This window comes from Natrix helvetica, assembly GCF_964273705.1.
Source record: "Natrix helvetica genome assembly, chromosome: Z".
Lineage (NCBI taxonomy): Eukaryota > Metazoa > Chordata > Lepidosauria > Squamata > Natricidae > Natrix > Natrix helvetica.
This window is the reverse complement of record NC_138554.1, coordinates 22,724,472-22,796,162: the sequence shown is the minus strand read 5'-3', so window position 1 is coordinate 22,796,162 and position 71,691 is coordinate 22,724,472. Positions and strand designations below refer to the sequence as shown.

General features: G+C 44.1%; 2 protein-coding genes across 2 annotated transcripts; both read left to right on the top strand.

The window, feature by feature from the left end:
• Window positions 1-34,467: 34,467 nt before the first annotated feature.
• On the top strand, window positions 34,468-38,862 carry COX6B2 (cytochrome c oxidase subunit 6B2). Its single transcript, XM_081933222.1, has 4 exons — window positions 34,468-34,530; window positions 36,553-36,675; window positions 37,313-37,413; window positions 38,790-38,862. The coding sequence occupies exons 2-4, from the start codon at window positions 36,555-36,557 to the stop codon at window positions 38,841-38,843; spliced, it is 276 nt and encodes a 91-aa protein (XP_081789348.1). The 5' UTR covers window positions 34,468-34,530; window positions 36,553-36,554; the 3' UTR covers window positions 38,844-38,862.
• A 4,306-nt stretch (window positions 38,863-43,168) lies between these two features.
• Window positions 43,169-65,757, top strand: RASIP1 (Ras interacting protein 1). The gene is made up of 12 exons (XM_081970045.1): window positions 43,169-43,293; window positions 45,598-45,752; window positions 47,256-47,833; window positions 48,997-49,367; window positions 54,541-55,188; window positions 56,389-56,426; window positions 58,572-58,723; window positions 59,149-59,264; window positions 59,357-59,597; window positions 61,029-61,201; window positions 62,486-62,633; window positions 65,167-65,757. The coding sequence occupies exons 2-12, from the start codon at window positions 45,619-45,621 to the stop codon at window positions 65,364-65,366; spliced, it is 2,799 nt and encodes a 932-aa protein (XP_081826171.1). The 5' UTR covers window positions 43,169-43,293; window positions 45,598-45,618; the 3' UTR covers window positions 65,367-65,757.
• Window positions 65,758-71,691: the final 5,934 nt, after the last annotated feature.

Genomic DNA, 71,691 nt, shown 5'->3' with positions numbered 1-71,691 from the left:
CTAGAAGCCAGCTTCTTGTGCAACCATGTTGCCATGCTGCTGCCCGACTCCAATTCAGAGAGCAAATCTCTGACCTACGAGGGACCTGTTGCACTCCCTCTGGGTCTGATGAGATACTACCCTTTCTTCACCCCCCTCCAGGAGAGTCCTGATCCAAAAAGGATTTCGGCATTGGTTTGTCAGATAGAATTCATGTGAGACTCTTCAGAGTTCACAAACCCCTCGTTTGTCCAGCTGGATAACTTCCGGTCAAATCCAGCATCTTACAAATCTTAAAGCACCTCTCCCCTCCTTTTTTCCCCCCCAAGGCAACTAGAGACAGTCCCACTTCTGAGGCACTTCCCACACATTTTTTTCTTTCTCAATCAGAAGGAAATCAGAATTTCATTTTTTAATGTATGATGATGTATTCACAGAAAATTCATCTCATCTTATCTATCTCAACTTAGCTTATATCCTATCCCATCCTATCCTATCCCATCCCCTCACCTCACCTTAACTTACTGCACCTTACCTGTGGGCTGAAATATCTTGTGCATTATAGTTGTCTAGGCTGCAGCTCTTCTTCCTGTCTCCCAAGGTCATTTCCACATAACATTACCACATGGTAATGTTATGTGGAATCATGGAATGATGACTTGCAGAGCTCAAGAACAAGAGTACAGGTCTATGCCTCAAATGGTTGTGGTTTGAGACAAAGAGAAAAAAACAAAAGCTGTGGATGAAGACCAAAAGAGCACCCCAGTGAGGATGTAGGATAGGCCCTGCAAGAAACATGCCCAGTCCTACAGACTAATTAAAAATATTGTGAGAGCTTGCAACCCTGATTCTTGTAATACTTCTCACATCTGTTCTTTTTTATTACATTGCTGCCTTCCAGGAAGGGAACCCACAAGGAGCCAGGGGAATCCTTCAGAAGATATCCATGAGCAGGCTCTCCGGGGCTGGTCACCATCACCTGGCAAACTGCAGAAATTGCTGCAGATGCCAGAGTACAGTGTGTTTAGAGGTGCACAAACCTTCGAGAGCAACTTTTTCCAGGTGCTTGGATGTTCTTGTTGTTTAGGAATGAGCAGGGCTTTTCAATAGAGAGAAACTGCTTCTCTGTTATGACAACAATTGGGACCAGAATTTATGTTGCTACGCAAAGCAGTTGTTAAATAACTTTTTTTGCCACAGCTGTTAAATGAATCCAAAATCCAGCACTACTTTTACACGTTGCCCTCAGAGATGTTTACAGACCTGCCCCATAACTTGAATTATGCTGGCTGACAAAGCATTTCACCAGAAGTCACTACATGATCTTGATGCTCGAAGATCCAGCAAATGGACAACTGTTAAGGGCAAAGAAATCTCACATCACTACTTGTATTGATGTCTTCCTGCCCACAAATAGCATTTTATTATTGCTAGGGAGTGAGAATGGTTGGGTGGGAGCACAGCCATAAATGTTCATTTTAGTTACAGGTAATCCTCGACTAAGAATCACAAAAGGGACCAGCAAATTTGTTGTTAAGTGCTGTGGCCATTAAGCTAGACATCACATGATTGTAACTTGTGACTTTCTTGATTGACTTTGCTTGTTGGAAGCCAGCTGGAAAGGTCGAAAATGATTATCATGTCACTGCAAGACAATGCAATGATTCTAAGTGGAAGGACTGGTTAGTAGCAGTGGTGGGCTGCTATGGGTTCACCCGTGTTCTGGCCAGTTCGGAGAACCTCCAAATCATATCCCTGGCTCATTTTGGATATGAGGTAAGTGCAGGGCCCGCATAGAGGCTCACGGAAAGGAAGAAATGGGCCTCCCAGAAGTTCCAGAAGGCCAAAAATGGGGCCATTTCTGGCCTCTGGAGCCTGTGGGAAGCAGTTTTCGCCCTCCCAGAGGCTTGAGGAAAGCCTCGGGAGCCTGGGGAAGGCGAAAACGCCCCCGCCCCCATGGTGCAGAAGGCCAGCTAGGCCATGCCCACCATGACCACGCCCACCCAGCAACTGGGCAGAGAATCTGTTGCTGAAATTCTTGAAGCCCACCCCTACTTTGTAGTCACTTTTTTCAGCACCATTTGAACTTTGAACAGTCACTCCGTGGGTGGACGTAAGTCGAGGGCTACCTGTATTCATTTAGTAACAAAATGATATTTATTCCTAAGTAATAAGGCTAGACTGATAGCAAATTCCACCTCCTTCTTGTTGTCCTTCCCCCCTATTCATTTTTAATCTCACATGACTTTTAATTGTTTATTGATTCCGTTGTTTATCTTCATGGCTTCTTTACTTTAATACTGTTGGCTAAAATACCTATACACTGGGGTGTCTGTGGATGTTATGTTTATTTTTCATTTCTCCATTTTTACTGTTATAAACCACCCAGTGACGTGCGGTGAGGTTTATGGCTGGTGAGGCTGGTGACGTCATCAGGAAGGCGGGGAATGGGACCACGTGTGCTGGAGGCTCAGGCTGCCTCAGCCTCCAGCACACGTGATCCCATTCCCCGCCTTCCTGAGCGTGCTCCGCCGGCTCGCGCTCCGCAGTCCTCGAAAGCGACTGGGGAATGACAAGAATCTTCCTGCCTCTGCTGGACTTTGCGCGCTCCTCGCGACTGCATATTGCAGTCGCAAGGAGCGCGCGAAATCCAGCAGAGGCAGGAAGGTTCTCGTCGTTCCCCAGTCGCTTTCGTGCCTTCGTCATCCGGGAGCGCCGACAACATTTCTGCCTCCGCAGCTCCCGGGCGCGGCCGGATGGATGTATATAATATTATAATATTATATATATATATATATATATATATATATATATATATATATATATATATATATATATATATATATATATATATATATATATATATATAGTATATAATATTATATACTGTTATTTCATGAAGAGAGGTGAGGCTCTGCTTCCCATGCCTCCCCTGACCGCACGTCCCTGAAACCACCCAGAGTAGCCCCTTTGAGAGATGGGCAACAAAACACTATTCTATGAGATCATTAAAAGCCAGCTTCTAAAGTTACATAAAGGCATCTCAGGGCACCTTTGTCTTTTCTCTCCATACAGGTGAACAAAGACGGCCAATTCATTAACATCCACAAGCATCCCAATGTAGTCACCATAGGTATTTTAGCCAGCAGCCCCAAGTTACTCCTTCCTGATCTGATGATTATTGCCCGGGAAAAACAAGAAACAACTAATAGAAACCTGAAGTCTAGAGCATTAGAAATCACCCGGTAAGATTAGCACTGCCCTCTCTATCCTGATCTCCCAGGCCTCCTTGTAAAGTTTTGAGTTCTTGTGTTGCTTTTCCTCACCTACAGGTTGATCCCACTAGACCTGGTGGACATTTTTGTTCATGATGCGAGCAAACGGCAGCTGAAAATGCAGCTGCCCACGGGGGACAAGTATTACCTGCAACTCTTGGGCACGGACGAGAAGGTGGATTTTCTCTTTGAGTGCTGGTTGCGCCTGATTTACCTGACACGCCTGACCAGTGGCAAGAGCAGGACTCCAGAAAATCTCCCTGGGAAAAAACCTGAGGTTTGCACTTTATGGAAAAGTAACCCTTTGCAAGCTAAGGTCCTGGAGGTGAGATAAAATTGGAAAATGCAAGAAGTGCTGGAGAAGAAGTGCCAGGTCAAAAATTTAACTGGATATTCTTGACCCAAGGAACTAGGTTCTTCCCTATGCCAGTTGATGGGAAGTAACAGACTCAAGCTCAACCCCTCCAAGACGGAGTGGCTGTGGTTACCGGCGCCCCGGTTCAACCAGTGGGTTCCATCACTGGCCATCGGGAGCAAACAACTGGCCCCCATGGAGCGGGCACGCAATCTGGGCGTCCTCCTGGATGCCCGGCTGTCAATGGATGACCAAGTGACAACCTTGGCAAGGGGGGCGTTCCACCAGGTTCGCCTGGTGCGCCAGTTGCGTCCCCTACTGGACCAGGACGCCCTTCACACAGTCACCCATGCGCTAGTGACGTCCCGACTGGACTATTGCAATGCTCTCTACATGGGGCTTCCCTTGAGATGCACCCGAAGGCTGCAGCTGGTCCAGAATGCGGCCACACGGGCAATTATGGGAGGTACTAGGTACTCCCATGTAACACCTCTCCTGCGCGGGCTGCACTGGCTACCTGTGGCTTTTCGGGTGCGTTTCAAGGTGCTGACTATCATCTTTAAAGCGCTCCATGGCACAGGACTTAGGTATCTGCGGGATCGCATCCTACCCCATACATCCCTGCGGCCGATTCGCTCTCACAGAGAGGGACTCCTCCGGGTGCCGTCCACTAGGCAGTGCCAGCGGGCGACGCCCAGGGGTAGGGCCTTCTCTGTGATGGGCCCGACCCTCTGGAATGACCTCCCCCCCGACATCAGAATGACCACCGATCTCCGCTCCTTCCGCAAGAAACTTAAGACCCACCTGTTCAACTTAGCTGGCCTGGCCTAACCGTAGTTTTAATCTTTCTAGCCTGTATTTTAAATTTTTAGGGGTAGGTTTTTAGGTTGTTTTTTAATTTTTATCACTGTACAGCCTAACATTTAATCTGATTTTAGGGGTATTTAAGATTATTTATTTTGTATATGGTTTTTATCTTGTCGTCTGTACACCGCCCCGAGTCCCTTCGGGGAGAGGGGGCGGTCTATAAATTCAATATATTCAATTCAATTCAATTGTCAAACATCCAAATGTAAATTATATGACCATGGGGATGCTGCAACAATCATAGGTGTGAAAAACGGTCCTAAGTCACTTTTTCAGTGCCATTATAACTTTGAACAAGTCACTAAATGAATTGTTATAAGTTGAGGACTACCTATATACATAGACATTAGACAAAATTGCAAGAATTAAGTGTTCAGCAGAGTCATGGCACAAAGGGAAAAAATTTCTGTTTCTGTGACTACATCTCTTGTCATATAATGTAATGTAACAAATAATCCAATTAATTAGCATTTCTAAAGTTTAAAATGTAGTAAGATTTGGCAAACTTAAAACACATTCTGGTGGTGAAATTCACTGGCAAACCAGCCTGGAATGGATGTCTATGGAGATTTTCAGTCATCCAGGTCATGGTTGTCCCAAAAGTGCTTTTTCAAAGGCAACTGGACTTTGTATTTTCCTTGAAGATGTTTTGCTTCTCATCCAAGAAGCTTCTGAAGAAGAATAAATTATGGAATAAAGGGCTTTCAAATAAGAAATCATGTAAAGTAGTAGGGGTTATGAGAATTGTAAATCTAAAAGAGAATCTAAAACATCCGGAACCATCATTGCCTCCCTTTCTACAGGAAGAATTGTCTCATGAAATTCTCTCATCTGGTGCTTTCTATTAGGTGGGAATATAAATTCCCTAATTCCCTTCTTGGTCAGAATGAGGAAAGGTGTCTACTGGGATTTCCCATGCAGCAGAAAGAAAAGAGTGACTGAGAATCAGTGGGGCCAGCTATGGCCAACTCCCCTTGTTCTCTTTCTAGAATGAATTCCAAAAGGAATTGTCTTCATTCAATTAAAAGTGGTCATGTAAAAAAAAAAGGAAGCTCTCATGGTCATGGAATTCATTTTCATTATCCCATATCCCGTTGTTGGAACAGCCCATTTTAATATATTCTAATTTGGTTGTATAAACAGAGGTATAGAACAAAATCACATACTAATACTAATAAGCATTAGTACCACTTTATAAAGCCTTAGTAAGGCCACATCTGGAATATTGTATCCAGTTTTGGTCACCACACTACAAAAAAGATGTTGAGACTTTGGAAAAAGTGCAAAGAAGAGCAACTAAGATGATTAAAGGCCTTGTGACTAAAACATATGGTTGCAGGATTTCGGTTTGGCTAGTCTAGGCAAAAGAAGGACGAGGGTGGACATGATAGCAATGTTCTAGTATTTGAGATTGAGGTTGCCAAAAAAGGGGGTCAATTTATTTTCCAAAGCACCAGAGGGCAGAACAAGAAAGTAATCAAGGAGAGAAGCAACCTGGAATTGAGGAGAAACTTCCTAACATTGAGGACAATTAACCAGTAGAACAGCTTGCCTTCAGAAGTTCTGGCTGCTCCATCACTGAAGGCTTGTAAAAGACTGGACAGCCACTTGTCTGAAATGGTATAGGATCTGCTGCTTGATCATGGGGCTGGACTAGATGACCTTCAAGGTTCCTTCCAGCTGTATTCTGATTGATTGATTGAAATAATAATAATAATAATAATAATAATAATAATAATAATAATAATAATAATAATAATAATATTATACGATTGTATACGTATATACATATACGTATATATCGTATAATAATTGTATACGTATATATCGTATAATAATTATATTATTATACAATTGTATACGATTATTATTATTATTATTATTATTATTATTATTATTATTATTATTATTATTATTATTATTATTATTATTATTATTATTATTATTATTATTATACGATTGTATTACAGCGGCCAGTTGTTTCACCGGATTTGGCATTGATTACTAGTCGGGCCCCACCCAGGGGCCTAGGACGTCGTAACGTATTTTCGTAATATGTGTGCAGATCCAAGCAGTGCAGCTTTTTGCATTTGACTGATGGTGATTTTGTCAAGTTTTAACTGTTTTAAATGTAATTCCAGTGCTTTTGGAATAGCACCCAGTGTGCCGATTACCACTGGAATTGCCACTGCTGGTTTGTGCCATAATCGTTGAATTTCAATTTTTAAGTCCTAGTATTTCGCAACTTTTTCATGTTCCTTCTCGTTGACCCTGCTATCACCTGGTATTGCTATGTCTATGATTGTAACCTTATTTTTGTGATGTCTGGTGTGTTATGCACTAGTATTTTGTCCCTTTGTATACGAAAATCCCATAGGATCTTGACCATCTGATTTTCGGTGACTTTTTCAGGCTTATTTTCCCACCAGTTTGTTGTTATTTTAATATTATAATTTTTGCACAAATTCCAGTGGATCATTTGTGCTACTGAATTGTGCCACAATTTATAATCAGTCTGTGCGATTTTTTTTACAGCAGCTGAGTATGTGATCAACAGTTTCATCAACTTCTTTGCAGAGTCTGCATTTGGCATCATCAGAGGATTTTTCGATTTTGGCCTTAATGGCATTTGTTCGGATAGCTTGTTCTTGCGCAGCCAGGATTAGTGACTCTGTTTCTTTCTTCAATGTACCTATTGTTAACCATAACCAAGTTTTTTCATGTCCACTTTATCTTTTATTTTTTCAGAAATTGACCATGCAATGCTTTGTTCTGCCAACTTTCCATTCTTGATTTTATCACATCTTTTCTGTATTCTTGTTTCGTCTGTTGGGCCTTCAGTAGATTTTTGTTCTTTACTTCAATTAATAGATGTTCTTGACTTTCTTTTAAATAATCAGCCAGTGCATGTTTTTCTTCTTCAACTATTTGCTTCACTTGTAATAATCCTCTGCCACCTGATTTTCGGGCAGGTATAGTCTATCAGTGTCACCGCATGGATGTAAACTGTAGTGCATTGTCATTAGTTTCCTGGTTTTTCGGTCCAAAATATCCAAATCAGCTTGTGTCCAGTTAACTATACCAGCTGTGTATCTTATAACTGGTATTGCCCAGGTAATTATGGCCTTGATTGTATTTCCACCATTTAATTTAGATTTCAAAATTTTCCTAACTCTGTTGGTGTTCTCTCTCCTGACAATAGTTTTTACTTCTCCATGTTTGATGTTATCCAACTGCAGAATGCCTAAGTATTTGTAGGCTTCATTTTCGTTGCATTTAATTAGTTGGCCATTGGGCATTTCAATTCCCTCACATGCAGTGATTTTGCCCCTTTTTATGGATACAGTGGCGCATTTTTCCATGCCAAACTGCATTGAAATATCGGTGCTGAATACTCGGACTGTGTTTGTCAGTGTTTGGATTTCTATTTCTGACTTTCTATAGAGTTTCAAATCATCCATATATAATAAAAGCAAAAAATTTTCAGCTTCTTTGGCTGTTTGGTAGTCTAATTTCATTTTTTTTTAAAATTACTGATAGTAGGATCATCGCGATGATGAAGAGGTGAAAGTGAATCACCCTGGAAAATTCCTCGCTTGATAGTAACCATTTCGTAGTTCTCATTATTATTATTATTATTATTATTATTATTATTATTATTATTATTATTATTATTTTAATCTTTGGTGAGATTCACAGCTTTGGAGTGGTTGGTAGCCTAATAGCTCAAGTCCTAACCAAGGATCGAGGAACTATTAAGGTAACCTCGGAGGATATAAGTTGTTCCAAGTAGGGTATTTTTTTGTAGTCAGAATGTTCAATTCAGGTAAATTTAGAATGTTCAAATAGCGAGGTAACCCTTTAGGTATTGCTCCAAGGGCTCCAATTACAATTAGGACAAAACATGATTTCTTTTTCCACAGTCGCTCAACCTCAATTTGCAAGAATAATCTTAGCAATGCGGTCGTGGCGTTGTAGGTAGTCAGTTTGTGAAATTTTTCTGCACCCGCTGATCAAGTGGTCGACTGTCTCATCTTTCTCATTACAGAGGTGACATTTACTGTTGGTGGTAACATGTTGAATTTTTGCCTTCATGCAGTTTGTGGCTAAGCCTTGTTCTTGAGCTGCCAAAATAAAGCCTTCTGTTTCTTTTTTCAGTACTCCTGATCTTAACCAGTTCCAAGTTAGTTTTTGGTCAGCTTTGCCTTCAATACTTTTCAAGTATTGGCCATGCATAACTTTGCTTTACCAATTTTCAACTCGCTTCTCAATTACTTCTTTCTTATATTCAGCTTTTAACTTAGTTGTCTTCAAAAGGCCTTCTTTATTTACTTCCTTAATCATTGGTTCTTCACTTTTCTGGATGTAATCATTCAAACTGTGTCTTTCTTCTTCCACAGCCTGCTTTACTTGTAGGAGTCCTTGACCACCCTCTGCTCTTGGTAGATACAATCGGTCAACATCACTTTTAGGGTGCAAAGCATGATTCTATTTTATATATTTGCTACCTCCTCCATGTATATGTGTACGTACGTCTATGTGTTTATTTTTATCTGTATATGTATTGTTCATTTGTATATTTTATGTGTTTTTATTGTACGCCGCCCCGAGTCCTTCAGGAGAGGGTGCGGCTAACAAATAAAAATTTATTATTAATTTTATTATTATTCATTGTCATAAGCTTCCTTGTTTTTCTGTCCAAATTGTCCAACTCCATCTGAGTCCAGTCAATTATTCCTGCAGAGTATCGAATTACAGGTATAGCCCAGGTATTTATGGCTTTTATGATATTTCCTCCACTCAGTTTGGACTTTAATATCTTGTGAATTCGTCGAATGTACTTGGCTGAGGTTAATTCCTTAACTCAATTATGCATTAAGTCAGAGGCCTCTAAAATCCCCAAGTACTGGTAGCCTTTTTCTGGTTTTACTGCCTTTATCATTTCTTCATTCTCAAGTTCTATTCCATCATCTTCTAGGACCTTGCCTGCCTTGGATGCCATTGTTGCACATTTGTCAATTCCAAACTGCATACCAATGTCTTGGCTAAATTCTTTTGTGATTTCAATTAATAAATTCAGTTCAGTGTTTGTTTTACCAAACAGCTTCAAATCATCCATGTATACCAAGTGTGAAATTTTCAGTCCTTTCTTTGCAAGTTCGTAACCACAGTTCACCTTCCTCAAAATGGTTGTCAGTGGTAGCATTGAGAGTATAAAAAGTAGGGGTGAAAGGGAATCACCCTGGAAAATGCCTCGTTTAATTTCAACTTCACCCAGTTCTTCTCCATTAGCCATAAGCTTCGTTTTCCAGAGGTTCATTGAAGTTTCCATGAATTTTTGTATGCTGCTGCTATTTTCAGGCATTTCTTGATCCAGCTGTGGGGAACTGAATCAAACGCTTTCTTATAGTCTATCCAAGCCATGAACAGCTTGGTTCGTCTTTTCATTGAATTCTTTAGGATTAGCTTGTCAATCAGCAGTTGGTCCTTTGTTCCTCTTGAATTTTTGCAGCATCCTTTCGGCTACAGGAAGCAAGTCATTTCTTTCCAGGTATCCGTATATTTGGTTTGCAATGATACCAGTAAGGAGCTTGTATGTTGTTGGCAAACAGGTGATTGGCCTATAATTTCCAGGGTCCTTTCCTTTTTCTTTATCTTTTTGGATCAAAAATGTCCTTCCAGTTGTCATCCATTCATCATTGTCAGGTGTTTTTAAGATCAGGTTCATTTGGGCTGCCAATCTTTCGTGCATACTTGTAAGTGCCTTTAGCCAGAAACCATGTAGCTCATCTGGTCCAGGTGCACTCCAATTCTTCACTTTTCTTGACTGCCTTGACTGCCTTCTTTTGTTATTTTCACATCTTCCATTTTATGCCCATTAGTAGAATCCTCAACCTGCTTGATCCATGTTGCATTTCTGTTGTGCTTCTTGTTGTTTTCCCACAAATTCTTTCAGAATTTCAGAGCTTTCTCTTTATCAGGCTTTTCATTTGTTGTTACTCCATCTCCACTTTCTAAGCTCTTTTAAAACTGGTGCTGATTTGCTCTGAACTGTGAGTTTTCCTTGAACTGAGTTACTCAATTTTCATACCGTTTAATCTGTTCAGAAATGGCAACAACCCTCTGCTTCAGCTCTTCAATTACTACAGCAATCTCCGTGTTCTTCAAATCGTATCTTGCTTCCAGACAGCTTTTGACCTGCTTGTTCTTTATCTGACCTTGCCTTAAGTTCTTCAAGTTGCTCAAGTCTCCATGAAATTTTTTGATCTTCAATTCCAACCTAATTTTCCACTTAGGCTTCCCCTTTTTGCCTCTTTGGTTCCTTTGTATTTTCAAACCCAATTCTTTGGTGGTTATGAAGGCTGCTGCATACATCAGCTGGTTTGTTTCAGCTAATGTAGTGGTTTGAATGGATTGCACAGCCTCATTGACCTTTTTTAGTACATTTCTCAATTCTTTCCGGTTCACTTGGTTCAGCTTTGACAAATGTGTTCTTTCAGCATCTTCCATTTGATGCTTTATTTTCTCAGCTAATTGAGCATTATCTGTTGGTGCTTGCTCTTCAGTGCTTCCTCATTCTTTATCTTTATCCATTTCAGCAGCCTCTTCCTCCTTTTCTTCCTCAGTTTGCTTCTGAGTCTGCAAATCATTCTTGATGTTACTCTTCTTTGTTGGTATGCTCAAACCAGTAGTTGCTTTCTCTTCAATTCCTGTTAATTCTGCTGTAGTGAAAAATTTGTGGCTCAGAATTACACATCATTGGTCCATTAGCCTTTGTTCACTGATATCACAGTCTGTGTGGTTCACCTTCCAAATCTGAAACATTCGTTTTTGAAATCCACATTTTTCTGGCTCAGACTGATAGTAAGCTTCCATAGTAGAGATGTTTTCTTCTCTAGTCCAGATTTTTCACTTTTTTGCTTTTTCTTCCAGTAGCTTGTCAGCTCCATGGCCTGGTTGCCTAGCAGAGGGAGCTGAGCCCCGTATCTCATTTTGCGCAGAATGCCCAGGAGCCATAGCATCCAATGGAACCCTTGTTAATCTGGGCGACGGTTCAGCCAGCATAAATTTCATTTTTCTCATATTCACCATGTTTGAATGGGTTGTGAAGCAAATTTTGTCTGGCCCTTCATCTAAGACCTGTATGATATGTTTGCACCTGTTCAGCATAGCCCTTAGGATCACTGGAGCGCGCAAGCACCAACGACAAGGTAAAGGTCCTCGGAGGGGTTGTTGTTGTTGTTGTTATTATTATTATTATTATTATTTTAATCTTTGGTGAGTTTCACAGCCTTTGGGGCTGGTTGGTAGCTCAACAGCTCGAGTCCTAACCAAGGACCTAGAAACAGTTAAGGTAACATTGGAGGATATAAGCCAGTGATGGCGAACCTATGGCATGCGTGCGACAGGTGGCACATGGAGCCATTTGTCAGAGCACGTGAGGCGCTGCCCTATCAGTTGGACAGCGCGCATGTGTGTGCTGGCCAGCTGATTTCACCCTTTTTAAAAGCCATTTTTCGCCCTCCTCAGGCTCCAGAGGCTTTATAGGATCCTGGGGAGGGCGAAAAGAGCCTCCTCTGACCCCCGGAGGCCCTCTGGAGGCTTCATGAGCTTCCCTGAAGCCTCTGGAGCGCAAAAAAACAGCCCTACAGGCAAACCGGAAGTTTGGGAAGGGACTTCCTGTTTGCTCGGAGGGTCATTTTGACTGCTCCGGAGGCTTCAGGGAAGCCTCCTGAAGATCCCTGAAGCCTTCAGAGGGCTTCCGGTGGGGCAGGGGAAGCTGTTTTCGCCCTCCCCATGCTCCTATAAAGCCTCTGGAGCCTGGGGAGGGTGAAAAAAGCATGCAAAAATGGGGGGGGGGGTCACGCCTGTAGTGCGCGCATGCGCACTGGCGGGTCACACATTACATTATGGGTGCGGCATGCCTGCACACAGCCCCCCTGCGCTCCCCCCCACTTATGGCACACGAGCCAAAAAAGGTTCGCCATCGCTGATATAAGCTGTTCCAAGTAGGGTGGCTATTTGTAGAGTCAGAATGTTCAAGTCTGATAAATTTAGAATTTTCAAATAGCGAGGTAGTCCTTTAGGTATTGCTCCAAGGGCTCCAATTGCAATTGGGACAATACACGATTTCTTTTTCCACAGTCGTTCAACCTCAATTTGCAAGTCCCGGTACTTTGTGATTTTTTTTCTTGCTGCTTATCTTCAATTCACGCACCACCACCACCACCACCACCACCACCACCACCACCATCATTTAGCACATGGAAAAACCTACAGTGCCTTGTATCTCTTGGTATGGAGTTGAATTGCTTTGTTAAGCAGAGATTGTCAGTTGGTCTTACCTGAACTGCATGTCTCGAAGATGGCGTGGGAGTAGTCACACATGGGTATTAACTCAGCCCTTTTGTCCTGGAGACTAAGGTAAATCTTGAGGCCACATCTTCGTTCCTCCTCTGACCTCTCAGATTAACCGATGGTTTGTAGCAGAGCACCTGAAAGGAAGGGACAGATAAACACACACAGATCCTTCCTGTCTGGCCCTGACTGACTCAGGCTCCTGGCGTGGGGCGCCCTAAGAAAAAAAAGGGGGGGAAGTGACTACTCCCACACCATCTTCGAGACATGCAGTTCAGGTAAGACCAACTGACAGTCTCCGAAGTGAGGCGTGGGAGGAGTCACACATGGGACATACCAAAGCTAGATGTCTTTGGGAGGGATTCAATGGGCCTGAGCCCCATGAGAGACTAGGACTCCCTGAAGAATCCTCCTCCCAAAGGCCGCCTCCGTGGAGGCGTATGCGTCTAGCCAGTAATGCCTGATGAAAGGCGAGGGAGAGGACCAGGCGGCACCCTGCAGATCTCTTCTATGAGAGCCTGAGTAGCCCAAGCCGCTGAGGTGGCCGCACTCCTGGTGGAGTGCGAGGTGATGCCCTCTGGAACCTGAGACCTCGTGCCTCATAGGCTTTGGAAATGGCTGCTCTGATCCACCTGCTAATGGTTGCTGGGGAAACCTTGGCTCCCTGGGTCGAAGGCTGAAAAGAGACGAAGAAGGCTTCTGAACGCCTAAAGGGTTCCATGCGCTTCAAGTAGATGCGCAGGGCTCTTCTAACGTCCAGCCGGTGCCAAGATCTTTCTCTACCCCTGGAAGGCTGCGGACAGAAATCCGGCAGAACTATCTCTGATGCCCTGTGGAAGGGGGAGTTGATCTTGGGCAGGAACGCGGGGTCCAGTCTGAGGACGACCTGGTTCTCCAGGAAGGTGCAGAGGTCCTCCCTGCTGGACAGAGTGTTACGCTCTAATACTCTCCAGGCTGAGGTGATGGCAACCAGGAAAACGACCTTAAGGGTCAGGAATTAGAGAGAAACCTCCTTCAAGGGTTCGAAAGGTGCCTCCTTCAGTGACTGGAGGACCGTGGATAGATCCAGGTAGGGAATCAATGGACCACATGGGGTTTCAGATTTGCTGCTCCCTTAAGGAAACGCCTTAGGACCGGATGTTGAGACAAAGGCAGGGAGTCCACCACTCCCCCAGGGCCATGGAGAGGTCAGAGACTTGTCTCCTGAGGGTGCTGGGGGCCAGACCTTTCTCCAATCCTTCCTATAGGAGGTCCAGGACCTGGGGCCCAGAAGCCGAAGCTGGGACAATGTCTCTTGCTTGGCACCAAACCGTGAAAGCGGCCTAGGAGGCATTGCAAATGTGAGTGGTGGAGTGCCTCCTGGACGCTTCAATGGTCTTAATGACCTCCGCGGAGAAGTGGGCCCCTCTCAGTTGTTCCCGTTCAATCGCCAGACGGTCAGATGGAGCCACTCTGGGTCCGGATGCTCCAGTGACCCCTGGTGCAGGGACACCTCCCCTAGCGGGATCTTCCAGTGGGGAGCTGATGACAGCTCCACCAGGTCTGCTATCCAGGGATGACGTGACCAGAAGGAGCCACTAGAACCATCTCTGCTCTTTCTGACACTAACTTCCTCAGAACCCCAGGAATGAGGGGGAGGGGGGGGGAAGCATAGAGGAGACCGGTCGGCCATCTACAATGAAGGGCATCCATGTCCATGGCGCCTCTGGACGAGAACCTCGACACAAAGGTTGGCAGCTGGGCGTTCACTGGGGTTGTGAAGAGATCCATTGACGGGCATCCGAACCTCTTGCAGATCTGTAGGAAGACGTTGGGATGGAGTTGCCACTTTCTGTTGTCGACCATCTCCCTGCTGAGCCAGTCCGCCTGCTGGTTCTCTGTCCCAGAGATGTGTTCCGCTCTGATGGATCGGAGGTTCCTCTCTGCACAGTTCCCCAATGGTAGGGCCTTGTCGCGCAGGGCCTTGGAGTGGGTGCCTGCCTGTCTGTGCATGTGGGTGTTGGCTGCCACGTTGTCCGCCAGGACCAGGGCATGATGGTCGGTCACAGTAGTCCTGAAGTGGCGTAGAGCCAGATGGATGGCCCTGAGCTCCAACCAGTTGATGTTGTTGCGTAGGTCTGTGGAGTCTAGCGGTCCTGGGCTATCTGGGTCTCCAGGTGTGCTCTCCAGCCGAACAGGCTGGCGTCCGTTGTGAGTACCTTCCTTGTTGGTTCTCTGAAGAGTGACCCCTTGTCTAAGGCTGGGGTCAACTACCAACGGAGCGATAGGAGGACTGGGGTGATACTCGAACCTTGAAGCTGGCGTCGCTCGTCCTGGTTCTCTGGTGTGGGAGCAGGAACCACTGGAGCTCCCTGGCGTGGAGACGAGCCCACGGCATGATCCCTATGCAAGAAATAAATTTCCCAAGGAGCCTGGAAAGAAGAACTACAGGGACAGAGCGTAATTTGCGTATCTCCTGAACCAGCTGTACGAAGCTGTCCCTACCTTCCTGGGAAAGGAATACCTCTCCTGACACCGAATCTATAATGGACCCTAAGTGTTGGAGCCTGGTAGATGAGACTAGGTGGCTCTTCTCGAGGTTGATCGAGAACCCCAGGGACCTTAGCGTGTCGATGGTGAGACCCAGGTCCTGCCTAACAGTGTCTGGGGACCTGGCTAAGACTAAGATGTCATCCAGGTAGCAATGGAGATGGACTGGGAAGGAACGATGGTGGCCTACGGCCGCGGCCAGCACCTTGGTAGAGGTCCTGGGAGCTGAGGCCTCTATACTGAAAGTGGCTGCCCTCGTGGGAGAATCTGAGGAACCTACAATGTTCCGGGGCGATTCTGATATGCAGATAGGCCTCCGTGAGGTCGATGGAAGCCAGATAATTGCCCTATCTGATGCCCTCTAGGATGGATTTCAGTGAGACAATCTTGAACCTACAGGAGACCACTCTGGAATTGAGCAGTTTAAGGACCAAAATGGCCCTCCACCCCGCTGAGCTCTTGGGAAGCAGGAACAGGTTCGAATAGAATCCAGAACCCTTCTCCTCCTCTGGTACATTCTCTATATGATGTCTAACAGGTGTTTAACGGCCTTGGCCTTAAGGACCCGTTTGGTCGGATCTCTGGAGGAGGCGAAGGTACGGACTCTATTCGGGGGCTGTGAGCGAAACTCCAGCTGGAGCCCGAGCTTAACCGTCTGGAGGACCCACTCATCCAATGTGACACGATCCCAGACATCCGCAAATAAGGAGAGGCGACCGCCAATGGAGTGATCCCCGATCGAATCACTTGAACCTGCGGAAAGGATGGCCACCCCCTCCTCAAAAGGGCCACTTGCTCTGCTGCTGGCCTTTGAATCTGTCCCTTGGAAACTGTCTGTCCCCCTGCCCGTGAAACCTGGGAACCAGGTACCTCTGATTGTGGGGGTCCCTGTCAGGCGGGCGGTAAGATGCTCTCCTGGGGTACGGGGCCGGTCGGTGATTTGACCTTCTGGTCATGGCCGGAAAGACCTTCCGCTTATTTTTGTCCTCCACCAGGATTGGATCCAACAAAGAACCGAACAGCTTGTCCCCGGTGTAGTCAGCTCCTACCAGGTGCCACTTATCTCAAGACTCCGCCTGCCAGTTACACAGCCATAACAGGCGCCTGGAAGCTACAGAAGACGACAAAGCTCGCGAGGCATACTTAACTGCATCCAGCGTGGCGTCCGCCAAAAACTGTGTGGCTGTCAGCACCTTGGAGATGTCTTGTAGTAAACATACTTCTGTGGCCGGGGTCCTGTCTCTCAGCTGTTCCAGCCATAGCACTATTGATCTGTTTAAAAAGGAGGCGGCTGCGGCCTCACTAATAGCCCAGGTTATTGCCTGGAAGGACTTACGCATGATCATCTCCACCTTCTTGTCCTCTGCGTTGAGACAGTTGGCTATGTATCCAGTCACCACCACAGAGGCAGAAGCCAGGCTGGTGATTGGTGTATCACTGAAGGTACCTGCAGAGCTTGGGCAAAGGTAGAGTTGAGATTATAGAATCTACGCTCATTGCCCCCCGGATTGGTAAAAGATCCTGGCTTAACCCACTGGGATCTAAGCACCTCTAGGAACATCTCTGGAGTGGGGATCTCCTCCTTCTCCACCTGGGGCCTGTGGAAGGGCCCCTTCTTCTTCCCCCCACTAGTGCTGGGAGTGGCAGTCGCAGGAGTGGGCTCTGGAGGGGAGTCCAGATCTGCTGCGGCCCTGGCCTTACGAAGTAAGGAGCTAAATAGGGAGGGGGTAAAAGCCCGGTGATGTTGGGCGCTTCAGGGAACTGGGCGTCTTCATCCTCAGAGAACCCCACCTCCTTCAACTCCCCTTCTTCCAAATCCAAAACTTCACTGGCAGTGGAGGGGGAGGGTGACCTGGGTTCTCTGGCGGTGGTGGGCCTGGGGCGATCCTGATGACATCTGGACTGGTCCCGGGAAGACCTACTCCTGGAACCCTGTGACTGGTGTTTCATCCCAGAAGCGATCCCTTGGGCTATGACCCTAGCTAGCACCTCCTGGAAGCTCTCAGGAAGTTCTGGGAGGGAGGAGTGCAACTCTGAGAGCTGCAGAAGTTCCCCTGGTTCAGGGGACCGCGGTGCCAGCTGGTGCCTGGGAGGGCTGGAGGCCCTGTGCCCAAAGGGATCTGCCCTAGTCTCAGATGGATGACCAGGCGATAGGGGGGGCGATAGGGGACTGCGCCCTCTGCCTGAGCCCCCTGGAGAATCAGGGGATGCCACCTGTGTCTCCTCCAGGGCAGGGAGCCTGCGGGCGGAGCGGGATCTGGAAGGTGAGGGGCTGATGGTAGCCCTGAATCTTCTCAAAGAAGCCCTGGTAACCTGAACCTCCTTGATAGAGGTTCCTTTCTTATGGGTCCTGGGGTGGCCCTTCTTGGCGGGGGACCTCCTTCTGGTGACTGGGGGAACCCCCCTGGAGGTCCCCTCGCCCCATTCCACATCCCCTGTAGATCTGGGCCTCGCATCCCTGCTCCTCACTGCCTCCGCCATAGTACTTACGGTTCTGCTGATCCCAACCTCCTCCCTGTTTGTCGGCCTCAAACCTGTGGGATTTGAATCCCCTTCCAGAGAGTTCAAACTCCCCGCTTCCTCTCTGCCGCCGATCCGCAGCCCGAGTTGCCGACTGGCACCGATTCACGGCCCTCCCCAGATTGCCGGCAGAGTTGGAGCCTTTTGAAGTCTCTTCCGGCTTCGGCGGTGCTTCTTGAGCACTCTCAGCGTCTGTAAAAGGAACGTTGGTCACACGCTCACCCACATGCTCAAGATGGCGGGGCAAGATGGCGGCTGCCGATCTGCGGCCCAATCTCCTCTTGCAGCTGGGGAGCATTGGGCCGATCCCTGCTGGATCTCGGTCCTCCGCAGGTCTTCACTGGTCTCCTGGAAGCCGGGCAGCTGTTCCACGCGCTCGACACAGCGCGGAGGCTTCTTCCCCTTTTACGTGACTGTCCGGTCGCTTGGGGAGCGTGCGCTAGCACGCAGCAAGGCTTTACACTAGCAGCGCTGAGCACGGTAGAGGAGGGATGCAGCAATCCAAGTCACAAAGGTAAAAAGGTAAAAAGATAGAAAAAAAAACCTGCAAAAAAATCCTAAGTCTTCGAAGTGAGGGAGAGTCAGGAAAAACACTCCTTCTGGGCCGGAGACTGATGTTAATCTGGGAGGTCAGAGGAGGAATGGAGGTGTGGCCTCAAGATTTACCTCAGTCTCCAGGGCAAAAGGGCTGAGTTAATACCCATGTGTGACTCCTCCCACGCCTCACTTCGGAGACTAGCAAGACCATTTGCCTCCTGCTCAAAATGCCTGGCCATTGAAGGGATGGGTGAGATCATTTTACCAAGTTGTTTAGGAACATTTTGAGTAAGGAGGAATGTTGGTGATAAGTTGAAAGACTTAGCCTACCTTTTGAGCTTTAGCTGAACTATGTTACTATGACTACTGAAGATGTATCCAGGATGCTGCTTTTAATGATTGGTTTAATGATGTTTGCTCTAAGGATTGAAACAGAGATGAGCATTGCCCCCTATATACTGTAGATAATCCTTAACTTACAATAGTTAATTTAGTGACCATTCAAAGGTACAACATATTGAAAAGGGTGATTTATGACCATTTTTCACACTTACAACTGTTGCAGCCTCCCCATGGTCATGTGGTCAAATTTCAGACTGTTGGCAACTGTCTCACATTTATGATGGTTGCAGTGTCCCGGGATCATGTCATCACCTTTTGTAACCTTTGGACGAACAAAGTCAATGGATAAACCAGATTCACTTAACAACTGTGTTACTAACTTAACAACTGCAGCGATTCACTTAACAACTGTGGCAAGAAAGGTCGTAAAATGGGAAAAAAGCTTGTCTCACTTAGCAACTTAAGTTAGGGGTTCAATTGTGGTCGTAAGTCGAGGACTACCTGTTGATAGGTAACGACTAGCAGAATAAAATCTGCAGGGATTCCTTTATGCTCCCCTGAATGGTTCGTGGCAATATATCCTTTTCAAAATTGTATGAAAGGGGATCCACTCCAAGCAAGGGGAATGTCCATTTGGAACTTGCATCTGGGTGACCCCTCTTTACAAATAAGAGTTTTCCTTTCCATCTATCTGGCTTGCATACTGGGTAAAAGGAGCCGAGCTTTCTGGGATCATACAATGACACGATATCTTTCTTTCATTACAGAAAGAAAGAGAGCAGGATCAGCATTCAGCTCCTAAACTAAAGAAGAAGTCTGCAGGTAAGGAGTCAGCAAAGGTCCAGTCCAAGTCGCAGGAACGGCGTCCTTCCAAATGGACTTCTGGGAGCTTCACCTTCAGGGCACCTGAGCAAACTTCAGATCATCTGGAGAATGTCAGGGAGCACAACTTTGAGAAAAGGAAGCGCTTTTCATCAAGAATATCATCTGAATCTAATCCCATCCCAATCACACTTCAAAAAAGCAAAAAAGAACTATGTTTGTTACAAAAGACCAAAATGGCATCCCCATTACACAAGAACCCTCAAGCCATGAGGAACGAGGATCCTGCTGCTACATCAAGGAGGAGCAATCCTGGCCCACCAACGTCACCTGGACCTCCATCCCACAGCCAGTCACCACAACAGAATCAACTTGCATCCAGAGTTGAACCAAAGGCTTATTCTATGTTGGCGGGAGCTGGTCCATCTCAGGTTGTCCAAGGGAAATCAAAAGTAGATTCTGAGAAACAAAGCTTTCCACTTAATCCTTCTTATCTAGCCAACCAGAGCCAGAACAGTAAAAGTAATAAATATTTGGGGAACCCAAGCATGATTCTGGGGGACAAGCCACAGGATTTTTCAAACATTTCCCCAGAAAAGGGACATCTCACTTCTCAAAATGACACTGGGCAGCAAGTTCACAGAGTCACAATGTCAGTAGGAGTGGAGACTTCTCAAGTCATCTGCAAGACAGTGGCTGTGGGGACCTCTGAAACAATTGACGCAAATTTGAGCAAACTTCCCAACAAATTATTGAATGCGGTTATATCCCACAAAGATCAAAGTAAAACCATAGGAAAACAGGAAATGAGCAAGTATGTTGGTTCAAAATGGGATGTATAATCTTGGCACATGACTTGGTTGTTTGGGGGACCTTAATCTATCTCTTGTGGTGTCTGCATGTCTTAAATGTTTGATCAGAGTTGAAATGCTTCAAATCCTATTGGCTAAATGGCACCACACATTTTTAAAACCCAGAAAGTGGCCCTTCTCTGCAATCATGTCTGTCTTCTGAAAGAACATCCACCCATAGAGTCGTGGCCCCTATCCTGGCCTTCTTCAAGGGCCCTGAACACCTGGTTCTTCCCCCAGGAATTAGAGAACGTAGTGGGCCCTTGTAGGAATATGAAGTTGGAGTTTATGCCTTCACTTAACAACCATGTTTCATTTAAGGCAAAAAAAAAGGATATAAAATCATGGTCATGTGATGATTTACTTAACAAACACCGCAATTAAAGTCTGTAGAGATCCTCAGTTATCCAGGTCATAGTTGTCCCAAAGTTGCTTTTTCGGGAGGCAACTAGACTTTCTTGTTTTTTTCTTTTGAAGATGTTTCAGTTCTCATCCAAAAAGCTTCTTCAGCTCTGAAAGGATACTGGGGAATGGAAGAATGTGTATTCCTTGCAGACAGCTGATAATCTGCATCCTTTTAGGGGGCCGTTGAAGCACTTGGAGGTTTATCTGTGTCCTCAGAGTCACTGAGTGGTGCTCCTGGTTCCCACACCATTCAAAGGATGTTCATCCCCAAATTGTATAGCTAAAGGTCTGTAGAAATTCTGTCATCCAGGTCATGGTTGTCCCAAAGATGCTTTTTCAGGAGGCAACAATTAATCAGTAGAACAACTTGCATCCAGAAGTTGTAAATACTCCAACACTGAAGTTTTTAAGAAGATGTTGGATAACCATTTGTCTGAAGTGAGATAGGGTTTGCTGCCTAAGCAGGGGGTTGGACTAGAAGATCTCCAAGGTCCCTTCCAACTCTGTTATTCTATTCTATTCAAGTGGACCTTCTTTCTCCCCCCCCCCCGCCCTTTTCCCTTTAAAAAAATTAAGAAAGAAAAAAATAAGAATGTCTAGTTACCTCCTGAAAAGGTACCTTTGGGACAATTACATCACTTAGTGACAGAAGTTCCACTTCTAGTTGTGGTCCTAAGTCAAGGACTATAGTACCTATACTGAAGGTTCTGCTAAACAGGTCTTACATCTATTGGCTTCCCTTGACCTTTCTTTGCACCAATTTGTTGTCTGAAGACGGAAAAACCAGTTTGTGGAGCCCTTTGTTCCTTCCAATTGTTTATTTCAGCATTTGCTTGTCATTGTCTTTATCACCCAAATGTCCATTTAACTATAATAAGAGCAGTTTTAAGTTAAACTTCTCTAGAACTTTTGGGCATCACAACCTGGTTCCATGGAAAACAACTTTTCCATGGGCCGGGGAGTGGTGTTGGTGGTGATTTCACATGCTACATAGATCCCACGCATGTGCAGATGAAGCTTCGTGGCCCAGTTCTTAATGGACTGTGGATCAGTACCAACCAGTCTGCAGTCCAGGGGGTTGAGGACATCTACTCTAAACAACACATGGAATTCTGGCTGAAAATTAAACCCTTTCTAAAACACCAAGCATAGATTGGAGTTATGTTTATTTCTACCACAAACTTATTTTAAAAACGTATTGCCCCAGGGTTCTAGCTCTAAAGACCAAATAAGCATTTGTAAATAACTTTATTTATTTACTTATCCTTGTTATAGACCATCCATCTCACAGGTGGCGAATCCGGGCGGCCTACAATGAAATCAACTATTAAAACATAATATAAAAGCCAATTTAAACGACTAAATTATTAGCATAAATATAAGCAAGATTTCAAGAATCTTTATTAAGATGTTATATGTGGTGCTATCAATGCACAGGCTCTCTGCTGCCAGGAGATTCCCAAGCCTGATGAAAAATTCACGTTTTGGGGGTTTTTGATGGATGCATTTTGACTTTTAAATTTTGCTTGCTTAACTTACGAACATTATGCAAGACAAAACTAATAAGAATGGAGATCTAGAGGTATATTCAATATATCATTATGATTATTTAGAGTTCCTTAAATTTGTCTGATTTAATCTCTCTGTCTTATCAGAAAGGAGGAGCCTGTAGCCACGAACAAAATAAAAACTGCAATAAGCACAGGTAGGAAGAAATCTCAATTAAAATGACCAATAGCAGTATGGGTTACCCATGATCGTTGCAGAACATCCCTTTCTGAACTGAACGAAGTAATTGAACTAAGGTGTGGTATTGACTACGAGTCCAAATTTGCCCTTCTCCAAATTCAGCAGAGCAGTTTGCAAACGTCCGCATGCAATTGATCTATGTAAGTGAATCAAGACGAATATGGCAAAATTGGTATAAATGAAAAACTAAGAGAAAATGACACTGACAGATTGGCCATCCCTAGCTTTTGCCGTTTCATAGTTGACCTTTGTTTCGTTTACAATACAATAATACAATAGTAGAGTTGGAAGGGACCTTGGAGGTCTTCTAGTCCAACCCCCTGCCTAGGCAGGAAACCCTACCGTTTCAGACAAATAGCTATCCAACATCTTCTTAAAGACTTCCAGTGTTGGGGCTTTCACAACTTCTGGAGGCAAGCTGTTCCACTGATTAATTGTTCTAACTGCCAGGAAATTTCTCCCCAGTTCTAAGTTGCTTCTCTCCTTGATTAGTTTCCACCCATTGCTTCTTGTTCTACCCTCAGGTGCTTTGGAGAATAGTTTGACTCCCTCTTCTTTGTGGCAACCTCTGAGATATTGGAACAATGCTATCATGTCTCCCCTAGTCCTTCTTTCTCTTAAGCTAAACATACCCAGTTCCTGCAACCGTTCTTCATATGTTTTAGCCTCCAGTCCCCTAATCATCTTTGTTGCTCTTCTCTGCAGTCTTTCTAGAGTCTCCACATCTTTTTTACATCGTGGCAACCAGAACTGAATGCAGTATTCCAAGTGTGGCCTTACCAAGGCATTATAAAGTGATATTAACACTTCACGTGATCTTGATTCTATCCCTCTGTTGATGCAGCCTAGGACTATGTTGGCTTTTTTGGCAGCTGCTGCACACTGCTGGCTCATATTTAAATGGTTGTCCACTAGGACTCCAAGATCCCTTTCACAGTTACTACTACTGAGCAAGGTATCACCTATACTGTACCTGTGCATTTCATTTTTGTTGCCTAAATGTAGAACCTTACTCTTTTCACCATTGAATTTCATTTTATTAGATAGTGCCCAATGTTCAAGTTTGTCAAGATCCTTCTGTATCTTAAGCCTATCTTCTGGCGTTTGTTTTGCAGCTAAAGAAAAACACAGTGTTAAATTTGTAACCCTCTATAGCATCCTGTCCTCTTCATTGGAGAGGCTGAAGAAATCAAGCAAGGATGGTACTAAGGTAATTGGTCTAAAGGGGGGACTATGATATAAAGAAGAGGGCCCCAAACCTTGGGGCACCAGCAACTGGTTCCATATAGAGAGGTTTTTCCACGGACTAGAGGGGGCGTGGATTCACGTGCTGCATGCATCCTGTGGATGGGGGTTTGCTTGTTTGCGCAGACCGGTTGCTGGAATGCCATGGAGCGGTGTTGGTCCACAGACTGGGGGTTGGGGACCTCTGATCTAAAGAATGGAGGAGGATGGCGGGAATTTGTTTTAAGGCTCAGGTCTCTAATAGTGCAGCATTTTTCAACCCTGCAAGCTTTTAGAAGGGTGGACTCAGTGGTGGGTTTCAAATTTTTTTAGAACCTCTTCTGTAGGTGTGGCCTGCTTTGTGGGAGTGGTTTGCTGGCCATGTGACTGTGTGGGAGTGGCTTGCCAGCCATGTGACCGGGTGGGAGTGGCTTGCCAGCCATGTGACTGGGTGGGCATGGCCAACTTATAAAATGTGGTGAAACTCACTTAACAACACTCTTGCTTAGCAACCAAAATGTTGGCTCAGAAACTCCATAAAGCAAATTTCAGCAGTCCTCCCAATTCCATTGATATGCATTTCCATCTGAATATCACAGAATCACTAAGTTGGGTTGAAATTATAGAAGGCATCCAGTGCATTCCATCTCAAACACAAAATTACAACAGAGTAACCAGTGGGATGGCTCAGTGGCTAAGATGCTGAGCTTGTCGATCAGAAAGGTCGGCAGTTCGACGGTTCAAATCCCTAGTTCCGCGTAACAAAGTGAGCTCCCATTACTTTTCCCAGCTTCTGCCAACCTAGTAGTTTGAAAGCATATAAAAATGCAACTAGAAAAATAGGGACCACCTTTGGTGGAAAGGTAACAGTGTTCTGTGTGCCTTCGGTATTTAGTCATGCCGGCCACATGACCACAGAGATGTCTTCGGACAGTGTTGGCTCTTCAGCTTTGAAACGGAGATGAGCACCACCCCTTAGAATCGGGAATAACTAGCACATATATGCATGGGGAAGCTTTACCTTTAACCAGTGGGGGAAAATAAGGTGAATGAAATCGTTTTCCCTGCGGGAGACTTCTGGTTGAAATGCACCGGTCCTTTATTACCTAAATAATTGACTACTTTTGAGAATGAAGCCTTCACCATCCTGTCTGCAAATCATCCTTTTTCTTTCTCTGTTTGATTTCTCACAGTGCATGACTCCCAAAACTTCCAAACATGTCACAATCTCTGGGATAATTGCCAAATCAAGAAAAAGTATTGTCCTGAAGGACGAGAAGACTGGCAAGACCTTAGGAGCCGGCACCTCTGACGTTGTAGGGCTCGTCTCCAAGGAAGCCGCTTGTGTGGTGATGAAGAAAGATAATCCTCCATCTCTGCAGCCCCCCAAGTCAATGGGAAAGAGGCCATTAAGCCCCAGGCTCCTTCAGCAAGAGAGACCCTTGTGGAAACAGATGAAGCCACAAAATTAGGCCATCCAATTGCAGCCAAGGAGCCTGGTGTGACCAGCATCACTTCCCAAGCACCACACAAGAATACAGTTGTGAAACAATGCAGCATTCCAGGCTTGGAGAATTGAGGGGCTTCTAAAAAGACTTTGCCTGCAACCAAAATAGCTGAGAAACCTAGGAATGCGGCTACCACACCTCTCCAATCACAGAAGAAACCCCCATCAATGAAATTACTCCAACCAAAACTCGTCCCCCAATCTCCACAATCCAGAAAAGCACCAAGGAAAACCTAAGAGACCGGCTTTTCCAAGACTGCCAAAATCTGTAAGCATGGGATGCTCAGCCACAAGCAAAGACACTGTGATAGCTGGTCCTGCTATCTGAGAAAACCAGAGCAAACTCTCTGCGGTTGCTGGTGCTCCTATCAAAACCAAGGTTTCAAAAAGTATAGGTTACTCTGTAAAAAAAACCCAAAACTTAAAATGCTGGGCGTGGGACACTCTGCGATGGGTATATTTGCTGAAATAATTGGCTCTCTTGAGCCAGTTAGCAGTACAGGTAGTCTTTGATTGATGGCTATTCATTTAACGACCAAAGTTATGATGGCACTGAAAAAAAGTGATGACCAGGCCTCGCCCTTACAACCATTGCAACGACCCCATGGTTATGTGATCAAAATGTGGGTGCTTGGCTAGCAACAGCAATAAGATTTATATACCACTCCACAGTGCTTTACAGCACTTTTTGAGTAGTTTACAAATTTCAGCATATTTTCCCCAGAAATCTGAGACCTCATTTTATTGACCTCGGAAGGATGGAAGGCTGAGTCAACCTTAAGCTGATCAGGATCAAACTCCTGGCAGTGAGCAGAGTTAGCCTGCATTAATGCATTCTAACTAATGCATTGGGCAATCCTCTAGCTAGGTTTCTGCCCGATTCAGTGAACCCCCAAATGATGGCTCTGCCCCTCCCGCCCCTCCAGGAGTCTCCACGTAGCCTGTTCATCATGCCAGGTAAATGCCTGCCCACACGGAGACTCAAAGAGAGTGAAACACGGGCCTACCGGAGGTTCTGGAAGTCCAGAAACGGGCATGTTTCCAGCCTCCAGAAGGCCTCCGGAGCCTTATGGAGGCTCAAGGAAAGCCTCCGGAGCCTGGAAAAGATGAAAAACAGGCCTACTGGAAGTACCGGAAGTCCAGAAATGGGCCTGTTTCCAGCCTCTGGAGGGTCTCCGGACCTGGGGGAAGCAGTTTTTGCCCTCCCGAAGGCTCGAGGAAAACTTCCAGAGCCTGGGGAGGGCAAAAAAGCCCTCCCACTGAGGTACAGGAGACTAACTAGGCCAGGCCCACTATTGCCACACCCACCCAGCAATGGGGCAGTGAACCCATTGCTGGAACTTTTGAAGTCTACCCCGGCTCCTAAACGTGTTTACAGAGGTTGTAGCAGGAGTTTCCGACTCCCATCCGGTCTCTGGTCCTTTGGGAACTGAGCCATACAAGGTGAGGTGGGTGAGCGAGCGTTCAAAATTCCATTTGTGCAAGTAGCGAGCATGCACACAAAACCATCCCCCCTCACCCCCACCCGTGCCACCACTGCTGCTGTCAGTCCATGAAGTCTGAAAGGTTCGGGACTGGTAGGTTGTAGTATCCCAGGTTAATGTGATTATCATTCCAGCTTCTGACAAGCAAAGTCAGTGGGAGAAGCCAGATTTGCTCGACAACCACATGATTCACTTAAAAAACACAGTGATTGGCTTAGCAGCTGCGGCAAAAAAGGTTGTAAAATTGGGTGTGACTCACATAGCAACAGAGGTTCTGGTCCCAATTGTAGTTGTTAAATTGAAGATTATTTGTAAAAGTTTAAAAGTTTTGAAGGGACATAATAATAGTAGAATAGGTAGAATTACTGGGCCAAAATAATAACTTGCTATTTCGCTTCTGTAAGAATTAGAATTGCCTCTGTCATTTGCTTCTACCAGTCATCTAATTCCTGTTATCTTGTTTTTGTGCACAACTCAGTGCCTGGTGCGGGGTATGTCATGGGCTGGCAGGGTTACATTGGGCAAATACCTGTGTTGCCAAACACCCAGCCCCTCAGTTGCTAAGCACTCAGGCCCCCTGTTCCTTGCTGCACAGCCAATGCAGGGCTACAAGGAAGGCATTTGCCAGGGGGGCAGAATTGGGTACTAAGCTGATGTCTCTGAAGGTGTAAAAGGATGCCATATCTTCCCCAAGATGTGGCCTTCCTTACATGCACCTTGTGTGTACCTTGTGTGTAGACCATGGAATGATCTACCCAGCTCTTTGCTTTGATCAAAAATAAAAAGCTATTTCTTTTTCAAGGGTCTACTTAAGCTCTTCTTTTGGCCTATCGTTGACTTAAGTGCATCGTCACACCTTACAGTCTGATATTTGACATCCAGAGTAGATTTGGACAGGAGGCTGTCAGAGATTATGCCCTCTTCCTAAACCTGTTTCAGGAATTGTTAGTCAGGCAGAAATCTAGATTGTGATGGCGGATGCTATATGGTAGACATTATTTACATTATGTTCTGCTGGCCTTACAAGGTCAGACCATAAAGGATAGGCTGAGATTTCAGGCGAAAAGTGCCCTCAAGCCTCGGTGGCTTAAATTTATTGGAAGACAAATCTGTAGAAAATGTGATGGTATTTTTGAAAACCAACACAAGGACTTGGCAGCCATCTGTCCATTTTCAGCAAAATTCACCTGCCAGGTGTCAAATAGAATAGCCTCACCCACTAATATAATAAAATAGAGGAGTACAATAGAATTCATTTTACTTTCTCCGTTTCTAAGTTTTTATTACATGTGAACTAGAAATTGTGCTTTAAAGCAGACTCTAGTGGAGTGCTAAACAAATCAATCCTGAACTTTGCATTGTTCTGGTTGTGTGTTTAACAACTAGCCATAGTTCCTTGTTTGCAGTCAAATAATCAAGAATTTGCTAAAAGGAAAATAAATTCAGCTGCTTTATTTCTTCTCCAAATTGTTCAGGAAGAGAAAAGTGTGTGTAAACCAAGCACTGTACATTATATAGTTTTCTTTATGGCATCCACATGGCCCAACATTTTTTTCCCTGTGTTCATCTTGGAGCAAAAAAGGAAGACGGAATATATAACTTTTGCAAGCAAATTTATTCACTTGAGATTTCATTCTTTAATATTTTGTTTTGGGGTTGAGCAAAAGCTTAAGCCCCTACCCGAGACATCTGTTCCTAGCCACAATGGTGCCAAAATAACAAAATGTTTGCTATGGTTTCACAATGCCAGTTCCACCCTTTTGCATTTGCTTTGCGTCATTGCACAAAAAAACTTAAGGGGCTGAGTTGCCTTGAAATTTTTGTTTTGTCCCTCACTTCTTTGCTGCCCCGATGGATGCCTGTTGCTTTATTATTAATACTTTTATTCTACTTGGCAGCAGCCTTCAAATAGATGAAATTTGCCCCTGAGTTAGCAAAGCTGTTCTTTCTGGCAAGGAATCACAAGTTGCTCATTTTTTCCTACTTTTTCCTGCTTCGCTGCTTTTTTAAAATGTATGTGAGATGCTGTATTCCAATTTATGGGATGCAATTCTAGGCTGGAGGGGAAGTGACAGAGTAATCCACAATGGAACCCTAGTTAGGCATAAACAATTTCTGGAAGACTTTTTAGAATGTCCAATACTTTCCAATGTAGCTGTGATCTCTCATTTAACTACTAACTAGGCTGGTCCTGAGTAATGTTTTTTTTCAAAATCACCTGAGGCCAACTCAGTGGTGTTGCCCCCTGTGACATCCACAGTTAAATTACTAAAAGTGCAATTTCACAAAATTCTCAAACATATGATTCTTTTCTTTTAAAAAATAACTTCCATGACAATTTTAAAAAATAAAGATAAAAATTAACTAAGAGCCAATGTTTTAGAATAAAGAAAAGAAAGAAAAAAAGTTAAAGCCAAAAATGCAGAAAAAAAGAAAGTAAATATAAAACAGAAATGTCCAGTTTTCTTTTATATCAGTTGGAAGTATAAATTAACCTCTTATTGTATGGTTACAGCATGATTTCCTTTCTTTCTATAATCTGTATTTTTCTAATCATTAAAGCCATATGAATTCATTTTTTCTGTTTTATGCAAAAAGTCTACAATGGGTTTTCAGTATTAAACTTAGTTAATATATTTTCTCTAATCTAAAATGTTAATTAGTGATCCCAGCAAGTTTCATCTCCTTTACCATCCATTTCTCCATTGTGGGTAATGTCAAATCTTTCCAGCTTTGTGCATATAATATAATAATCTCACTGCAATTGTCATATATAAAATCCATCAGTCTCAAAAGATACACCTCTGGTTTCAATTTTGTGTTAATTTTCCAAATCTTCTGAATTAGTATAAGTAGAGTCCAATTTTTTTTTTACATATCTTTCAAGCGTGATAAAATATTCCCTCTTAATGTTCACATTTCCAATATAAATTCAAAAAAATGTTCATATATTCTAGATATTTTTTCTAATGACATATATCAATGTTTTGGGCATATAATTTCTTTTGCAATTATAACAGTCTAAATTTCAGTCCTTTAATCCACATATTATTTCTCTGTTTGATTTGTAATCAAAATTGTTAGCCAATTTTGTCATATATTCTTTCACTTGTTCTTGTTGCAAATTTCAATAAAAGTTTATACTTTAGAAATAATACGATCATTACTTGTACACAATTCTATTTTCAAGCTTAGTCTTAAAATATTCAAAACCAAAAATTATTTTATCTATTTTAAATCTTTCTAGCTATTGTACATAAAACAACCATTGAAAATTACATCTTTCTGCAACCAGATAACTCTTGATCTGCCTGACAAAATTCTAATATGTCAAAATAAGTTAATTATTTGTGATTGTTAATCATTTCCCATCTATTAAATGCTTATGATGACTGCCACAGAAGTGTTTTTGGATGTAATCTGGTTTATATCTGTTCCATATTCCCAACATGCCACGTCTAACATAATTATTTTTAAAACTTCATTACTTTAGCTTTATTCCTACCATAAGTATCCATGCCACTTAAATCTCAAATCATGACCTTTTAGCTCTGACACCCTTCTATTTCTTGTAATATTTTATATTTAACTCATGTTTTCCCCCATCACACAAATTTAGATATATCTTTCTGCCATTGCTTCAATGGTATGTCAGCTGTTAAAGCAGATACTAATCACAGCAATTATTAGCAAGAATGACAATTGTATTTTCTCCCATCTCACAAATATTCTTTTTTTAAAAGGAAAGTCTGAACTTCTCATGCCTCTGAATGTGCAGAGTACAGATAGTCCTCATCTGGTATTGCTAACTTTGTTGTTAAGTGAAGCAGTCATTAAATGAAACTGCAATGGTGTTTATGATCTTACCTCAGTTTTACTTTCTTTTATGAACTGAGGTCATAAAGGTGATGACTAGTTGTAAAATTACTTTTTCATCACCATCATAACTGTGAATGGTCATTAAACAAGTTATTTGCCAAATGAGAACTACCTGAAATATATTTGAAAAGAAGATGAAAGATGTTTAGGGAAAAAACAATACTGGGAGTAGTTTGGACTGCAATAGAGAGAAAATTAAGTACCTACAATTGAATTGTAGGGAAGAATCTGGAGAATTTATATATCAACCAAATTCCTGATAATTGTAGCAAGATTTATCCTACAATTGTGTATGCAGCCATATAGCCTGAGGCTATAGGCATCTTTTAGAAGGCCTGGCCTAGAAAGGAGGCAGAGTGTATGAGATCTAAATTGAATTATCTCTCTTTCTTTAGGACTGTACTGTTTAAAAAAAATATTTCTCCTCTTACCCCAATCCAGTAGTGGGAGCCAAGTAATTTAACAACCAATTCGCCCTAAAGACCAGGTGGGCGTGGCTGGGGGTGGTGGTCATGTGACTGAGGGGGGTTGGCCAACTCAATGTCACTCACAACAAGAGGGGGCAGCGCAGGACGCTGAAATGGTGGTGGCTGGAGCCTTAGACTTACATTTGTGCAGCAACAGCAACGGTGATTCTCTGATGCGTCATCTGGTCTCGCTGCCCAACAGCCAGGGTTTTTAAAAGGGGTTTTGCAGCAGGAAGAGGCACGCAGTTTCCATTGTTGGTGCAACTGGGCACATGACCCCACCCCGAGACACTGGCCTGCGTCTGCTGCCTCGTTTTCAATGTGAGAAGCCTGCAGCCGCTGGTCTTTTTCAGTGCAAGAAGCCTGCAGCCGCCACCTCTTTTTCAGCGCAAGAAGCCTCCATCCACCAGTGTTTTTCGGTGTGAGAAGCCTGCAACCACCGCTTCTTTTTTGGCGTGAGAAGCCTCCGTCGGTCTTTTTCAGCGCAAAAAGTCTGCTGCCACCACCTCTTTTTCAGCGTTAGAAGCCTGCAGTTGCTGCTCTTTCAGTGCAAGAAGCCTCTAGCTGCCAGTGTTTTTTGGTGTGAGAAGCCTGCAGCTGCCGGAACTGGGCCAGCAGTAGTGGTTGCAGGCTTCCCACACTGGCAAAGACCAGTGGCTGGAGGCTTTTCATGCTGGCAAAAAATGGTGGCTGCAGGTTTCTCACGCCGGCAAAGAAGTGGGAGCGGCAGGCTTCTCGATGGGGAGGGGGAGCAGTGGTGGGTTCCTACCAGTTCGGATCCAGACCTGCCACTCCCCCAAACCGGTTTTCCAGACAGCACCACAGGTGCCGCCATCTTGTTTTTTTGCTTCTGTGCATGCACAGAATTTTTATTGCACTATGCATTCACATGCAAAGGGCACACCCACAGTAGTAGCTGCCAGTCAGGGCCCTGCTCTGGGCTGCCACCTGCTCCACCTCCGCTTTGCCCCAGGGAAGGCAAAAACCAGGAACTGGTGCGTCCCTAGAGGCGAAGGGCTAGCAGGCGGCATGTAGGTGCAAGGATGTCAATAACCAGGCCTAAAAGTCCGACAAGCCTTGCTGTGTCCACCTCAAGGTGGCCTTTTGGCCGAGTGCCTTACCTTTGCGGGCAGCTACAGTGAGCAGAGCGGGCGAGGCATGGAGATCATCTGGACCGTGTGGTTTGGGCGAGTGCAACTCTAGCCAGAGAGTAGCTGGGCGTGGGCGTGACTCTAATCACCGGCCAAGGTGGGCGAGGCGATATAGGGTGGAGTAGAGTGGCAGGGCCACCCAGTGGTGGGATTTACCGATTCGTCAAACTGCACAGAATCTTAACAACTGGTTTGCCCGGACCAGCCTGAATTGGCTGAAGCCCACCTCTGCCCCAACCCCTAAAAATTAAAGGATTGTAATCTCAGTTTGGACAAAAATTATGCCTCTTCTGAATGGCAAATTTTGCTGTAAATTTTGAAATCTTTGCAAAGAAATTGTGCTGCTTTTAAATGGTTAGAAAAACTTGATAAGAAAAGAGATTTACTGTGTCCAGTCCGATAGATTAAAAAAAGGAATATTGATTGTATATTTGTGTGCATTTGTGTCTGTTTAGTATCTATTTTTATAACAAGAACCTTTATTACATTTTTGGTGAAGCGCTTAAAAAAGAGATCAGTCAAGAAGAAAGTGAAAACAATTGCACTTTTTTGCAGCTCCTGTTTATTTTGATTCTGGATGATATGGTGAACATGAATAAAAATATTTAAGACTTCTTTTTTTAAAAAAATCAAAGAATTGCTTATGACATCACTTCTAACAAAAGTTCACGCTAGAATGTGTGAGATCTCAGGGGAGAGATGATTGAAATCTCTAGAGTGATGATGTTGCAAAAATGGCCTTTTAAAAAATGTTATTTGTACAGAATGCCTAAAAATATTGTTAACCTCTATGTTTTAAAGATGTAGTTGTATTTGCTTTGCAAGCTGTCTTGAGAGCTTTTAAAAAGTAGAAAGCAGGGGAGAAATATCATAAACAAAAAAATGCTCTCTAATGTGCTTTACTTTCCTACTCTTGTCACATCATGCACAAGAATCAGAAAATACTGCATATTGTTTGAAAGACAACTGTGAGAAATTTTCCAGAGTTTTGAAATTAATTATAAATAGCTCTTGGGCTACAATGGCAATTGGGATCAGAATTGTCATAGTTAAAAAATGGGGTACTAAAGTGTGATGTCACATGACTGCATTGCTTAGTGATGACAATCTCAGCAATCCCAGTTGCTATTGTAACCATAGGACACAGGTTGTTAGGTGAGAAAGAGTCGAAATCCAAAATAATGAGTGCACTGGGGAGAGGAAAGGGTGGTCTGGAGAAGCTCTGTGATAACCAGTGCAGCAGTGGTGGGATATGACTGGTACGCCTGGGTACAGGCGTATTGGTGCCTGGTGGGACCGCCAGGTACTGTTCCGGTACAGTGCTCTGGAGGGCTCACCCGCCTGCCCACCCTCCTTACCTGTATTTGAGCCGATCGGTGTTTATGCGCACGGAGCATACAGCGCCTGTGCGATACTCCGCCAAGCAGCTGGAACGTCGCAGGTGGTAAGTACGCATGCGCGTGCTGCGCACATGCATGTGGTGTATGCCCGGCCCCGTTGCACCGTACTGATTGCAACAGGATCTGGAACCAACCACTGCAGTGCAGCTACAGGTGAGTTGTGGGAGGCCAAGAGAAGGGGGTGCTGCAGTGTTGCCCATGAGTGGCCCATGAACCTGGTATTCAGCAGGTTCTGACCAGTTCTGGTAGTGGAAATTTTGAGTAGCTCAAAGAACCAGTAAATACCACCTCTGAGTGTCCCCACCCCCATCTATTCTCTGCCTCCCGAGTCCCAGCTGATCAGGAGGAAATGGGGATTTTGCAGTAACCTTCCCTTGGAGTGGGGAGGGAAAGGAGATTTTACAATATCCACTCCCTGCCACACCCACCAAGCCACATCCACAGAACCGGTAGTAAAAAAAAATTGAATCTCACCACTGAGGGGTGGTATTTACTTACCTTCCCTACTGGTTCACAAATGTGAGTGTGTGCGCAAAACAAGGATTTCTCGGTGCTACTTGAGTAGCTTGTTTCTACCATCTTGTGAAAAGGAGCCATTTTGTTACTCGTGCTTCAGTTAGAAATCCCACTCACTCCTCCTTCCATGCTGCTTCCAGAAGATTCTATGGCTCCAGCCAATCATTAGGCAGCAGATCAGTAGCCACACATCTGATTGGTCTGTTTTTTTATATGAATATTCTGCCAGTCCCTGAAATTCTGGCAGTTATTGCTAATTTAACTGGGGTGGGAATAAGTGAGGATAAACCCTTATTCATTTTCTGTAAAAAAGGTAGCTAGCTTACTTTGCACCATGGTATCCCAAGGGTCTTATCTCAGGGTTGGCCCCAGAAGGAATTTTCCTCAACTTCTCCCTCAACTTCTAAAACTCTGGATGAGACAGGGTGTTCATTCAAATGCACTGAGAGTGATTTATTTATGTAGCGTTTATTTATGTATCATCTTTAGAAACTGCCCGATTCCCTCAGATTTTTGTTCCCTTTAAAACAACCATGCTGATTTTTGACAAGGGCTTGTGATTCTTTTTGATGCAAGGCTGCAAATTAATGGGTTAAGATCAGGGAGCTTTTCAAATCGGGTTGAGGCTGTAGCTGAGATGAGGCCTACCAGTTTCCAGCTCCTGAGTCAGACCACATAAGTGTCGCTTCACTTTTTCTCTCTCAAGGGGCTAGAAGTCACCACAGCAGTCTGATACAATAAATTAATAAGGGCATTGGGAGGAGAGAGAGTAGTTTTTCCTGATATTTTTAACTGAAGGTAGAAAAAAGCAAGTTAGGAAGTAGAGAAAAATATTCCATCCAGAATAATATTAACTGAGATATCTCCAGCAGAGGGAGTGCACAGTTCTGTACAGAAAAAAAAGCAGAGCCATCTTCAAGTCACAATCTTGGCAACAAAATGGACCTGATTTGCTATTCCCATATTCTGTAATGGGGGGAGGGGGGGTTTCACAGTTTTTATTTATTCAGCATATGGCAAATACATGGACTTAGAGTTGTTCAAATGTTAATGTCCAGTCCACCCAGCTTTCAAGGACAAGGTGAACTGTGTTGAAAAAAATCAGACATTGGGGCTCTGTGTAAGCTCTTGGTGGACATTCGGACAAAATGTGATGGATATTTTGTTGAGGAGCACTACAGTCACACTGAGGGGTAGAGACAAGACCCCACCATTGAGTCCTGGCAGACATCATGTTGGGTTCACAGTCTAATCTACAGCTATAAGGTTTTGTGGTGGTCTCTTATCCAAGTAATAATCAGTTCTGAGATCAATGCTATTTAGCTATTTCTGTGATCAGCCATTATTGGCTATGTCAGGAGCTCTATATGACTTGGGCTCTACAGGGAAAAATTAAAATGATCTGTGACAAAGTATCAGAGCATCCTTGGCCAAAACACTCTGGAATTTCTTGTTTACATATGTTTGCATATCAAATTTTTAATTACGAATTCTTGACAATACAGGAAGCTGCATAATTCCTCCCTTGAGGAAGGAAATTTAGACAGAGACAGTGGTTAAGGGTTCCTTCATATGCTTTATCTCCCAACTGATTTAATCCTCTTCGTTTGCTCTTACATTTAATTTGCTAAAAATTAATCTGAAAGGAAAGGAAAAATCAGAATGAAGAAGTTATCCCCAGATGAATGAACCGTTAGGCAGCTCTGCAACTATCAATGATGTATGTTGAGTAGAGATGTTAGGAACAGCAGGGCTATGAGAAGTGAGGGCTGGACTGCTATTCAAAGAAGTCAGCTTGCTGTTCAAAGAAGTCAGTAGTTGGGAGTAGCTACCATGAACTGGGATGAGAATTAATGACAAGGTGAAGCCATGTCAAATTAGAAATAAATAGAAAGGAAAACTGTCCAAGTTAGAAATGAAGAGCAATTTCAACAGGATTTGAATGAAGTAAATTGGAAGAGAAAGAAAATATTAGGCTAAAATCCCAAACTGAATTTGGTTGAAGACTATGTTTGGTTAAGAATGAGAAGTTATTAACTTTCAGATCCTTAGAGAAGAGAAATCAATCAGAAGATATTTCTGAGCCAGAAACCCTCAGCTGTCTAGAAAGGGAATAAGAATCATTGGAATGGTTACAATACTTTTTCTCAGTAGCAATGAATAATTAGTTTAGTTACCCAAATCTCTGAAATGAGGACTTCTTTGGGAAGTTGATTTGTCTTTGGGAAATTGATTTGTTCTGAGAAAGGACCCAGAAACATATCAGTTGGACTCTTCCATATTTTGCCAATACACATTCACTCTCCTACTCTTTCTCTCCTTTTCACTTTTTCAGAAATGCAGAGTGTTTCAGCTGCTTCACCAGATACCAAGAAAAAAAACTTCCCTTCCACAGCTCCTTTTGATCCTCGCTTTCCATTCACCAACCAGACTCGCAACTGCTACCAGAATTACCTGGGTAGGTAAAAGACAAGCTGTGGCCATAAGGGTTAGGATAATTTTTGCTGAACAGCTTCTGAGCTATGCAGGCATATAAAGTAAGCTTGACTTTCTTCTTGGTCTATCCAGTTTTGTCATTCCAGTAGCATATTTTAAATACAGATAATGAAATACAACTGCTGCAGGCATTTGTTCTATGTACCTAGCAAAAAAAGAGACTACTAACTGGAGTAATCTAACTGGAATATCACTGTACTTAGTGGAACTTACTTCTGACAACCATTTATAGCCAAGGAATTTTTTAAAAAATGTGCTTTTTTTCAGTTGCAGATTACTGAATGTGTTTTTTTAGAGCTCAAGAATTTACAGTACTGTATTTGCAAAGAACCCAGTTCCAGATGTTGCGCAATGCACCTGATACAATTTTCCTATATATTAAGCTGTGAATAAGCACAATTGATGACACTATTTATTTCTTGCATTTATCCACACTACCATCACTGTATCCTCATAAGAAACTTGTAGTTAGCCTGAGAGACATTGACCCTAAGTCAACCAATAAACATCAAAATGAAGAAAAGATTCTAATGTGAATTTCCCATTTCTAGTTCAAGAATAATTATCAGAACATATCAGCTTCTTCTCTGTCCTTGCAGATTATTACCGTTGTTTGAAGATTGTGAAAACTAAAGGCCAGGATGTGCAGAAGTGTGAATGGTACCATAAGGTTTTCAAGTCCTTGTGTCCCAGCAGTTGGGTAAGTAGAAACAGTAGTTATTGAAGAAGAAAAAAACCCAATCATTATCTTTTTTTCCTACAGAATCAATGCCTGCCTTCCTTCCTTCTTTTTTGGAGTGATTGATCATTTCATTTAGAACCTGGGGCAAAATGTGTACTTTCTGTTTATCCCTTTCAAAAAAAAAGTTACAACTGTGTTTATCCCATATCATTTTTCTATATCTATGAACATGGCCTTATTCTGAAAAGTCTTGATTATTTATCATAGGTTTGTTACTACCTAAACATCTGTGTAATATCCATGAAACTTCTAGTAATAAACTGGTCTTCAATCTAATAAATATTTTTAAAGAGGTACCCACCAGTGCTTCAGACCAACTGGCCTATCTTTATTAGTTAATTGCAGTGTTACAGGAGAGCCTATGATGTGGTCTTGTTTTAGCTATGATTGTAAAGGACTTGTCTTACTTTTTTTTCTCTGAACCACACAACACACAACATCCTGTGTTTCAAAAACACAGGATACCAATGCATCAATGAGCAGCTCTTTTTATCAGCAAGCAAGGTCTGGATTTCATCGAGATTCACATTGCTACTGTGAAAAGGCTGTAAATGTGAATCAAGTGCATTTACTATATATAATGCAAGCATGTGATCCCTGTTTACAATATTTCTTCAAACATTGGCTGTATCAATCTTTTTGTTTTCAAGACTCACTAGACAGAAGATGTTAGATGATCATTAACAGACAGATAATAGCAAATTGCTTTGTTCAACATTCCCTAATTCAATAAACCCTGAATAATTTATCCTACAAATACAGTTAGGCCTGGACATCTGATAGCAATAGAATTTCTGTTGCTAACCAAGATAGTTGTTATGTGAGTTGCACCCAGTTTTGCCACAGTTGGGTGAATCTCCGCAGTTATTAAGTGAATCATGCTATCGTTAACTGAATCCTGCTTCCTCCATTGTCTTTGCTTGTCAAAAGCCAGCTGGGAAGGTCACAAATGGCGATGACATGACCCCAGCATACTGCAACTATCATAAATACATGCCAGTTGCCCAGCGAAATTCAGTTGCCTGAATTTTGATCATGTGAGCATCGGGATGTCACCATGGTCATAAGTTCAAGGACTGGACATAAATCATGTTTTTCAATGCCATTGTAATTTTGAACAATCATTAAAAGAATGGTTGTAAGTGCTGAGTTTGCTGTCTAGAAATTTGAGAGTTGAAAGCAAGCATCTCTGCAAGACATGAAGAATAAAAAGATGCCATTTTGAAACATTCAACGTCATAGAGAGGAATATTGCTAGTTTTGTTGTTATTGTCCCAAGAACAATATTGCGTGTCTGTGCCTAAGCCTCCTTAAGGTTCTTATTTGCTCTTCAGGTTGATCAGTGGGACGAGCAACGCAAACTGGGAACTTTTCCTGGCAAGATATAAAGATCTATCATCCGTTACCTTCATGAAGATAGCCTGGGAGGTACAACAGCAAGTATATTTTCGTCTAGTTCCAATTCAATGATTAGTTACCTCAGCAGAACTGTGAATCTCCGCACCACTAAAACAGAACAAAATGTAAATAAAAGTATTGTTTTAAAAAAATCGAACAGAACAGTAATTCCCAATAAACAACTTTTTAACAACTGAAATGTTTAGGTATTTTTAAATGCTTTTCTCCCCAGATTTGTATATATGAAACTTTGATTCCCCTGCTATCTTCAAATTTATGTATGTTTTAGTTTATATCTTGTTCTACTTGTTCATGCTACCTCTGAAGAAATCTTTTCCTCTCCAAAATTTGAAATTAATCACACATGTAAGTTTTCTGTGGAAACCTGTATTAGTATATTTTCTCAATAGTTTATTCATTTTCCCTCTGCTTCTTAGATGTTTTGGGCTATCATAGCAACCTTCCTATTATCTTCAGCAACTGGAGCTGTGTAGTTGTGGATAGTTGCTTCAGAATCAGTTGATAGTTTTAATTGGAAAAATGATACAAGAAAGGATTGAATTTGCCCCTCACATCTTGGTTTTGATCCAGATCTTAACAGGTGATCTATGCCCAAACAGAAAGAGCCAGAAAAAACTGCAGCTTATTTTACCATATAAGGAATCACAAAATCTGAGGCTTCAGATGTAAACCCAAGATTGCCTTGCCAAGCTTTTTGCCTTCTAAGACAAGATTTTATATGCAGATATTGGATCTACACCTCAAAATATACAAGAGATAACGAACGGGAAAGGTGTGAAGCTAGGACATAAACACCACTCCTTTCCCCACACCCAGGCATACTGGCTAAGGAAAATAGTTGGAAGGGAAATACACGCTCACGTACTGAGCAAGCACACACCCAAAATCAAAATTAGGGTCGAGAAAGTGTTGGCACGCCCTGCCAGGACAACCCCATCCTCTGCCTATGAAGTGGAGTGTGGCAAAGGGAAAACAAGTCTCCTCTGGAATAATAACTCAGGAAACAGGTGCGGGAAATCTCTTGATGCAAATGCGAGATTGGATGGAAGGGCAGCATTGCTGAAGCTGCTATTCCATGGCCCCAAACAGACATGCTCACCCACCCTCTGTCATTTTTGTGCCAAGGATCTTTCTCCAATAGTCATACACTTTCTGTTTTGGGTTTTGCAAGCACTGACTGTGCCTGTCCCTTACCTTGTAGTTACTTTTGCTGAGTGGGGGCAATCTAATGGAATCCTGGCCCTGGTGCCCTTTGAGAAGAAGAACTATGGGCTAAATGATCCATTGAACATTGAGTTGATTGAGGAAATCTTCATTACAAGCCACTGCTGAAGCCCCTAAGGTGACCTGAGGCTAGCTGGCTTCTTTCTGCCTCAGTCTAGCTATCCCCTCTGTGTGCAACATAGAAACAACAACCACAATAATAATAATATAGCCTTCCTGTGTGCTTGCTGTAAGAATTACAGATTGTCCTTGACAGCGGTGAAATTCAAATTTTTTTACTACTGGTTCGGTGGGTGTGGCTTGGTGGGCATGGCAGGGTGAGGATATTGCAAAATCTCCATTCCCACCCCACTCTGGGGCCAGGCAGAGGTAGTATTTGCTGGTTCTCTGAACTACTCAAAGTGTCCACTACCGGTTCTCCAGAACCTGTCAGGACCTGCTGAATTTTACCCCTGGTCCTTGACCTGCAACAGTTCATTTAGTGACGGTTCAAAGTTACAACAGCACTAAAAAATTGACTTATGACTTTTTCTCACTTATGTCAGTTGCAGCATCCCCATGGTCATGTGATCAAAATTGGATGCTTGCCAGCTGACCCATATTTATGATGGTTGCAGTGTCCCGCAGTCATGTGATCACCTTTTGTAACGTCCATACAAGTAAAGTCAATGGGGAAAGCAGATTGACTTAAGAACAGTGTTACTAACAACAGCAATAATTCACTTAACAGCTATGACAAGAAAGGTGGTAAAATGGGGCAAAATTCACTTAACAAATGTTTCATTTAGCAACAGAAATGTTAGGCTCTATTGTATTGTAAGTTGAGGACTACCTGTATTCGGATAATATGATTGTTTTAAAACAGGCTAGCAGATGTCCTTTTCTTCTATGGTGTTTTCAAAGTTAGTCAGTTACCTCCATTAAGTTAATGGGAGTAGAGATTTGGAGAAGAATGTAGTTCCCTTTTCTCAGCAGGGAAATCTATCCCTCCAAAGCAGTTTATATCCTGCAGCAGAACAGGAATCAGTCTTTCCCCCATATTCTATGATGCTCTTAAGGGATTCAACACTGCCTCAATCTCAACTGCACTACAGCTTTTTAAAATCACCAGTGGTGTGCCTAATTACTTCCTCTGTCTTGCTACCCTCTGCTAAATTCATTTCCTTTCTCAAGGGGTGAAACATACACTACACAATTTCTTTGTCTTGTACTCTGTGATGGGCCTTGCAGAATATCCAGTTGCTTCTAGGAGAAGCATTGTACATAACTTGGATGGGATTTTGATTGAATTTAATAGGATCCTATTCTGTTCTTTTATCTAATTCTAATTCATTTTTAGTTTGTAACTATGCCTTTCCAAGATGGTCATCAAACCAATGTTCAAAGTGTTTGTGACTGACACAGGCAAAAAAATATCCTCAGGCACAGAAATCCACAGTAAGCTATTTCACCTATAACATCTTTGGCTACCAATAACAATAGCAATAATGCTATATTTATATATTGCCTTTAATACATAACACAAATGTATTTTTAAATATATTACATCTCAAATATATTTTTAAAAGATTTGGGCTCAACTAGCCAAGTACGAGGCTATCAAAATGTGTGGTAATATAACCAGTTACAATAAAATACATTTGCATAAAATAAGTATGAAAGTGAACACCACAAGCTTAAGCCAATTATCCTGCTAAATGCTTAGGTGAGAAATCTATAGTTTAAGGGAGACTGAGGCTCTAAATTGGATTTCTCCAAGAAATCTCATTTATTTACATAGCCTAACTAGGATTCTTTCCATGTTTCTGAGTCTATGAGAAAACATTTCATTTGGGGTATAAATGATCACACATCCTGGTTTTTTGAACAGAGCTTATATAAAATAATATATGGCAGATCTGTATCCTAAGCTTCTAATAAAACTATGAATCAGTTTGTAGGATTTATATCAATCATTTAAGAACCATCTCATAGACCTCCCATGTTTTAGATATGTATGTGCATGATGACATGTAGCCACTGCCATACTTGCTGATAATAGAGTGCTTGCGTCACCAAACTCTTGGGCTATTAGTGAAATTATTTGATGTGCAGAGGCCTCAGGAAAATATCTGCATTCATGCACCAGGACCGGCCACCCAGTTGTGACTCTGCTTTCACTTTAGCTATGCCACTTAAAACATCCTTTTAAAAACAAATGGAAACATCAAATGAGTAGGCAAAGTGACATAGCCCAATGGTTCCCAGCCTGTGATCCACAATGATCCTGAAGCTGGGGCCTTGTGAGAGTGCCAAAATGAGAACTGTGCATGTGTGTGCTTGTGTGTACTGTACATACACTCTTGGGAGGTTGCAAACCGATAATATTTTGACTTTCTCATCCAATATCTTGTGAGACTTGAAAACATTGCATGATTTTCAACATTTCAGCTTATTTTTTTATTGAACCTTGGGACCCTGCAGATGCCACCTGTGGGAATTACATGGGCTATTGCTCCTCTAGGTATTAGACTGCTGAACCCCAAAGGAAATGCTAGTTTAACTTGCTTCAGCAGGTTGACATATAAGCTTCTCATAATGTGGTGATTAGGAATGATCACATGTTCTAACTCATTGCAGTTACGTAGAATAGCCAGGGGAAAAAATGTTGGTATATGTAATGATATGCCAAAACCCTGAAACTTACATCTGGGAACGAACAGTTTTAGGAAAACAATCCAGGCAATTTTTTCTCACAGCTCCCTTCTGTCCAAATTGTCAAATCAATAGGACTCATTATTTGATGACTGCAACAGAATGCATCAACTCACCTCTATTTTAATTGTCAGAATTTATCTCCTCCCCACCCTGGTTATATTGCAAGGGGTTTCCTGACCCAGCCCCTGCTAGTTCAAGTATTGGTCTGTCTGTCCCCTTCCCTGCTCTCTTGCCCTCCCCAGTTCTTGGGAGAGGCCTTGCTCCAAGCCAGTTTCCTGCCCACCCACCCCCATCTCCTTTTCCTGCCCCACCTCCTGTGTGTGTGAATGACCAGCGGGACGGGAAATCCGTGCGCAGTCATTCTGGATTTAAGTCACAGCATACACAGGAACACCATAGCAGAGACCAAAGGAAGGAGAAGATGGAGCTTGGCCCAAAGGATGCCTGAAAGTGAGTGATGTGCAGAGAACACAGCATCTGGGACATCATCTATAGCTGGTAATCATGTTAGTCTTGGTGTGCATTTGTGTGTTTGGGGGCAAAATTTCATAGACTTTATAGTTTAAAAACCAGGTTTGGACAGTAAACAGGTGGAAAAATGGGGGAGACTGGTGTGGATAAGAATGAATCCTGATTTGTTCCACCACATCTCAAAGGGAACATAATAAGGTCTGGTACTGGTATTTCTTCACCTCTAGTTTTGTCTCTTTCCACCGTTGCTTCTCATTAAATCCAGAAGTTGGGAGGTTGGCTTTCTCCTTGCACTGAACAATTATTTTGATCCCACATTAGAATCAAGTCCCCCTGTATCATTCTTTAGTTTCTCTCAAAAATATGTTCTCCATCAAATCAATATTTAGGGAAAGTTGATAAAATGGGAATTGATTGGGAGAAAAAATACCTGATTGGGAACAGCAAACCTATTCTGAGTAGCAAATTGGACTAGATGACCTCCAAGGTACCTTCCAACTGTGTTATCCTGTTAAACAGTTAATATACTGCAACCTCCATTATTTGTTTTCTTTTTTTAATCTCGGGGGTGGGAAAACGGGAAGGAATGCCTGAAGAGCAAAACTTCTGAGTTCTGTGCTTAAAGTATTAGAGCTTTATGGGAAAAGGAAAAGGCGCCATACACCAGCTGATTAAATAGAGAAGAATTATGTTTTATAACTTCATTTTATGGCTCCAATTAAAGCATTGGATAGGGAGGGGCCCGGATGGCTTCATCTCAGAGGGTCTCCCCATCGTTTCCAGTTTCCCAAGAACTAAGCAGCTCATGTGAGGTGAGGCCCAGCTATTCTGACCCCAAAGCTGGTTATCTCATCTTTTCCTGTTGACGTAACTGTTCGAATCAAGGCCTATGACTCATAGCCACCGTGGAAGTTCTGGATTTGTTCTCACTGCCTCTTTGATCTAGATCTGAAATATGCAACTCATGAAAAATTAGCTAATTGGAGACTGGAAGGTTTAGTCAAGGAGAAGATCTAGTATAGCTGTTGACAAGCTACTTGACAAGATTTATTAGGCTACAAGAGTATATGGGCAGGCCACATGGCCAACAACGAGCTGCTTGGTAATTCTGGGCACCCTCCAACATATGTGAAATGCCCCAAGCTAGAGAAGGGCAAACTATATGAAACAGGAGAGTAAGGACAAACTAAACCGAAACAAGGAATGGCAAGCAAAGTCTTTCCAACTCCATTTCAGGACTGTGCAGTTTGTGCAAATAGGTACATATGCACATACATGCCACTATATCTGCATATTGCTTCTCTAAATGAAATGTTTAAAATGATTAAAATTTATTAAAATCGGTCAGTTGATGTAATTCAAAGTTTCAAATTTTTAAGTTAGCAAAAGTGTAGGGACCAGTTTGCACATATATTCGATGTTGGGGCCAATGCTTTCCAGGTGCTAAATATTGATGAGTAATGCTAACACATCTCTGTCCGCAGCCTCACTCTCTTCTTTTGCTTCTTTACGTAAAACAGACCTAGAATTAGATTAAAATAAAAGAATGCTATCCAACAGCCCCTTAAAGAAGTGCTCTTTGTAGAGTAAGAGATGTGGCTACTCTCTCAGGGAGCCAGTCAAGCAACACTGGAGGTGGCAAAATAAGAGAAAGGCAAAAGCAGAGAGACTTAACCATAGGGCTGCAAAAATGTAGGCAATCAGTAAGTGGCAGCAAAAAGTCAAGAGTTTTTGTAACTCCTTGCTGTCAAATGGTGATCATCTGGAGTATTGCAGTCCAGATGAGGTACCTTAATATTCTAACCGACTCATCAATCCTGCTACTCAAATTGGAATCCATCTGAGAAGAAGCTAGGGCTTGTCACGTAGCCAGATTAACTTTTAACTCTGTGAAATTCAAGATTTTGTAAATCTGATTTTGTAAAGTATCGTTTTCATTTTTTCAGTTATTGTGGTACTCAGATAATATCCACACCCCTGCCCCACCACACATCTTCTCTTGTTCATAGCTTTTCTATATTAAAGCACAAAAAAGCCCATACTGTTTTAAGAAAGAAATTAAAACTGTTAATATTGTGCTCTATGTGACCAATGCTCTTAATATCCAACAGCTCTACCCTGCATCAAGTCACATTCAGAAAGCCAAGGTTTAAATATAAAGGAAATAAAAAAAACTATAACTGCAAGTGGTGAGAACAGTTGGAGAAGCTGTGTCCAAATGCTGCAGAAGCCACTCTGTTTAGGTCAAAGAACATCAACCAGGGGAGGACACAGTATTTTTCGGCCTGTTTCTCTCTCCCCACTTCTTCTTCCCTTCCTTGTGTCTTTCAGTAAATTAAAGTGTTTGTGATCATGTTCTCGGATGAGCGAAAAGACGGGAGCCCCCGCTTTGGGAAACTTCACTTTCCTGTGGGGCTGTGGATCAACTCACCAAAGAAGCATTTTGCAAAGTTGGGACGTAGGTGGCCAAGCGTGGGGTCTGTCAAGTAAGTATTCAAAGAGAACTATTGCCTAGCTTCCCTCTTAACCTGTCGATATCCAAAATTCATAGCAATACCCTTTCCTCTGAACAGAGGTATTCATATGACAATTCCAGGCTTGATTATTACTAAACCCTAGTAACACTGAAACATGGGAATGGACTGTTTCTTAGGAGGATGGAACAGAAGTGCTATTGACTCTTCATCAGCCAGTCAACACCTCAAAACCCACTCACCTGTCAGGTGCAAAATATATGAGATAGTGCTAGGAGCCAGGGCAGAGGTGGGTTGCTGCCCGTTTGACCCGGTTTGGCCGAACTAGTAATGGAATTCAGGCTTGGGTCGCAGAACCGGCAGCAACTCAGGCCTGACATGCCCTCAAACCATTTCCCTCTCCGCTGCTGATGTTGCCACCATGTTCTGTGTGCAATTTACATTGAACAGTGCACGTGGGTTGCAAACCGGTTGTAAAACCGGCAGCAACCCACTCCTGAGCCTGGGCCTATATACACCATTATGCTGGCAAAATGTTTTATTGCCACAGCAAAGAGTGGCTCCAACTGAGGTGTGCCTGTGAAAACAGCTGCAGTCAAATTGAACATTTACTACACTAGAAAAGATCCTCTCAGGTCATTTGAGCTGACCTCAAATTCACAGCAGTGTATATGAGTCTCAGTGCTTGTCTTCTTAAGATATTGCACCAATTCAGGCAAAAATTGTACAGATGGTCCTCAATATATGATCACAATTGGGACCAGAACTTCCATTGTTAAGTGAGTGATCATTAAGTGAGTTGTGCCAATTTTACAATCTTTGCTGCTGTCATTAAGCCAGTAACACAGTCACTAAATTAATTTGGCTTTAAGCATTGGCTTCGCGTGTAAAGCCATCTGGGAAGGTCACAAATGGTGATGATCATGTGACCCAGAACACTGCCATTGTCATAAATACATGCCAGTTGCCAACCACTTAAAGTTTTTCCTGCTTACCAGTCAACAGAACTGCCATCACTCAGATTTAGCTTTATTGAGAAATTTCCCAGAGATCAGTGTTTCTCATTCTGGGAGTTGAAGTTTGCACAGCTTAACAGTTGCCGAGGCTGAGAAATGCTGCTCTAAATGACGACAACCTGAAACAATTGGTACAAAAACAGCGCTTTTGGTCCTGATCCTGGAATCCAAAATTAAAATGTAAAAAACTGTGTGTTGAGATGATTATCTCAAATGGGAGGCATGCTTTGGCTCAGTTCTCTATATTAGTTTATTTGGACAAGTGGCAATACACTTTTTTCATTTTAGCCTTATAAAAATGCTCATCCCAGAGTCCTTTGATAGAGAGATGGGTGGCATATAAATTTGGTAAATAAAACACAATAAATCCCCATGAGCTTTTGCTTCTCTTCATAGATCAATAACTTTGGAATTTATCAATTGATCTTTCCCCTTTGAATCTCAATCCAGTTGAATTGGTTGGGATCTATCCTTCCAATCCTGTCTATTCTCCCCTCAGGTCTACGTCCTCAGACACTGCCAGTCGTGGCAGTGAACCTGTGGAGATGCGCCCAGCCAAGAATAAGGCTGCGCGACACAAGAGGCTTTCAACGCTCTTCCAGCGAAGTGGGGTGGGAGGGCCCACAGGTGGGGGTGGAGGCCGCTGGGCCAGTGAGAAGAAACTAGCTGATCTCATTGACCCCCTGCCTGAAGAACGAATCAAGCCCCCATCTCAGGGGGAAGTGCCAGGAGTCCTGAAAATTTATGGAGGGGATATCTCCATGGGTGCCAATTATAAGAGTGTGCTGGCAACTGCACGCTCCACTGCCCGCCAATTGGTGCGGGAGGCCCTGGAGCGCTACGGGGTGACACAACCCAATGCTGAAGATGCCTACGTGTTGTGTGATGTTGTGGGCAGCGTTCATGGCATGGATAGCTCCTGGCAGGCCCAGTATCTCCGGGCAGTTGGCGATGGGGAACGGCCACTGGTGCTGCAAGATGTGTGGAAGCCCAAAACTGGTTGCACTCGACGCTTTGAGATTCGCCGCAGATGTGATGTGGAAAGGATGGTCGAGGGGGAGGATGAAGATGGAGGCGGTAAGTGGTCTTCTTTGATGCCAGTCAGGTTTTTCTACTCCACATTCATGAGCTGTACCCATTTTTCAGACATTTGCTTTTGTTTTTTGAAGGAATTCACATTTCTGGACCTCATGTGCAATTTATTTATATGCTTGATTTAGATCCCACCTTCCACCCCAGTAGCAACCAAAATTTAAAACCGAAACAGAATATATAAAACCAGAGACATAAATTAAAATTAACCCTACATTTTTATAGCTAATTAAAGAAAAAGCCTTTCTCTGCCCAGCGCGATTAATTTGTGGAATTTGTGGGCACGGGATGTTGTGCAAAAGATTTGAGTTTAGAAGGTTTTCACAAAAAAAATAATATTTGCTTGGAAATCCAGCTCTATTAACAGCCATTCATTAGCCAAGACTGCTGAAAACAGAACTTAATGTATTTCAGAGTTCCAGATGTTGGAGGGAATGATAGGATGTATCAGTCCCATTGTGCACTGTTGAAGGTCTTCTTAGGACCATCTAGCTGGCTACTATTAGCCTTTAGTCTGTTCCAAAGCTGCTGTTCTTGTAATGAAGAAAAGAGTTTCCCAGAACTGTTATTTACAACCTTATAGGATGTAATGTTTTCCAGTGGCCCTTGGCTTCAGTCAAGCTATCTCCGTTCTTCTAAAACATTGGCACAACTGCTCTGAATTCAACAAACAGATAGTCTTCAACTTATAACCACAACTGAACCCAACATTTCTGTTGTTAAGCAAGGCAGTTGCTAAGCAAGAAGTGCCCTCTTTTGCGAACTGTTTTTGCCACAATCGTTAAGCAAATCACTACTGTTGTTAAGTGAATCATGCGATCACTAAGCAAATCTGACTTCCCCTATTGATTTTGCTGATTGGAAATTGGCTGGGAAGGCTGTAAATGGTGATCACATGACCCCAGGACACTGCAAATATCATAAATGCTGTAAGCTGCTCAGACTCGTATCCAGACTTGGGTGGTAAATAAATCTTCTAAATAAATACATGCCAGTTGCCAAGCAAGTTTGATCAGGTGACCATTGCGATGCTGCAATAGTTGTAAATGTGAACACTGGTCATGTCATTTTTTTTCAGTGCCATTGTAACTAAATGAATGGTTTTAAATCAAAGACTACTGTGACTACTTAGCCCCCGTTTCTCGTAGGTATTAACTCTCAGTCACGCCGGCAACAATCCCGACGCTCCCGGGCTGCTTCGGGGGGCCATGTGGGCCCCAAAGAGAGAGCAGACAACCTCTCGCTCCGGCGCAGCATCAGTGAAATGAATCTCAGCACTAAGCGCCGCAAGGACCGCAAAGGAGTGCTCAGCATGGCAGTTGGTGAACCAGTGGAAGGGGGTCCAGTGGAGGAATCACGGCTCAAAGCAGCCGAAGAGGGTGAGGGCAACCCGGCTCCTTCAGCCTCTGAAGAGGAGGTCACGGATGTGGCCAGCCTTGAGCAGCTAACTCAATGCCTCATACAGCCCCCAACTGAACACCCCTATTTCCTGCAGTTACTGGGCTACAACGAAAAACAGGTAAATGTCTATGGAGATTCTCAGTCATCCAGGTCATAGTTGTCCCAAAGGTGCTTTTTCAAGAGGCAACTGGATTTTCTGGTTTTTCTTTAAAGACGTTTCGCTTCTCAACCAAGAAGCTTCTTCAGTCCTGACTGAAAAATTCAGCCACAGCTGAAGAAGCTTCTTGGATAAGAAATGAAACATCTTCAAAGAAAAAACAGAAAGTCTAATTGCCTCTTGAAAAAGCACCTTTGAGAAAAGCAGGAAAACCCACCTTCTGCTGATGGACTCATTCAGCTTTTCATAGCATTCCCAAGAGAGGAAAGGCTAGGACAGTTTTCATCAAATGGATGACCTCTTGAAATGCTGAACTTTAGCTCTTATCTTTTAAGACACGCTGATTGGGATTATGAGATTTTAAATCTAATTCATCCAGAGAACGCCAGCTAGGGAAAAGAAGGACTAATAATTCTTGCCTATTCACTGCACCTGACATCTTTGTTAACACGCACATTTACACATAACAGCATTAAAGAGACTGAGACTGAGAAGAACCTGGTCCAATGCCACAGAGAAAGAAATTTCATATGCACAGATATACTCGCAAACACTCCAGGGCAGTGTTTTGGCCAAGCTTCCATCTGGTCTAGTCATCCCATCCCTTGAAACTGAAAAGTACAGAATTTAATAATTTCAAGCTGCCGTGTATAAATATTGCATAACCCAGGTTCAGGGGGAAAGATTGTTTAAGAAGAATGGAGAAAGGGCGTTGGTACTTACCTGATATGCCTCTTCTAATAGGGTGGAGATAGCTCCCAAGCATGGGGTTGATGTCCGCTCTCGGATTGGACTGAGTCTGATCACAGATAATTAAGACACGCCCCTGTTGCCAGATATATCCAACTTTCGGCGAAGAAACACACAGACTTGATGTGTCATCAATGGAAAACAACAAACTTTAGTACACAAGCAACAAATGTCCAGTCAGAAAACTTATTACACGAAATGCCTATTAAGATAGATACATAGGTACATGCAGTCAAGAAATCCATACATCCTTATTGAGGAACAGTAACACACCAAGGAGGGGCTAAATGCTATCTCCACCCTATTAGAAGAGGCGTATCAGATAAGTACCAACACCCTTTCTCCATAGAGATGGAGGTAGCATCCAAGCATGGGACCTACCCAAGCTGTACTGTCCTTATGGGTGGGCCAAAAGACTGGTCCGAAATACCCCTTTCAGGGTGAACTGTCTGTAAAACCCTGTGGCCAAATGCCGTTTCAGCAGATACAAACTTGTCCAATTTGTAATTGGTTATAAAAGGTGAGGGTGATGCCCAGGTGGCCACCCTGCAGATCTCCTCTAGTGAGGCCTGCGTTGCCCAAACTGCCGTGGTGGCTGTGCTTCTAATAGAATGGGCCGTGATGCCCCTCGATACTGGTTCATGCTGGGAATCATAAACTTTGGCTATGCAGTTTCTTAACCATCTGCCAACAGTTGATGCCGAGACCTTCCTACACATAGAGGTGGGCTGCAAGGAGGCAAAAAGTGTTTCCGAATTTCTAAAGGTGGAAGTATGATTAATGTATACCTTAAGGGCCCGCACACATCCAACTTTTGCCACTTTCTCTCCAATGGATGGGCCAGAGCTGGGCAGAAATTAGGTAAAATAACCTTCTGAGCCAGGTGAAACCGGGAACAAACCTTGGGCACAAATGATGGATCAAGTCTGAGTACTACCCTATTACTGTGAAAAGTGCAGAGATCTTCCCTGACTGACAAGGCCTGCAGTTCTGAAATCCTCCTGGCGGAGGTAATAGCTATCAAGAAGGCCACCTTTAAGGTAAGGAACTGCAAGGGGGCACTGCGATGGGGCTCAAAGGAAGCACAGGTGAGAGTGTTAAGCACGTTAGACAAGTCCCAAGTTGGTACCAGTGGACCGCAGGTGGTCTCAGGTTCAATGCCCCCTTCAGAAAACATCACACTTTGGAGTGTTGAGAAAAGACTGTCCCTCCCCACAGGTCAATATAGCGGCTAATGCGGCTACTTGACTCCTGATGGTATTTGGGGCCAGCCCCCTATCCAGCCCGTCCTGTAGGAAATCTAGGACTCGGAGCACTGAAGAATGGGTGGGGCTAATGCCTTTACCTGAACACCAGGTAGAAAAGGTCCACCAGGTGGCATTATATATACGGTTCGTTGAGGGCCTCCTGCAGGCCTGGATAGTATCAATGATCCTGGAGGAAAAGTTGTCCTCCCTCAGATTTCCCCACTCAAGCGCCAGGCAGTCAACTGGAGCCACTGAGGGTCTGGGTGCTCCAGCAACCCCTGGCTGAGGGAGAATATGTCCTGAGGGATCCTCCAAGGTCGGTCCACCAATAAGTTCTGCAGGTCGGCAAACCATGGCCTCCCCAGCCAATGTGGGGCCACTACAATTACTTCTACCTTCACTGAAATTATTCTGTGGATGATTTGAGGAATCAGAGGAAGTGGAGGGAATGCGTAAAGGGGGCCTAGTGGTCACAGGCACCTGAGAGCATCTATTCCCTCTGCTCCCCGCATCACAAACCTTGTGAAGAAGCTAGGGAGCTGTGCATTGTCTGGGGTGGCAAACAGGTCCATGCTGAAACGGTCCAAAATCAGTCAAAAAATATGGGGATGAAGATGCCATTCTGCATGGTCCACCTTGGCTCGATTGAGCCAATCTGCCTGAACATTCGCCACCCCTGAAATATGCTCCGCAGTAAGCAGGACCAAATGCCTCTCCGCCCAGAGGCCTCTAGTCTTTTGGCCTCCAGCATGAGTGCCTTGGATCCGGTCCCCCCCACCCTGATGGTTTACACGGGCTTCGGCGGCCATGTTGTCCATCAGGACTATCACATGCTGGCCAGCAATGGTGTGATGAAAAGACTGGAGGGCCAGGTGAATGACTCTGAGTTCCAACCAGTTTATGTTGCGAGTCCTATCCACCTGATCCCACTGCCCCTGGGCCATCTGTGACTGCAAGTGGGCCCCCTAGTTGTATAGACTGGCATCTGTGGTGACAATCAGTCTGTGTAACACCCTGAACTGGCAGCCTTTGGCAATGGCAGTAGAACTCCATCAATGGAGGGAGCAAAGGACGTCCAAGGGGACGGAGACCTTTGTCAGGGAGAAGCTCTTGTGTGCCTTCTGAAAAGGTAAGAGAAACCATTGAAGGTCTCTGGTGTGTAGACATGCCACGACCTCTCCCACTAGGTGTCTAATACTGAGCTGCCTATCCTCTGACAGGAAAACCTGACAGGCCATTGTGTCTATCCAAGCTCCCAGATGAAGAATTTGGTTGGTGAGTTCAAGATGGCTCTTAGTTGTGTTAATGGAGAATCTGTGTGATCACAAGGTCTGCACAGTGACTTCTAGGTCCTCTCTTGCCCTGGAAGTAGATCAAAATGTATACCTTAGCGCTCAAGCTAATACACCCTTTGTCCCTGTGCTTATCCAATTTGGAGGCTGACTTGGAGGCCTTCTTGGGCCTGGTGGGTTTTTTAATAGTCTTAGAGTGCCCTCTGGCGTCTTCTCCCTTTTGGGATATAGAAGGTAATGGTGGTGATATAGGAGCACTCTCAGTTCCTTCCAAAATGGATCTTGCCAAGGGCCTGGCATTGCACGAGTCTCCCCCAGGCACAGAGGTAGGTGTGCCCTCCATTTTGATCTGACTTCCTTCAGGCTTGGAAAACAAAATGGCATTCACACCTTTTTGTGACCATGCACTGAAGCAGTGGCTCAGTTTCAGGAGACAAAATGGCATTTGCGCCTTTTCTAGCGCAGCGCTGAGGCTGTTGCTGAAATTTAGCAGCTGAAATTACTCGCCAGCCCACGAGGCTTCAAGGCGCAGTTGCCAACGGCATCACGGTTCTACGCCGCTCCTCTTCCGGCTATCAGCAAACACTGGTCTCCACCATCAAATTGAATTCACCCGGTGCGAGGGATCAAGGCAAGCCACTGCCATTTGATCCACGTGTGTCAGCGCATCCCGATCTCTCGTGCTTATTGCTTGCTGTCGCTTGCCACCAAGTGGAGATCTGTAGCCAAGTGCTTCCTTAAAGTCTCTCCTGGACTTGCTGGCTACAGACAAAGAGCGCTGTGCTCTCTTCCACTCAAGTAAACAGGTTACCAAAAAAAGGCTATCAAGTAATCCTCTGGAATAGCTGAGGCAAGCTGACAAGCGCAAAGCCCTTCTGCTCCAGCCCTACTGGGCTGAGCTGTCCATGGCCAAACAGCCCTCCAAGTGCCTGATTAATGAGCCAAGCGATGCCAGAACAATACTCACAGTCACAAATTTAGAAATTTAGGAATTAAGAGTCAAATAGTGCTGAAAAGTCTCTGAAATATAGGAGCAACCAGATGACATGTCCTGTCCTTTCGGAGTGGACTGAGTCAAAAGCTGGGTATATTTGGCAACATGGGTGTGTCATAACCATCTGTAATCAGACTCAGTCCAATCTGAGAGCGGATAATGTCAATTCCATGCCTGGATGCTATCTCCACCTCTATGAAGAACAAACCGTAGCTGAAGTCTTGGGGGAAATCCTTCACATCCCCTTTCCCCCACCCTGTCTTCTTATCAAGCAGATTGAGGAAGTCAGCCTTAGAGAACTGACTTTAATACCATGAAAATCTAGTCAATTATCAAATTACTGTACTTTTTACAAAACTTTCTACCTTTCCAAAGAGAGAAAACCTGTGGGAGTTCCTCCCTCAGCAGTATAAAAATATTGGGGTTCAAAAAACACATTAAGACAACATGCTATACCACAAACCATTACTCAGCACAGAACTGCTTAGCCTATGGACCATGCAAACTCAAGCAACAGTGTATAGTTTCTAGGGCCCGACTTAAGTGTCCCAAACTTTGGGCATTTGCACTCTTAAAGCACCTCATTGTCACAGACAAAAAATCTTGAGTCTTCTTTTGGGCACAGGCTGGCAAACCCAAGTAAAAACTACACAGATTTCAGAAAGGGATCTTTCATGCTAGTAGAGAGGAAAATGTAACCTTGCAAACTGTACATTTCCATTTGGGCCTGCAGGGAATTAATTAAATTCAATCATTTTCTTTTCGCATCTAAATCGGGTGGCCTCTTCTCACCTAAACTGCACCCTTCCCAGTTTCTCACACTGCTCTGCTCCATTCCTCCCTTTCTGCAGGGGTTTGTGATCCACGTGATGACACGTCGCCGCCACATCTTTGGACGCCCCGAGCGTCGCCCAGCTCCAGACCAATCGAGTTTTGTAGACACCTTCCTGAATGCCCCCGACATCTTGCCGCGACACTGCTGTGTGGTATCCTCAGTGCCCCCTGCTGATCCCAGCCAGCCCTGGAGTTCAGCCATGGTGCGGCCTTTCCGGGGAGCATCTATCACCCACAATGGTGCCCCGCTCCATCGTCAGGTGGAATTGGCTCCTGGAGACTTGCTGGGCATGGGGCAGTACTTCCTCTTCATGTACAAAGATCCAAGAGCTGCCACTGCTCCTCCGGCTTGGCTGCCCAAAGCCTGGGTGTCTCCAGGTCTGGTGGGGGCCTTGGCTTGCCAGGCATGTGGTCGGTCCCTGCAGGAGCGGCAGGAGGCATTCCGGGCCTATCTCAAGAGCCGAGAACCTCAGCTTCGCTACCGCCCCCAAGAGCAGGAGGCCCTTTTGGCTGAAATTGTGCGGCTGCAGGAAACATCCACTTGCAGGCTGGGACCCGCCTTCCTCTTTGGGCTCTGCCTGGAGCACGCTGCTCGGGAGCTGGAGCCAGGCCATCTGCCCAGGTTGATAGCGAGGATCGCTCAGTTGGTGAAGGAAGCTGTTTGGGTAAAGGATTTTCTACTACCTTGCTTGGGCCCTGTGATATCCTTGATTTAAAAGGATAGTCCTTTATTTTGGAAATCTGTCCTTTAGATTTATTTAATTACATAAATCTATGTATTTAATAGACGGTTCTCCACTTATGGTTCTCCACTTATGACCAGTTGATTAGTGATTGTTGGAAGTTATGACAAACCAGAAAAATAGGACTTATGACCTGGATTCAAAGTTATGAGAGTTGGGTCACCTCTGCAGTCACATGATCTTTGGGCACCTGGAAACCCAGCTGTATTTATGACCATTTGCAGTGTCTCACGAGCATATAACCACATTTTACAATGGTTTTGCCAAAAATTGTCATTTACGGTTCTTGCACCCACACCTATCCATTGGTTTGCTCAACAACTGCAATATTTGTTTAATGACTGAGGGTTTGCATACTGCAATTACTGTAGTGATTCACCTAAAAAGCACAGCAAAAAAGGTGTAAAACCATCATTACAATCGTAACTTGAAGACTATCTTTCAGATGCTGAAAGCACTGATGACATTACCTAATTTGGTAACAAAAGATCTGCAAGAAAACAGCCAAGCTCAGAGAGCACCAAGGACCCCTCATTTCAACCCTGAACTGCAAATATTCTCCTGTCTCAGAAGTTACAACCCCACTTTCTTTTCTCCATTCTGAATCTCATTAATTCAAACCCGCATAATGTGTGTCATGTTATATCCATTGTTATATGGCTATGACATTCTGTCATGGAATGGAAGACAGCATGACTAGTTTCCTTTAAAAAAGGAAATACCAGAAAGGAGTACTGTAAGATAACTGGTTCTTAAGAAATAATTGCAAGATGTTACTTCTCCTGGCTCCACATAAAAAGTAAAACATTATCTATATTCTTCTTCCTTTCTTGCTTTCTAAAATTTCTAAAAATAATCAGAAGAGAAACAAAATCATGCAAATGTAAAATAAAATCTTTACGGCCATAGCTGAGCAGAATTATACATGCGCAGAACCTATAGGGAAAACCCTCCATAACTGACCTCCATATCAGATCTCTTTAAATGAAGTAAATGTAATAAATACTTTTCCCCCCATTGATCCTGTAGAAGCCCTTCTGGCTATCAGGTATGGAAAGGGTTTGAGACCAAGAATGTAGCTCTCCCTAAATAATTTCATTCTCGTCTTATTCTTCTTCCTAGGGCAAGATCAAAGAAATCAGAGATCGACAACCAGAAAAGTAAGTAAATTAATGATCTCTAGAAGAGTATGTTTTCCAAGGCAAGACATAATATTAGGTTTAGTCAGTACTGCAGCTTGTTTTGAGCTACAGAAGTGATTTGTGAGATACAGCGGAGAAGTCTCTAGTCATTTTTGTTGCTCTAGTCAAAGCAACAAAGATGATTAGGGGACTGGAGACTAAAACATATGAAGAACAGTTGCAGGAATTGGGTATGTTTAGCTTAAAAGAAAGGACTAGGGGAGACATAATAGCAGTGTTCCAATATCTCAGGGGTTGCCACAAAGAAGAGGGAGTCAAACTATTCTCCAAAGCACCTGAGGGTAGAACAAGAAGCAATGGGTGGAAACTAATCAAGGAGAGAAGCAACTTAGAACTGAGGGGAAACTTCCTGACAGTTAGAACAATTAATCAGTGGAAGAGCTTGCCTCCAGAAGTTGTGAATGCCCCAACACTGGAAGTCTTTAAGAAGATGTTGGATAGCCATTTGTCTGAAACGGTATAGGGTTTCCTGCCTAGGCAGGGGGTTGGACTAGAAGACCTCCAAGGTCCCTTCCAACTCTACTATTGTATTGTATTGTATTTCCTTTTATCAGGGACCGGAGCTTTGCATTCCTGGCAATTTAAACTTGTCTGTACCCCTCGAGAGCAGTGAAAAATGCTGCTCTATCATTCCTGGAGAGAAAGGTTCATCTGCTAGTCCAGTCAACGTCTATTTGTGGAATATTAAAAAGATCTCTTACTCTTAGTCTGAGATGGCCCAAATGGCTTAGGCACAGCTATTGACAAATGTTCTCATTTTAAAAAAAATGACCTCAAACACTTCCAGAAGTTTGTGCCTGAGGATATTTCTATGACCCAAGAACATAATAACCATTTTCAGTTCACTAATGTTAGCCTTCCCTCCAGATTTATTGAGATAATATCTCCCAGAATTCCTAGCCTTGTGAAGGATACAGGACAATAGAAACTGATTTAGCAGATGTGCTGATCTTCTGGAGTCAATGTTCCTCAACTGTGTTAACTTTAAGATGTGTGGACTTGAACTGTGCTACTGGCTGGAGAATTCTGGGAGTTGAAGTCCATACATCTTAAAGTTGCCAGGATTGAGGAACACTGAGCTAGACATTTTTCTAGCTCTGTTGGTCTCATTCAATTGCTTGTTCAGCCTTCTGGGATGCTGGGATGCAGTTTATCTTTCTCCATCTTCAGACATCTCGATAGATCATGGAGGTAACTCCTACCAGTTCCAACCAGCACTGACATTTTGGCATATTAACTGGAGATTATGAGAACTGACCTTTAAGAAAGTCAATAGTAAGGACAATTTTAAGACCTATGTTCTCAACTGCTGGTTGAGGAATAGAAGTTCACATGTTCTAAAGTTGCTAGAGTTAGATACCCCTGATTTACAGTAGTAAATCCTTTTGCTGTTTAGCTCTTCACCTACCTGTAAAGATTAATTCTTCCCATTTAGTTTAGGCAACTTTCCCACAACCTTCACTTAAACCATAGTCCATTTTCAAATCAACAGCATTTTCAGGTCATACATAATAAATACCAAGAGATAGCAGGCTTTGTAGAGATCAGTAGTTATGTGTGATTTTCCCCCTAAAGAAAACAAAACCTCATATCTATCTGCTCCAGCACTGTAAGGGGGAAATTACAGGAATTAGAGAAGAATGGAACTTTTTTGATACACAATATTACTGAACAAAGCTATAAAATTACAGCATACCTAAGGTCACCCTTGTGACAAACTATTTCAGAACAATTGCAGCTTGGCTGTGCTGAATATGTGTTGTCCAGATAAGCAATACAAAATATTCAGAACTTCTCAAAGAATGCAATGAAAAGGCATTATTGTGTGGTAGCAATATAAACAGTGTGAAAAGCAAATTGCAAATGCACAAGTGGAAACCACACACCTCTGTCCTCTTGAAACAAAGTTCACAATCATCAAGAAAGGCTGAACTTGGCATGAACTCTGAAAATGTGTAGAATGGCTTGAATGCAAAATATCCAGTCCAGTTGTTGTTTTAATATTCCAGCCAAAAGTCAGCTGCCTCTTGTTGGCAGGTGAGAACTTCTTCAACCTCCCCCACCCCTTAATGCTAATCTCTGTCACTCTGATGTGTCGTGCAGCCAGCAAGATAAAGGAGAAGCAGGAAACCTCAGCATTGAGGAAGTGGCAGCTGATCTGCGCCCCCTCATGCTTTGGATGGCTAATTCGATGGAACTACTCAATTTAGTGCAAAAAAGAGTCCTAGACATTGAGAAAGATCTGGATTTGGAAGGTGAGCCAAGACTATTCTTTTTTTCTAGCAGCCGAGGGAGGATTGAGGAACAGGGACAAGCAGCCAACTATTTTTCAAAGATTCATCCCAGAACAGAGGGGTCAAGGAAATAGGACTTCCTGATTTCTCCAAGACTCATATTATTGACTCATGATAATTGTGAGGTCACAGAAAGGGGGCTGAGTTTACTACCACTTCCTCTAGAAAAGGCAATGTTAGCTCCACAAGGGCAATCATAGCTTCTGCATAAGTAGCCCAGAATTTTAAGGACATACCAAGCTGATATGGCTGGATATCCGTTGAATATTGTACCTTGTAGAGCAATTTGAAAATGTTCCTTACATTCCTAATTTCATTGCAGAACAACTCTCAGTAGAACTACCATCTATCTGTAATATTATACAATGTTCTCAAACCCGCTGCAGGAATTTCACACAATGCATTGCTCTCCAGTGACCTGGAGACCTGTGATGAAGCCATGGCTGTCTTAGATGAAGTCATCATGTCCACATTTCAGCAATCTGTGTACTACCTCACTAAGGTGAGCAAGCACTCCCCAAGGAACGAGCCTGACTTTTCGACCCTTCCCCTTTTCCAGTGGTTTCAGTGTCTAATTCTCTCCTCATCCGGCAGACTCTATACTCAGCCCTTCCTGTCTTGCTAGACAGTAACCCCTTCACAGCCACCACCGACCTGTTGCATGTGCCTGAGCTGAGCAGCATGCCGGAGGGAATCCAAGGGACCCTGGCCATCTACCAGGCAACCCTTGAACTCACCCGTGACTGTGACTTGCACCCTGACCTTGTTTCGCAGACCTTTGGATACCTCTTCTTTTTCTCCAATGCTTCACTCTTCAACACCATCATGGAAAGAGGTGGGCCAGGAACACTATGCAGACATTTCCAGAGGGCGGGAGGAGGAAGGTGACACAAATTTGAAAGAATTGGAAGCGGGTGATTGGGGGGGGGGAGGAGAGACTTCAGTATTTTGTGGAAGAAAACTTAATAGGTTCACTTCCATAACATAGGGCTACAGAGTACTTCAGGTTTGAAGACAAACAGGTGCACCTAACTGCATCTCCCTCCTAAAAAAACTGGTTTTTTGACTCTGACTCAAGCTAATTATAATTTAACTTTTCAGATGGGAGAGAGAAATCAGCAAAGGTAGAGGAAGAAGATTGGTTTATTCATACAAAAGCTTTTGACATAGAGTATAGAAACCAAAAATACCTTAAGGCTTTGCGTAAAAAGGGCAATTTTTGAACACTAAAATAGGCCGCATCTTTTGTGTTGTGAACAGTTTAAGACATACAGGGTAGCAAAGGATTATGCCACTTGAATTATCAGAAATTTTTGGATGGTTGAAAATGGTGGAGCAAGAGGAAGGAAAGATTAGAACAAGAAGGTAGAAGAACGGAAAGGAATTTACAGAAAGTGTTCCCCTGGCTTTTGAGTGTTGGAAGGAAAAGAATCAAGTAAAAGTGTAAGAAAGTAAAAAAAAATTGTAAGAATAAGGAGCTTGAGGGTTCTGTGAAGAAATGGACCATGATCTGCCCTAAAATTAAGGATATTTTCCGTGTAGCTGCATTCCCATGGCATTATAAACTAACCAGATGGGTTGTGTGTGCCAGGTTTCAAATTTGCATTCGTCAGTCTTATCATGTTCTGCAACTACCAGACCTTCAATTGAACTGTGAAGTACAGCATGTCGAATGATTTCAGGAACTTTTGCTTTGAGGTGCTTTTTAAAAACTTGCTAATGTGGACAAGTGGAGTGGAGGAGAGGAGAGGAAGAAGGAAAGATGGGAGGGAGGGGGGGAGAGAGAGAAAGAAAAGAAAAGAATTTGGATTTTGAATGAATATTTTAGCCAGTTGAGGATTCTGCTTGTTTTGAGACCAAGTGAAGCAAGAACCCCTTTTCTTTCTATCAGGGAGATGTGAGAAAGCCCGAACTCTCCACGTTCTGTTTGTTGCTCCTGAGCAGTGAAAAGAAATAATCCCATTCAGCCTCTCCCTGCTACCCAGCTTCCCCCCCTCCCCCCTTGCCCCAGCAGCTGTTGTTTCCTCCTATTTTTTCTTCTGGTCTCTGGTGGAAGCCGGCTATTTCCTGCCTGTCCCAAAGTTCAGGGCTGCCCTCGGACGCAGCAGGAAACAAGCCTGGCTGCCAGGGGCGGTTCCCTCCTCCAAACGTGGTGGGGGTGGGTTATGCTGGGGCTCAGCTACTTGGCAGGAAAACCAGGGTTCATGGATGTCAGCCAGGATTACCAACTCTTCCTCCTTGCCTTCCGCCTACCACCCATCTCCAGGTGGCTCCCAGTCTCTCTTCCAATGGGCCAAGGCAGTGCAGATCCGAACCAACCTGGACCTCGTCCTGGACTGGCTGCAAAGAATTGGCCTTGGGGACATCGCCACAGAATTCTTCCGGAAGCTCAGCAACACAGCCAACCTGTTGTGCGTGCCCAAAAGCAGCTTGCTTCAGGTGAGGGAGCTGGTTCACAAACCCCTCCTCTCTCCAAATGGACTTGAGGGGATGCAGCTCAGGCCTTTGTTCACATTCAGGGCTGTCTCTGGTGTGGTTCCTGACTTATGGCCATTCGTTTAGAGACCATTCAAAATCACAAGGATCGTGAAAAAAGTGATTTACAACTGATCCTTAAAACCATTCCAGCATTCCCCCCCGACATGATCAATAATCGGGTGATTGGCAACAGGCATTTATTTATGACAGTTGAAGTGTCCGGGGATCATGTGATGACCATTTTTCTTTCCAAGCCTGCAAAGGGAATTTGTGAAGGCAGATAAGCTTAAGAACCGTATGATTCACTTAACAACTGCAGCAAAAAGGGTCATAAAATTGGGCCTGACTCACTTAAGTCATCTTACTTAGCAATAGAAGTTCCAGCCCAAAATGTGATTATAAATCAGAACCATCTACAAAGGGACTACTTACTATCAGATCCTGGTAGCCTTTTATGTAAGATCTGATGCCTTTAAAGTAATTACACCAGAGAATATTACAAAAGTCCCCCCTCCCACCTTTATATGCAAATGCAGCAGTCAAGGACTTACGGTAACCAATATAGCTGTGTTGTTGTTTTTTCTGCAGTTCTGCCCAAGTCCATCCTGAGAATCTCCATTTTCTTTACTACATATTTCTATATATTGAAATACAAATCCCAAAAAATGTTACAGTAATAATTTCAGAAATGAGAGGTGTGTGGGTTTGTTCTCTCCCTGAGTCTAGCAGGACAGGATGTCCTGATTAATAAGTAATAAATACTAAAATAGAAAATAGGTGTCACTTATTTTTCTCAATCCATTATTTAGTAACACTTTCCCTCTCTGTGTATGGCTTACACCAGGAGACCAAGTACCTGTAAATCGATCACTTTGTTTTTAATGTGTAATTAGTAACTTCAGTTGGTTAAACCTTTTTGATCAAAATCCATGTTTTAAAAAATAGGAGTTCTGCCACATTTAGTATCCAATGATACAGGAAACATACCTTTCCCCCTCTCCAATTGTTTTTATTCATAAACAAATTTCAGTCCATGAACCAATAGCATCAAACTATTGACCAGCTATGTTTCTTTTTAAAATGTGGGGAGCAGTATAATTTTGTCCTCTTCGAAACAATTATGCTGCGTTAGGGGAGTTAGATGCAAGTAAATATTCCACTGAGAACGAGTCAGATTTGAAGGACTGTCTTTAGGGCCACTGTAATTTAAAAAATAAATAAATGTTGTATTCTATCGATATCCAGACATCTTGGTCCCGCCTAAGAAATGATTATCCAGCATTAACACCAGCCCAGCTCCAGCATGTGCTTAGAAATTACCAACTGGGACCAGGCCGTGCATCTCCTGAATGCTGGAACCCACCTGACAAGGAACAAGATGAGATGGCACAGAGTACGTGAGCTTTTAAGTGTAAAGCCTATATGTTGTTTGCAATTTTTTAAAAAAACTTAGCAGGGGTTTCTCTTGCCTTTATCACCTTAATCAAGGCTCAACCACACCCTGATGACCAGTTTTTCTTCTGGCGTTTCCTTATTCTTACCCCAGCCCATGAGTGAAGCAGCCAAAATCACCATTAGGTTACCAGTATAAAAATAATATTCACCATTAGGTTGCCAGTGTAAAAATAATATTTTCTTCCTTAAGCCCATGCTACCTGCCCACAGCCTCAAAGTCTATAAAATCTGTCATCCATTCTCTTAGATGTGGGTGATTCTAAATAGGATCAAAGGTGTGTTTTGGGAGGTGGGGGCACACTTTCCTCTTCTAGTCACACACTCTTTCCTCTCCCAGCCTTTGCCTTCTTCATTAATGCTTTATTTTCTTGGTTCCTTTCAATCCTGCCACAACTCTCTTTCCCTGTTTTTGACATCATCATCTTTTCTTCAAGCTTCCACCAAGGCAGAGGAGAGCAGAATGCAGCATTTTATCTTGGGAAGAAGGCAGCCTATTTTTCATTATTCATATTCTATAACGGTACACTGAAATGTATCTTTTTGTTCAGATGTGGCACCCCTATTCTTTTCCTGCTGCAATTGGAAAATATGGAGGGAACCTGAGCTGACTATTGTCCAGCTTTCAAATATTTGGCAGTTTCATGCCATGGCTGGTGGAGGAAACTTGTTTGCTCAGCAATGTGGTAATTTCAGGTCTCCTGTGCAAAAAGTAGCTAGTTATACTAACAAGGCCTGGGCTGCCTCCCTTCTCTCCAGGACTATTTCTGCCCCATTTCTATCTTAATGCATTATTAAATTTATATGACTCTCATCTCACTATGCAAAGCACTTTGGATGGTTTACAATGCAGTAAAGATATAAATAAAAAACATTTTTATGAAACTGTAATCCCTTGATTCGGGGTGGATTTGGGGCAACTAAATGTAACTGAGCATTTACTGGCCGGATGCCCTTCCTGATGCCTAAGCAGAGTTTGCAACATATATTTTTTTCTCTACACCCTGATAGAGAAACATCTGTTGCTGCCTAGAATTGAACTCTCAACTTTCCAAGTGGGAAACAACATTTTCACACCTAAGCCATCACACAATTCATAAATATATATAGTTAAAATTATATACATATAAAAACAATTCCAAATATTAAAATAATTTAAAATTCCAAGAATTAAATTTTCATGTGTCATGTTATTTATCTTGGAGATGCCCAGATAGGGTATTAGGAAAGAGGCAAACCAACCAAGCTAGGGAAACCCAGGCTGAAGTCTAAAGCCAGGCCCATGCTACTCTTTGATGGTAGATGTTTTCTCTACTGGTTGAAAGAAACTATCAGCAAAGCTGAAGGGCAAAAAGAGTTTGCCTATGAGAAGTACACCCTCTAATGAGCACAGCGCCATTCATCAGTGATGAGGAACAGGAGAGGAACTGGCATTGAGGCTAAAAAATCTTACACTGCCTCTGATCCACGCTGACCCTGGATGACTGGGTAGTCCATGCCAGGTAGCAATTCATCAGGTGAAGCTTTTCTTCTGCATTCATGTGTCTCTTTTCATTCAACTCTAATCTGGATTTCTCCTTTCCCTTTCTCTGGAATTCTTTCACCTCCAAAACACATAAAACTGGGATATGGATATTAAAACCAACCTAGCATAGACACGTGAAAAATGTGAAGAAAAGAAACATTGCCTCTAGTGAGAAATCAGCCCTCTCGAAATATCAGCTTGTCAACACCAATTCAGTCACGATGTTTCAATTGGTTTTGGTACAGCAGATCATGACAAAACCTATAACGCTGGTGTTTGATTTAATGTTTTTCTTCTTCCTTTCTTATCTCCTACTCATGTGTAAAACTGGTGGAAACTCCAGTTGGGAGTACAAATTCTCCTGCTAATAATATTTGAAAGATACTTGGTCATGATTTAAAGATTCTCCTCTAGAGAAACCTGATCATCAACCTGAGGCACGTTGGCTCAGTGGCTTAATGATGCTAGAAATGGTCTTTGCTCCAGCTGTTCAAGTCTAGCACTGTGTGGTGGGGGTAAGCTCCCGCCGCTCATCTCCCCTTCTGCCCACCTAGCAGTTCGAAAGCATGTTATATGCGAGTAGGTAACTAGGTACCATTCCAGTGGGGAGACGAGTGGGCGCTTTGTGCAGATGGTTAGAATGTTGCTGGCATTGAACCTTCCCAGTTGTGACACTCATTTGCAAGCCTTTTTCAGTGGAGGGAGAGGAGTCCGGATAACACTGCAGGAAAGCTGCTCATCTTCCCTTTTTGTGTAGAGCTAGCTCGCCCCCTGTGGTACACCTTGGAAAGCATGTGAGCATGAACCAAACAGGGCTAGCAGTCAGCCAAACTACTATTCTGCACTAGCATTGTAGTCTCTTAGCTAATGTACCATCGCCGTACATTAAATAAATAAATAACCACCAACTTCTCTCTTTTCACCATCCTTATTCTCTCCTCCCCCCCAGGTGATATATTTGAGAGCTTCACCGACCACCCTCCCCTCATTCTTCCATGTGATGGCTTCCGCTTGCGTCTGTCAGAGCCCGTGCTAGATGATACTCTCCATCGCCAACTGGTGCGCTTGCGCCGTTTTCTTTGGGAGCTGGAGCGTGAATCTCTCCCAGCCAATCAGAGAGCAGTATATGGGCTGGATCCCAGCCAATGAAAAGAGGGGCTGATGCCAACATTCAAGATGGTGCTTTGACCTCAAGAAGCTCTTTTCAACAAAACAGACTCCGGTGGGTCGGGCTGGATAGAAACCCTCAATCTGATTCTGGGAAATGCAGAATCACCTGAAATAGCTCTTGCTTCTTTGCATGCAGAATGGTCTGGGAAGATCAGCGGTTGCCCTGATATCCAAGGTCAGAAAGAATAAATTCTTTGGCTTCTGTTCCAACTTTGCAGCCATGCCATCTGGTGGCAGGTGCTGACTTCAAGGACCAACCTGGAAATGTCTTTGAAACCTCAACCCTAGGTTATTATTTTTGGTCTCAGATAGTACTGTTTGTAGCAAACTATGTATTCTTCTTTTTTCCCCTTTGCAATAAAACGATTATCTGAAACAAATGAATCAAATATTTTAGGGTGGCAGTCAGCAACCATATCACCCAGAAGGCAGAAATGTAGGAAGCAGGAAAACTAGAAGAAGTGTATTCTGGCTACCACAGACCCTCTTAGGACAATGTTTTTCACCCTTGGCAACTGTAAGATGTGTGGACCTGAACCACTCAGGAAAGCTGGGAAATTCTGAGAGTTAAAAGTCCACACATCTTAAAGCTACCAAGGTTCAGAAACACTGCCCCAAAATATGCTGATTTGGGTCTGATGAAGCTGTCTGTCCTTAAGGTGAAACGTTTTGTGAGTAAAGGTGCAGCGTGCTGTTCTTTGGTGTCTTTGGTGGAGGTTTACTATCGCTGGGACGTGCCTCTTTTCCATTGTCCCAGACCACAAGTGTGCTATCTTTGTCAATCGCATCAGTTTCACTGCTGTGCCTGGAATTAATCTCTGAAATCTGAGCCTGGGGAAGACCTATGAGCTCATGCCCCTCCCCTCTCTGGACGAAGCTCCCAGCAAAGCAGTCATACCAAAGGGTGGCCCGTGCTACGATTGCTTTGCACCAAGGATATTGCAACCAAGGCAGGAAATCCAGAACAGTTCACCAGGCATTCTTTATTTTATTATTTTATTTCAAGGGTGTCCAAACTTGCTATGCTGGCTGGGGAATTCTGGGAGTTGAAGTCCACAAGTCTTAAAGTTCTCAAGTTTGGACACCCCTGTTTTATTTATATCCCGCCTTCATTATTTTAACAAATAACCTGAGGTGGCGAACATATACAATACACCTTCCTCCTCTTATTTTCCCCATAATTTCCCCCTGTGAGCTGAGTTTGGCGGAGAGGGAATGGCTTGGCCCAAAGTCACCCAGCCGACTTATATTCCTGTGGTAGGACCAGAACTTATGATTATAGAGAGGGAGATCCAAGTGAAATAAATGATCAGGGCCAATTCAGTAAATCAGGACTTTTAGCTCTGAATCATGAAGCTCTGAATGTGAAGGCCTGAATGTGAAGGTCTGGCTGCCCACAGCCCCATTCCTTGGGGAGAGGGACCATGCCAGGTATAACACAGCTCACACAAAGACATAGATCAGAGGTCCCCAATCCCTGGGCCGTGGCCTATTCGGAATTTGGCCTCACAAGTGCTGGGCCAGTGCGCATGTGTGATGTGTGTCAACCAACCATCTTCCTCTTTAAAATGCAGGTAGTCCTCAACTTACAACAAAAAAGTCGTGATGATTATAAAGTGGATCACCTGATTTCATTACCTTTTTTGCAGCGGTTGTTGACTGAACACCACAGTTATTAAGCAAACTCATTGTTCGCTATGAGCCAGTTTTGCCAAAATCTGGAAGTAAATGTTGGTTTTCTGCAAAACCATCATAAAGCAGTCACGTGATTGCAGAACACTGCAAATGGTCATAAATGCAGGTTGGTTTCTGAACACCTGAAATGCAGAAACGTGACAATAAGGAGAGGGCAACAGTGGCAACCTTGGAACCAGGCCGTAAGTACTCTTGGAGACTCTGTTATAACGTCAAATGGTTGCTAAGCACCTGGTCATAAGGATTATCTAAAAGACAGCAAAAAGGCTTGGCTCCTGGCTATGTGAATCTCAAGAAGAAAAACAGGTTTATATATGGGTATTATCCTTCACCCTTGTCTATATTTTTTACCTGGAAATGCATATATACTTGAGTCCAAAACAGATTATGACATGAGAGCCACCAAAAGCAATACTGCAAAATAAAATAAACTACTGCCTTGTCTTTTCTCTCATTAGCTATGAATGCCTGTGTGCTCTTACAAACACACACACACACAAATCTATACACATGCACACTTTTTCCACCAAAGTATGGAGGAGATTATTTTTTTTACACATGGCCAGGAGGGGTCAGTGTTGTTCATCTGAATACATGGCCCAGGCCTACAAATCTAACAGAGGTCTTAGCTCCTGTCCTGTCAGGTCGGCATCGCCAGAAACAACGACACACGCAGGCTGCAAGTGCAGCTCCGGGGGAAGGTGGGGCATAGGTGGTGCCAAGGGGCAGGGCCCAAGCGGGGACACAGGGCAGCAAGCATGTCTGACTTTAAATACCCTGATCAGAACCTGATCCGCCACGTCAGTGAAATCCAGCGCGGGCCTCAGACAGCTGGCAACAGGTGACACCTGTTGTGTGAAGAAACACTGCCTGTGGCCTGACAGTAGCGGATGGGAAAGGGCAAAGGCAACCCAGCGAGACCCTCGCCATTTGCTCTGGGTTTTGCCGGGTCTGCTCTGAAGAGGAAGGCTTTGGTGTGATAGGCAACGTCTCTCATAAGAAGGGGATTGCCCTGTCCACAAGCAGGGCCACCTAAACTCAGTGCCCCTGTGTCTGCCATTTTTAAAGGTGAAAAAATAAATACAACATGGTGTCCTTCCAAATTTTCTTCAGTAACCAAGGGAAGCACAGGAGCCTGAAGCCTGTAGAGAATTAACAAAAGTCTTGTGGGACCGACTTGCAACTGTCCCCTGGCAATGAAGCTCTGGGGGATCAAGCTCCACTACAGGTAGTCCTCGACTTAACAAGTTCATTTAGTGACCGTTCAAAGTTGCAACGGCACTGAACACTTATGACATCCCCATGGTCCCATGATCAAAATTTAGACGCTTGGCAACTGACTCATACTTATGACAGCTGCAGTGTCCTGGGAGTCGTATGATCCCCTTTTGCGACCTTCTGGCGAGCAAAGTCGATGGGGAAGCCAGATTCACTTAATAACCGTGTTACTCACTTACAGTGATTCACTTAACAACTGTGGCACTCAAGGTCATGAAACAGGCTGAAGTTCCCTTAACTAATGTCTCACTTAGCCACAAAAATGTTGGGCTCAACTGCAGTCGTAACGACCGTTGACTTACCTGAACGGTCCTTCTATGTGCGCTGCGAGCATCGAGATGATGCCACTTCCGTTCCAGGGGATGCGATTGGCTGGGGCAAAAGTCCGGAAGGATAAGTTCTTGAGCCCTGTGGAACAGGGAGTTAACTTTCGGCAGGAAAGGTGGGTCCAATCGCAAGATGACCCTGTCGGGATGAAATATGCAGAGATCTTCACGCACTGACAGTGCGGCCAGTTCTGAGACCCTGCGAGCGGATGTAATCGCTACTAAAAAGATGGTTTTGAGGATCAACAATCTAAGACCAATGGTACGGATGGGCTCGAACGGTTCTGCTGTGAGAGCCGTTAGTACAAGGGGCAAATCCCATGTAGGGTAGCGGTGGACTACCGGTGGCCTGAGGTTAGAAGCGCCCTTAAGAAAGGAACGGACCCTCGGGTGGCGAGCGAGGGAATGGCCATGGACGCCCCCTATCACCGTTGCTAACGCCGCGGTCTGCCTACGTAGGGTGCTGGGTGTTAGTCCCTTGTCCAGACCCGATTGCAAAAAAGTCCAAAAGCTGTGGGGTGGATGCCTTGAGCGGGTCCACAGACACCGTTCGGCATCACCGGCAGAACGCCTACCAGGTGGCCTCATAAATACAGGTCGTGGAAGGCCAATGAGCCGCTTGTATAGTAGTGATTACCTTGTCCGAGAAATGCTGACGCATCAATATCATCCGTTCACGTGCCACATGGCTAATTGTAGCGGTTGCGGGTTCGAGTGGTTGAGAATCCCCTGCACAAGTTCTATCCTGTTGTCTGGTATTCTCCACGGCCAGGAGATCGAGAGATGGACCAGGTCTGCGTACCATGGTTGCCTGGGCCACATTGGCGCTATCAGAAGAACTTCCGCCTTCTCCAACAGGATCTTCTGTATGATCAGAAGAGGAGGAGGAGGAGCTTCCAGGGAATGGCTGCCCGTCTCTGAGCTCCGTGCGACTACAGAGCTCGCAGATGCAGGGGGGGTGCCCCCGGCCCTCTTTCCATCTGGAGGGCCGAGGATTAAGAGCAGCGACCACCCTGGCTTTCCATACAGCCTAATTTGGCTTTCCAAGGTGGTCAAATTGCCAGGAGGAGAAGAAGTTTGTTCCACCTTGTCCCAGCTGGAGCCGAGATCGGCAGAGATGGGCATTGGAGGCGGAGCTATGATCGGAGCTATGATCGGAGCTCCGGCTGGAGGACGGCGATGGCGGCGAGGAGCGAGGCAGAGCGAGGCAGAGTGAATAAGAGAATGGCGGCGACAGCTCCCAGCAACCCGGGCGGCCAGACGGCGGTATCGGTGATGCCAGCAGGGCCGAATGGAAAGGTGAGGACCGCCGGAAGGTCGCTCGGGGGGGGGCGGAACGAGGCCTGCGTCGCTGGAGGCCGAAGAAGGCCTACGGGAGAGCCGCAGGCCGGCTGGAGCAGCGCCGGGGCTTTGGCTGGAGCAGCGCCGGGGCTTTATCCAACAGCCGGGGGTCGCTGAAATAGGGGGTGGGCAGGCCATGACAAGATCTATGGAGTCTGGAGCCTAGAGTTTGGAGCCTAGAGCCTAGAGCCTGGAGCTTGGCAGAGGGAGAAGACCTGTGGCACCAGGGGCAGGGGACATAGAGCTAGGAGGCAGAGGATTTAGCAACCCCTGCCATTAACCCCTGCCATCTGCCATTTGCCTGCTAAGACTGTGCCCAGGTGCCCCTCGTTAACCACCAACATCTTTGCACAACTACCTGCCCACTTGTCATTTTGATTGTGACTATTTACAACTGCCTCTGAGTCAACTACTGTGTGCGCCTGCGTGATTACCCCCGCCATTTTCCACCAACTCACTAGGAAAAAATCCATCAAACATCTATTTAATTCGTCTGCCTACTTACACCATAGACTGCCTCCCGGCCTCCATCTCTTTTACCGTCTTTCTACTGTCTTCTCATAGTCCCTTTATTCACCATCTGATGTGGAACCTGGCCTGCTGACTCATTTTAACATCCATGGCACCCTGGCCCTGGTTGCATCGCTTCCAGCATATATTCCAGCATATATTTGAGATCGGATTTGCTCCAGCTGCGGGAGTCCCCCCTCTCGCAGATATGGCCCTTCGCCCTCTCAAGGGCCCACCTTAATGACGGGTTTGTTAACCCCGAGAGGTGGAGGAAGCGAAGACTCAGGGGTTTTTTAACTAAATGCTTTTTATCCTTTTTAGGGGGTTCCAGGGTGGGTGGGAGGGATCAGGCCAGGAGGAGGATTGTAGCCAGGCGAACAGGTGAGGTCAAGGAGGAAGTGAGTGGAGTGTGGAGGGGGAGGGAAAATGACATTCCTACAGAGGGCTGTTTTATTCCAACGGTCGTGGGGAGGGGTGGATGCGATGACCGAACAAAATCCCGTAGTCGGTTGGGAGACCGTGGCTGTTGGACACACCCGGTCGCTTGTACCAACCCTCGCAGCCTAGGTGGTCAGGACCTACAGAGCCAGGGCCTGAGGCTGATGCTTTGCAATGCAAGGTCCGTTGTTAACAAGGCCCCCCTCATTAATGAGTTGATCTCAGAGGGGGAGCCGGACCTTGCAGGGATAACGGAGACCTGGCTGGGCCACGAGGGTGGTTTGCCCCTCGTGGAGATGTGCCCGCCAGGTTACCATGCATTTCATCAGCCGCGGGCCCAGGGTAAGGGTGGTGGGGTGGCGGTAATTATACGGGAGAGTCTGGAACCGAGGGAGTTCACTGTGCCACAGATCTCCGGGTGTGAGTCCCTTGGTGTGAAATGGGGCCCAGGGAGGCAGCTGGGCTTGCTGATTGTATACTTGGCTCCTCGCTATGCATCAGCGGCCCTGCCCGAGCTCCTCGAGCTGATCGCGGAGACGGCAGTTGATACCCCCAAACTTGTGGTTATGGGGGATTTCAATCTGCCGTCGATGGGTGAAGCATCCGAGGTGGCTCGGGAGTTCATGGCTTCCATGACAGCCATGGACCTGTCCCAATTAATTCAGGGCCCCACACACGAGGATGGACACACACTGGACCTTGTTTTTGTATCTGGA

Excerpts from the sequence above, each read along its gene's own strand:
- COX6B2 (XM_081933222.1), top strand. The coding sequence starts at position 36,555 with ATGCAGAGTGTTTCAGCTGCTTCACCAGATACCAAGAAAAAAAACTTC. Across the intron at positions 36,676-37,312 it reads CTGCTACCAGAATTACCTGG|ATTATTACCGTTGTTTGAAG; the intron begins GTAGGTAAAAGA and ends CTGTCCTTGCAG. Across the intron at positions 37,414-38,789 it reads CCTTGTGTCCCAGCAGTTGG|GTTGATCAGTGGGACGAGCA; the intron begins GTAAGTAGAAAC and ends TTTGCTCTTCAG.
- RASIP1 (XM_081970045.1), top strand. The coding sequence starts at position 45,619 with ATGTTCTCGGATGAGCGAAAAGACGGGAGCCCCCGCTTTGGGAAACTT. Across the intron at positions 47,834-48,996 it reads GGAGGATGAAGATGGAGGCG|GTATTAACTCTCAGTCACGC; the intron begins GTAAGTGGTCTT and ends CGTTTCTCGTAG. Across the intron at positions 49,368-54,540 it reads TGGGCTACAACGAAAAACAG|GGGTTTGTGATCCACGTGAT; the intron begins GTAAATGTCTAT and ends CCCTTTCTGCAG.